Here is a 72089-nt window from a genome sequence, read left to right on the forward strand (position 1 = left end):
CGTCAGACGGACACCAAAACGCTGCAAGCAGCAGAATGGAGACGGAACGGAGGCAAACTGATGCATTCTGAGCGGATCCTTTTCCATTCAGAAGGCATTAGGGCAAAACTGATCCGTTCTGGACCGCTTGTGAGAGAGCCCTGAACGGATCTCACAAACGGAAAGCCAAAACGCTAGTGTGAAAGTAGCCTAATACAGAAGTCCCAACCCTGCCCCTTATGTACTCACCTTTCAGACCCCGTCAGCAGGGAGAGATGAAGCAGTCCATGTAAGCTTTCAGTAATCTACCCATCTACACACATACCACCTTCTCCTAGCAGGTTAGAGATCGCTGCCATAAATCTAAGTGTTCCAGGACCTTTGTCTTTGAATTTATTTCCAAAAACCCAAATGCCAAGTACAAAAGAAAAAAGCAGAGAAGCGATAGGAACCCAGCAGCTGAGGGTATGCAGCCCCTTACTGCGTGGACCCCTTTATTTAGGGCATCAGCAGCGTTAAAGCTCCGGACCACTGCTGATACAGCCCGCAGATAAGTCTAGAATGATTTTTCTACATAAATGTAAAGTTTCCATCAAAGCACAGAGGTAACTGTACACGTGACAAAAAGGGAGCAAAAGCTACAACAGGAGGCGTCACCTAGATCTGCTGTTGTCGAGCTGGTCTTCAGACACAGTCATCAGCTATGACACCCCCTGGGTGCAGTTATTCCTAGATCAGATTACTCTCTGCAGAACCTGGTGTAAAGACTACACCTCCGAGAACGCTAACCAGTGGGTGCAACAAAAGCAGGCATGCTAGAAGATTTCAGCTCTGAAGTCTACAGACTAGTGAGTGCAGCTCTAGAGTATAATACAGGATAAGTAATGTAATGCAGGTACAGTCGTGGCCAAAAGTTTTGAGAATGACACAAATATTAGTTTTCACAAAGTTTGCTGCTAAACTGCTTTTAGATCTTTGTTTCAGTTGTTTCTGTGATGTAGTGAAATATAATTACACGCACTTCATACGTTTCAAAGGCTTTTATCGACAATTACATGACATTTATGCAAAGAGTCAGTATTTGCAGTGTTGGCCCTTCTTTTTCAGGACCTCTGCAATTCGACTGGGCATGCTCTCAATCAACTTCTGGGCCAATTCCTGACTGATAGCAACCTATTCTTTCATAATCACTTCTTGGAGTTTGTCAGAATTAGTGGGTTTTTGTTTGTCCACCTGCCTCTTGAGGATTGACCACAAGTTCTCAATGGGATTAAGATCTGGGGAGTTTCCAGGCCATGGACCCAAAATGTCAACGTTTTGGTCCCCGAGCCACTTAGTTATCACTTTTGCCTTTTGGCACGGTGCTCCATCGTGCTGGAAAATGCATTGTTCTTCACCAAACTGCTGTTGGATTGTTGGAAGAAGTTGCTGTTGGAGGGTGTTTTGGTGCCATTCTTTATTCATGGCTGTGTTTTTGGGCAAAATTGTGAGTGAGCCCACTCCCTTGGATGAGAAGCAACCCCACACATGAATGGTCTCAGGATGCTTTACTGTTGGCATGACACAGGACTGATGGTAGCGCTCACCTTTTCTTCTCCGGACAAGCCTTTTTCCAGATGCCCCAAACAATCGGAAAGAGGCTTCATCGGAGAATATGACTTGGCCCCAGTCCTCAGCAGTCCATTCTCCATACTTTCTGCAGAAGATCAATCTGTCCCTGATGTTTTTTTTGGAGAGAAGTGGCTTCTTTGCTGCCCTTCTTGACACCAGGCCATCTTCCAAAAGTCTTCGCCTCACTGTGCGTGCAGATGCGCTCACACCTGCCTGCTGCCATTCCTGAGCAAGCTCTGCACTGGTGGCACTCCGATCCCGCAGCTGAATCCTGTTTAGGAGACGATCCTCGCGCTTGCTGGACTTTCTTGGACGCCCTGAAGCCTTCTTAACAAGAATTGAACCTCTTTCCTTGAAGTTCTTGATCCTATAAATTGTTGATTGAGGTGCAATCTTAGTAGCCACAATATCCTTGCCTGTGAAGCCATTTTTATGCAACGCAACGATGGCTGCACGCGTTTCTTTGCAGGTCACCATGGTTAACAATGGAAGAACAATGATTTCAAGCATCACCCTCCTTTTAACATGTCAAGTCTGCCATTTTAACACAATGAGCCTGACATAATGATCTCCAGCCTTGTGCTCGTCAATATTCTCACCTGAGTTAACAAGACAATTACTGAAATGATCTCAGCAGGTCCTTTAATGACAGCAATGAAATGCAGTGGAAAGGTTTTTTGGGGATTAAGTTAATTTTCATGGCAAAGAAGGACCATGCAATTCATCTGATCACTCTTCATAACATTCTGTGGTATGTGCAAATTGCTATTATAAAAACTTAAGCAGAAACTTTTCCAATTTCCAATATTTATGTAGTTCTCAAAACTTTTGGCCACGACTGTACAAGGTGGCTCCACCAGTAGAACAGTGAGTGCAGCTCTGGAGTATAATACAGGATGCAACTCAGGATCAATGCCAGAGAAGTAATGTGTGTCAAAGTGACGTCATAACAGAATAGTGAATGCAGCTCTGGAGTAGAATACAGGATGTAACTCTGATCAGTGCAAGAGAAGTAATATATGTACACAGTGACTCCACCAGCAGAATAGTGAGTGCAGCTCTGGAGTATAATGCAGGAAAACACGATCAGTACAGGATCAGTAATGTAACGTGTGCACATAGTGGCTCCAGCAGCAGAAAAAGGAGTTCTGTTGTATAAAATAGACTGTAAGGCCCCTTTCACACGAGCGAGTATTCCGCGCGGGTGCAATGCGTAATGCAAGCGCATTGCGCCCGCACGGAATCCAGACCTATTCATTTCAATGGGGCTGTGTACATCTTGCATTGCGTGAAAATCGCAGCATGTTCTATATTCTGCGATTTTAACGCAACGCTGGCCCCATAGAAGTGAATGGAGCTGTGTGAAAATCGCATCCGCAAGCAAGTGCGGATGCAATGCGTTTTTCACGCATGGTTGCTAAGAGATGATGTTTGTATACATTCAGTTTTTTTATCACGTGCGTGCAAAACACATTAAATTGCATTGCACCCGTGCGATAAAAACTGAACAACTGAGCGCGATCGAAGACAAAAATGAATAGATTTGCTTGCAAAATCGCGCAGTTTTTACTGAACGCATCCGGACACGTTCGTCTGCAAGGGGTTTTAAGGTCCCTTTACACTGGCTGAACATCGGCCTTTCATAGAGACGCTCGTGAGGGATGATCTGCCGGTATAAAGATGCCGCCTATCACCCTATGAACAAGCGAAACACATGTTCATCGGGTAACAGATAGTTTGTGCAGTGACGCAGTCACCAAAAATCATCATTTGCCGGCAGCAGATGGTGGAGTCTGAACAGCCTCTGCTGCCGACAAACATGCGACGAGCGATGGTATTAAGAATCGCTCCTCCCTAAACTGTAGAGGAGATCGCTGCATGTAAATGCAACCCTCACTGCCACCGACAAGCAGGCGACTGTCGGGAAGAAACACTTCCCGACCATCATCTGCTTGATTGAACAGCATTATATTCCTGTAATACAATAGTGGTTACAGAGCATTATAAATCAGTATAATGCTGTACAATCCGGTCAGAGGAGCAGAGGCCAGAACAGGACCTCTCACTGACACACGCTGCGTTTCTCGCATTGGACTCTTGTGTCTCTGGACATGTACTGGACATGAAGGTCCTGCAGTATTAAAAAGACCTTGAAACATCACCAAAACCAAGTTTGCACAAATCCTTACACAACCCACTGTACACACAGGGCAGAGGGCGTCACGTTTTGGGAGACCAGGCTGGCTGGCACCCAAGTGTCTGGCCAGAGGACCTCACTCCGCAATGGTGTCCGCTCCCAGACCTTACACTGGGTACAAAACCCCCCTTCCCCCCACGAGGGCCACACATAACGTATGGCATCTTCCTTTAGAACTAAGCCAGGCATGCTTAACCTGCGGCCCTCCAGCTGTTGCAAAACTACAACTCCCAGCATGCCCGAACAGCCTACAGGTATCAGCCTACAGCAGAGCATTGTGGGAGTTGTAGTTTTACAACAGCTGGAGGGCCGCAGGTTGAGCATGCCTGAACTAAGCAAATCCCAGGAAACGTAACTCCTGGTGTCATCTGTCACTTGTCATCATGGCCACCCAGCTTTTCCAACATCCTGAATGGATCATCTGCCTAGATATATGGAGCAGTACACCCTCCACTGATTAGCATTCAGAAGCAGAGAAATGCGTGTAGCATCTCCAGCCAGAGGGGAGGCCATAACAGTCTTCACCCAGCTTTCCCAGGAGCAGATTTTGTCAAAGGGTAATGAAAGAATAGGCACAGAACCCACTTTTGAGATGTGATTGCCCTATACCGACTAGCAGAGATTGCCCATCAGCAGAAATCTGCGCCTGACACCGGCTGACTGCAGGGCGATCCCGCTGTAACGACACGTCTTGCTCAGGACACACCCTGGTCACGCCAAGAAGCGGAGTCTGCAAGTTCTCCAGTAATCAGACACGTCATCATAAGGTTCTGTTCACACCCTGTGGTCTTGGCAGCAATTTTTCAGAATCACCGCAACACGTGTACACAACCTGATAGAGAGTAATCTCCCGGACTCTTCCTCTTATGGCGTCATTCTACTGTACCTCCTTTCCGATTCTGAGAAAGCTGGGTGACAACTTTGTTGCAGTAAACACCGCAGCAGTATAAGGCTCTGTTCACACATCTGTATGAAATCTAATGTGAATTTCCACAGCAGAAATCTGAGGTTGATACTTAAAGGGGTTGTCTCATCTTAGAGAATAGGGGAATATCGCTAGGATATGCCCCCATCGTCTGATAGGTGCGGGTCCCACCTCTGAGACCCTCACCTACAAGGAGAGTTGTGGCTGGAGGAACCCCGGGTTTCCCAGGGTCTGTCCACCACCAGGCGCAGCTCCCCGCCTCTCCCATTGAAGCGAATGGGAGCGCACCGCGCATGCGCGGCCACCGCTCCCATTCATTTCTATGGGGCCGAGGGAAATAGCCGAGCCAGCGCTCGGCTATTTTCGGCGGCTCCATAGAAATGAATGGAGGGCGGCTGCGCATGCGCCCTCCTCAACTTTCTCCGCTCCGTTCTCCTTGTAGGTGCGGGTCCCAGTGGTGGGACCCGCACCTATCAGACAATGGGGGCATATCCTAGCAATATGCCGCCCTCGTCTAAGATGGGATAACCCCTTTAAAGGGGGTTGTCTCACTTCAGCACGTCATTTATCATGTAGATACATTTAATACAAGGCACTTAGGCTACTTTTACACTTGCGTTGTTCTTTTCCGGCATAGAGTTCCGTCACAGGGGCTCTATACCGGAAAAGAACTGATCAGGCATATCCCCATGCATTCTGAATGGAGAGCAATCCGTTCAGGATGCATCAGGATGTCTTCAGTTCAGTCGTTTTGACTGATCAGGCAAAAGAGAAAACCGTAGCATGCTACGGTTTTATCTCCGGCTAAAAAAACTGAAGACTTGCCTGAATGCCGGATCCGTCCTTCCGGTATGCGCAGACTGAAAAAAAGGTGAAAAAATAAATGCCGGATCCGTTTTTGCCGGATGACACCGGAAAGACGGATCCGGCATTTCAATGCATTTTTTCGACTGATCAGGCATTTTTAAGACTGATCAGGATCCTGATCAGTCTTACTAATGCCATCAGTTAGCATACATTTTGCCTGATCCGGCAGGCAGTTCCGGCGACGGAACTGCTTGCCGGATCTCTCTGCCGCAAGTGTGAAAGTAGCCTTACTAATGTATTGTGATTGTCCATATTGAACAGCTGGTCCCCAATATGCAGACAATAAGGGTCCATTCACACGTGTGTAGTGTATTGCGGACCCGCAATACACCCGGCCGGCACCCCCTTCCCCCATAGAACTGCCTATTCTTGTCCGCAATTGCGGACAAAAATAGGACATGTTCTATTTTTTCCAAGAGCCGCGGACCGGAAGTTCGGGGCCGCGCTCCGGACAGCACACAGTCTTTCGCATCCATTTCTGCTCCATAGAGAACGAATGGGTCCGCACCCATTCCAGATAATTGCGTAACGGGTGCGGACACATTCTATGGACGTCTGAATGGAGCCCAAGGGTCCATTCACACGTCCGCAATTTCGTTCCGCATTTTGCGGAACGGAATTGCGGAGCAGTCCATTTCTATGTTGTGCGACCCATCTTCGGAAATGCGGACCCGCACTTCCGGGTCTGCATTTCCGTTCCCCCCAAAAAAAAATAGAACATGTCCTAGGCATATTCTATTAGTGCCGGCAATGTGCAGTCCGCAAAATGCGGAACGCACACTGCCGCTGTTACGGACGTGTGAATGGAGCCTAATAGGACATGTTCTATTTTGTTGCGGAAACACGGACATACGGAAAGGGAATGCACACGGAGTAACTTGCGTTTTTTTTTTTTGCGGACCCATTGAGATGAATGGTTCCGTATACAGTCCAAAAAAATACAGAACGGACACAGAAAGAAAATACGTTCGTGCGCCTGAGGCCTACATTTCCCAGTGCGGTCAAGCCAAAAATTTAAGGCAGAAAGGTCCGAAAATTCTGCATCAATCTCAAATTTCGTTTCTTTTTTTGTCACAAATTGTAACAATTCTCCATAAACAGGCGCAGTCTCACCCACAACACTAATCTTTTAACCCTTGGTCGACTGTTTCCTGTGACCACCGGCCTGCTGAGACTTGTAGTTCCACAACAGCCACGCCTAACAATGAATGAGCAGGACGGGCCCCGTCATGACAGTCTAACACTCACCTCCACTATCCTCTCGCACTGGGTCCCCTTCCCGGCTCCCGGACCCCCAAGGACGAACACTACGACGGGCTTCATGACGACGCGGGCGAACACTGGAGGGAAGCGGGACAAGGCGCCCAGGGCACGGAAAAGCATACAGAGCGGGAGAGGGGGCGGAGCGGCCAGCCCGCTGCTGAGGTGTCACTCACAGGGAAGTGACGTCACCTACGTCCGCCCCCTTCGTTTACACTGATGATTACTGATTGGTTGAGTAAGCTGTCCCTCAATAGGAAAAACGAGTCTTCCAGTGGCGCTCATCTTAACTGTGGGCAATTGCCAGTAGTATGGTTGCCTAAAAATAACTTCACGCTAGTAAGGCTGTTTTTTTATTATAATTCTTCTTCTTCTTGAAGGCATTTTAGCCATGTTCTTATGATTACTGCCTGATGATGCCTTGGTATAATATATTCCATGGTAACCCAGTAAGATTGTGTCCACACCCTGGTGGTGACAAGGGATGCTTTTGGCCATGGGGGTTATTTATCAAACTGGTGTAAAGTAGAACTGGCTTAGTTGCCCATAGCAACCAATCAGATACCACCTTTCATTTTTCCAAATGAGCTGTTCAAAATGAAAGGAGGAATCTGATTGGTTGCTATGGGCAACTAAGCCAGCTCTACTTTACACCAGTTTGATAAATGACTCCCTATATGTCCAATGAGCCCTCCAAGTCGGCAAACGTCCAATGTGTATTGAGGTGCCCAAACTGTTCCAATGGCAGATGTTAGGGGAAAAAAGGATTGGACATGTTGGTTTTCAATATGCCTGATCCTGCTGAAGATAAGCTGCCATATGAGGTGTCTCGCAACAACTTATTTCTCTCCAGAAGTTTGGCCATATAATGTGTATGGGGCCCCCCGACTGCAGATGTCTGCCGGATGAGCGCATATAACATGTATGGCCAGCTTAAAGGGAACCTGTCACCTCGTTTTAGGTTATGGAGCTGCGGACATGCACGGCTAGATCGCCGCTAGCACGTCCGCAATATACCGGTCCTATAGGGCTGTGTGCTTTTATTGTGCTTAAAAAATGATTTTAGAGATATGTAAATGACTCTGGTAAGGTGCCCAAGGGGCTGTACGAACCTTCTTGGTGCCCAGCCACGCCCCCCTGTGAAGGAGCCCAGCGCCGCCTGCGTCCTCCGAATCTCCTCCTTGCTCACAGTTAGATCGCCGTAATCTCGCAGTTCCTTCCCTGAGGCTGATGCCAGCACAGGAAAGGAACACTATACCGGCACTGCGCATCGCGAGATTACGGCGATCTAACTGTGAGCAAGGAGGAGATTCGGAGGACGCAGGCGGCGCTGGGCTCCTTCACGGGGGGCGTGGCTGGGCACCAAGAAGGTTAGTACAGCCCCTTGGGCACCTTACCAGAGTCATTTACATATCTCTAAAATCATTTTTTAAGCACAATAAAAGCACACAGCCCTATAGGACCGGTATATTGCAGACATGCTAGCGGCGATCTAGCCGTGCATGTCCGCAGCTCCATAACCTAAAACGAGGTGACAGAATCCCTTTAAAGGGAACCTGTCACCGGGATTTTGGGTACAGAGCTGAGGACATGGGCTGCTAGATGGCCGCTAGCACATCCGCAATACCCAGTCCCCATAGCTCTGTGTGCTTTTATTGTGTAAAAAAAACCCGATTTGATACATATGCAAATTAACATGAGAGGAGTCCTTTCCCTGACTCATCTCATATACAGGACTCATCTCAGGTTAATTTGCATATCTATCAAATTGTTTTTACACAATAAAAGCACACAGAGCTATGGGGACTGGGTATTGCGGATGTGCTAGCGGCCATCTAGCAACCCATGTCCTCAGCTCTATACCCAAAATCCCGGTGACAGGTTCCCTTTAAGCTGGCCATAAATGTTATATGCGCTCATTCGGCAGCTACCAGCCTACAGCAGGGCATGGTGGCAGTGGTAGTTTTACAACAGTTGGAGGGCCGCAGGTTGGCCATGCCTGTACTAGACAATGTCGACAGCTGGGTGTTACCACTTTGGGGGGGGGGGTCCTCTCTGCACACTCTGACATTTTCCATTCACAGCTGGGACACGCCCCTTTGACTAGGGCAGGGGTCAGCAACCTGTTTCATCAAAAAACCCTACCCCATGTAAATACCATACCCCACGTGACTTCCGGTGAAGCGATCAGCTGGAGAAGGGGGTGTGCGCCTCGGCGCAAGCGCACTATCGGCCAGTGGTCGCTTGCACAGCGAACCGCGAACCACCATCCAAACTCCCCACCCCTCAGCGCACACCCCCTTCTCCAGCTGATCGCTTCACCGGACCTCACGTGGGGCATGGTATTTTCATGGGGTAGGTTTTTTTGATAGAACACTGGCACTCCAGCTGTTGTGAAACTACACCTCCCAGCATGCATACTTCCTCTCTACTCTTCTCACAACTCTCATAGAAATGAATGGAGCATGCTGGGAATTGTAGTTTCACAACAGCTGGAGTGCCGGAGGTTGCTGATCCCTGGACTAGGGGAATGGTAAAGGCCAGTGGTCAATGTCTTTAAGGCCTCATGCACACGACCGGATGTATTTTGTGGTCCACAAAACACAGATCCGCAAAAAACAAACAAACGGATGACATCCATGTTTTTTTTTTCTTCTTGCGGATCCCTTGTAACAATACCTGTCCTTGTCCGCAAAATGGACAAAAATAGGACATGACCATGCGGACCTGGAATGCACAAGTTTTTTGCAGCCCCTTTGAAATGAATGGTTCTGCATACGGCCCGCAAACAAAAAGAGGAGGTTGTGTAAGATCAGAAAAACATGGCTACTTTCTTCCAAAAACATCATCTCCCCTGATAGGTGGTGTCAGGTATTGCAGCTCAGTTCCTTTGAAGTCAATGAGTCAAAGCTGCAATACTGCACACAACCTGTAGACAGGGGTGGCGCTGTTTATGGACGGTGACCACTTTCATAACCCCCAAAAGGAAGATACCACACCCAGGACAGTGGGTGACCGTACAACACACCGAGTGGAAACTAGGATCTGTATACCCCTGATTGTAAAGCGCTGCGGAATAGGTTGGCGCTATTTAAATAAGGATTATTATTATTATTATATACCAGCATCAGAGGACATTACAGGGATGAGACATGAGGAGAGGACTACAACTCCCATCATGCCCAGGCTGTTATTATGTAATGTCAGGGGACATTACACGGATGAGATATAAGGAGAGGACTACAACTCCCAGCATATCCAGGCTGTTAAGTGATATCAAAGGACATTACAGTGAGGGTGTATAAGAGGAGAGGACTACTACTCCCAGCATGTCCAGTCTCTTATTATGTGATATCAGAGGACATTACAGGGATGAGATATAAGAGGAGAGGACTACTACTCCCAGCAGGTCCAGGCTGTTATTATGTGATATCAGAGGAGAGGACTACAGCTCAGAAAGCAGCCATCTTTTTCTAGGACTGAAAGGCACGGTGCCCTCAAATACTGCCGGTGTTCTGACAGATTCCTATACCAGAAGTGACGCGGCCGCCCCGGAATCAGCTGGAGGCGGGTGTGTGTGGATCTGCACCGCCGCGGGAGAAGCACCTACTTCATTTGCATGTGCGAAACCGTACACCGCACGTGCGCACTCAGGGGTAGGTGCCACCATCACCAGGGTGAGAGCCGCCCCCATCAGCAGTCAGTGTAACATGACTGCCCACAGTGCCAGGATGAGCAGCTCTTAGAGGATTGGAAAACTATTGGGGTCATTTATCAAACTGGTATAAAGTAGAACTGGCTTAGGGCACTTTCACACTAGCGTTTTTCTTTTCCGGCATCGAGTTCCGTCACAGGGGCTGAATACCGGAAAAGAACTGATCAGGCATATCCCCATGCATTCTGAATGGAGAGCGATCCGTTCAGGATGCATCAGGATGTCTTCAGTTCAGTCTTTTTGACTGATCAGGACAGAGATAATACCGTAGCATGCTGCAGTTTTATCTCCGGCCAAAAAAACGGAAGACTTGCCTGAAAGCCGGACCGGTCCTAAAAATGTGAATAAAGATACAAGACAGATCCGTCTGTCCGCATTCGGATGCGTCTCACAAATGCTCTCAGTCACATCCAGACGACGGAACTGACGACGGAACTGCCTGCCGGATCACACTGCCACAAGTTGGCTACTAAGGGACTGGGCCCCACAGCAAATTTTTGTGCAGGAATCGCTTCCCTGGTAGCTACTCCACTTAGTTGCCCATAGCAACCAATCAGATTCCACCTTTCATTTTTCACCGCTCATTTGGAAAATGAAAGGCGGAATCTGATTGGTTGCTACGGGCCACTAAGCCATTTTTTTTTTTGCAAAGCCTGTGTTCTGTGGTAAAAGAGAGAAGCGGGTGCCATGATGTCTCCCCTTTCATGAGGCAGCTCTGCCCCGTGTACCTGACACGACCACCCGCCATGTTTACCTATTACTCAGGACTGTCTGGTAACTACTTTGTACCAAGCGTCTCTCCGTTGCTAGGAAACCAGACTCCGCTGTCAACGCACAAAAGGCACAACGCATGCGCAGAACCCTCTCTTCCTCTTTGGTGCCGTTTTCGCCGTTTGAATTAGACGCCTGGGATTGGCTGCTTGCTCGCTCGGCGGCAGCGTTGATTGGCTGCCAGGGATTGGCGTCTTGCTTCTGATTGGTTTAGGGGGAGGGATTAGCGTCCCGGGCCCTGGGGACGTGCTGGCGCCAGATTCGTAGTTGCGGCTAATGACTGTGTTTAGTGAGGGGCCGGTAACTGTCATTATTTATCACGGAAACCCCTCCCCGGGGAGCTGCCGCCACTCCTGCCGCCTAGGAGCCTCACCGAGAAGCAGAGCAGAGCGCAGACGGCGTCCATGCTGAGCTCCAGGTGAGTGACCGCGGCCTCCATATGCTGAATGCAGCTTTTCTCTGGACCTGACACAAAATATGGGGAGTTTTCAGTCTGGCTTTATGCACTGTGAATGTTTGTCTATTTTATACGTACATTACATAGGTTCATCGGAGTGTCCCTTTAAATACCTCTTAAAGGGGGTTTTCTCCTTCTGCCCAAATTTTTATCAGTTACTGCAGGGACCACCAGTGTGAACAGGAACTAGGGTTATATTGACATGAACAGATGCGGTATATATGACAATCTTGGACTCTGTTCACACTTGTGTAATTTTGCATGCAGCAGGTAGATCTGGCAGAGAGCTCCCATATACGCTCATGTTAAACCGTTTGTGCCAAGTTCTAAGCTCATCCCCTATCCATAGGACAGGAGGGTAAGGGTCCATTCACACGTCCGCATCCGTTCCGCAATTTTGCGGAACAGGTGCGGACCCATTCATTTTCAATGGGGTTGGAATGTGCTGTCCGCATTTGCGGATCTGCGCTTCTATCTTTTTGCGCAAACTGAACATGTCCTATTCTTGTCTGCAAATGCGGACAAGATTAGGCATTTTCTATTACAGTGCCGGCGATGGGCGGCCCGCAAATTGCGGGATGCACATTGCCGGAGTTTGTGTTTTGCGGATACGCAAAACACTTACGGATGTGTGAATGGACCCTAAGAGCGTGTTCATGGGGATCTGACAAATGGGGGGCGCTCGTGTTGGTCAGGCAGGTGTGCTGACATCTTTATGGAGCTCTTGGTCATCTCCAGGCACATGCGGGACCGCTGTTCCATTCATACACAGGACCCCCTGTTCTTGTGATTAGTGGGAGACCCTGTTTTCAGACTCCACCAATCAGACACCCATCGCCTGTCGTGTAGATAAGCCCCCCCCTCCCCCCCTTTAGGCCTCATGCACACGACCGGAAAGGTTTTTCTTTCAGCTTACATTGGGTCACTTCACGCCTGTGGATGCAGAGCGTTCCCAACACAGATGCCGAATGTACGCAAGAAACAAGTGTGAACACCGGCTAAGAATTTGTGTGCGAGATCTTCATTCGTTTAATAGTATTGAGAATGTTTCCATTCATTGACGGCAATCGGATCTTGACAGATGGCCTCACAAAAGACTGTTGCAAGATGGTGCAGCGACTTGGGGTGACACTCCCATAGGAACTAAGATCGGTGTGCCCTCCGCCTGATCGGCTATTATAGCCTGTCCATAGTGGAAGGAAGCACCAGATTATAGCAGGGATCTGCTGTCCTGAAACTACAACTCCCAGAATCCTCCTTTCACTTCTATGGGAGGTACAAGTGCTGCTGAGTAAGGCCCCTTGCAGACGAGCGTTCCTCCCGCAGCAAGTCCGCATCGCAGCACCCGGCCTGACCTCCCAGCGCTGCCCTTAGAGTTCTGGAATGTATTGGATAACACTGGCATAATGCTATCAGTGTTATCCAATACATTCCAGAACTCTAAGGGTTACATAGCATTATATTGATTTATGGTGCTATGTGAATCCCGACAGTGCTGGGAGGTGAGGCCGGGTGCTGCGATGCGGACTCGCTGCGGGAGGAACGCTCGTCTGCAAGGGGCCGAAGTGTGCATGTTGGGAGTTGTAGTTTCACAGTAGCTGGAGTGCCGAAGGTTGCTGATTCCTGGACTACAGGAACGCCGGCAGACAACCCGCGGGCTGTGACTTCAGTAACTTTATTCCTTGTTTCTAGGATATGAGTGCAAATATGAGTGTGAAGAACTCGCAGTTCCATAAGGATGCCAGCAATAATCAGAACAATATAAGGTAAAGCCCGCACCCCCGTCTGACCTGAGATGGTTGTATCTAGGATTGTTCACATCATAAAGGGGTCATTACTATCTTGAACTTTGGGGGCATATAGCTAAGACATGCCCCCAATGTCTGATAGGTGCGGGTCCCAGATGTGAATAACCCGACCCTGCATATACTTACCTGCACCCCGACACCTGCTTCCTCCACGGTCAGTGGCTGCATCTCCTCCGCTGGCAGAAATCAGCATCCGTCGACGGGGCAGCCCCACCGTATCGACTGATGTTGATTTCCGACGGCAGAGGAGATGCAACCACTTCAGAGGAACGATCTGGGACAGTGTGCAGGATCGCGGGGCCGGGCATCCTAGACGGGGTTATTCAGACTTGGATAACCCCCTTTTAAACGGAGCCTGCAGGCTGATGGAGGGAGCGCTCGGCTATTTTCGGAAGTCCCATTGAAACGAATAGGAAGCGCACCGCCCCAAGTGCGGCCACCGCTCCATTCACTTCTATGGGGCTTATGGAAGTAGACGTTTTCAGCGCTCCCATAGAAATGAATGGAGGGCGGCTCGGTGCGCTCTCCTTCACTTTGCAGCTTCGTTCTAAGGATAGGTGGGACCCGCACCTATCAGACATCAAACATTGGGGACATATCCTAAAGATATGCCCCCCAATGTCCAAGATGGGACAACCCCTTTAGGGGTACATTCACACAACGGTATGTTTTTTGTTGTCTGCGAAATCAGATGACGTCCGTGTTGCATAATTTTTCTTGTGTGTGTGTGTGTGTGGACCCGTTGTAACTGCCTATTGCCTGCCAAACGGATAGGAATAGAACATGTTCTATCCTTTTTTTGGTGGGGGGGGGGGGCTGCTGAACAGCCATGCGGATGTGAGCAGCACACTCTGTGCTGTCCGCGTTTTTTGTGGCCCTGTTGACATGAATAGGTCCACATACGGTCCGCAAATAAAATGCAGGTCAGGTGTGGACTAGTGTGAATGGGGCCTAATGCAAGCGGATAAGAATAGGTATGGTTACAATGGGTCTGCAAAAAAAAAAAAACGGGTGCAACACGGGCGTCATCCATATTATTTGCGGATCTGTGTTTGCAGACCACAAAATACATACGGTCATTTGAATGCAACCCTGGGGTTGTGCCAAGTTTTGATCTTCTCTATATTGTGGATAGGGGCTGAGTGTCTGTTGGGCTTTCAGCTGGACTCCCACAAAGCAGGAGAACGTTGTCCTGTGTCTCCCCATATAAATGGAGTGGCGGCCGAGTATGCATGTTGCCTCTGCGTTCATCTCTATGGGCCTGTATTAAGAAGTCTCCCCAGTATCACAGTAAATACCTGTATGGCACTTGTTACATCAGCTTTATGGCATACTGGACTCACAGCTGCCATAGGTGGCCGCGGTAACTTCTGCCCATATTAGGCTGAGTCCACAGAACAGGTGCAGACCTTTTACATTACAAAACCCGCATGTAATACGCATCACGTGCAGATATCCTAATTCGTCAGCTGTAGGTGGCGGTACACTTTATATGTATGGAGCAGACAGATGGACGGAGACGTGGTCACCTGTTAGCCCCTCCCCCACATCTGTATCAGGTGTTTGGCACCATTGGCTAATGTGCACTTATTTTACTTTTCATTTGCATGTATTTTATTAGGATAAAGTGCGTCCCATTTGAACCATCTTTCTAACCGTCTCCGTTTGTTTTGTTATCTTACCTTTTTGGCATTCAGGAATATGGCTACCCGGATGCTCCCAATTAATTTTCCTCCGTCAAAAGCTGTGCTTTGGGATTCCACCCCCATGGGAGATCCCATCGGATTACATTTCAGCTATTACAGGTAGCTATCGTATTTCCAGGTCTCATTAGAAGTGTGCGCTGTCTGTATGATCTGCTGCCAGCACCTTAGAACGGCTTCCATGTTTGGTTTTTGTAAATTTAAGGCTACATGCACACGGCAGTGGATTTTTTGCGGCCTCCGTTCCATATTATTATTTTTTTTTTTTTTTTTTTTGCGGATCGGATGGTTTCCTATTAATTTCTATGGATCCGTTAAAAATGCGGTGGACTCATCCATTTCTTGTCCGCTGTCCGTGTTTCCCGTCCGCAAAAAAAAAGTATTGCATGTCCTATTCTTGTCTGCAATAAACATTTTGCGGATCCATTAAAGTCAATGGGTCCGCAAAAAAATGCGGATGACAAACGGAAGCCATCCGTATGTCATCCGCATCTGTGTTTTTTTTTTTGTTTTTTTTTTGCGGACCACAAAAAAAAAAAACGAAGACACGGAAACACAACCTACAAAATTTGCAGACAAATGGAATGGATGTGGATGTAAAAAAAAAAACAGGAACACAGATCCGCTATTTGCGGACCGCAAAAAACTTGTAGCCTAAAGGGAACCGGTCGCTTGCACTATGCCGCCGTCACTGAGGACAGCATACTGTAGTGACAGACCCGCTGATTTCAGCAGTCTGTCACTTCTGTGATGGCAGTCAGCGCTGACATGCCAAACCCCGCAGTGTTCGCCTGTGCTGCGAGAGAGAGGAGTCCGATGAGGCTCGCAGTCCCTGCCTCCAGATAATGACAGGTTTTCTTTTTTATGTAAAAGAAAAGAAACCTAAGTCATCGTCCGGAGACGGGGCAGGGACAGCGAGCCTCATCGGACTCCTCTCCCTTGCAGCATGTGCTGCAGAGTTTGACAGGTCAGTTCTCCAAAAGGAGTCTATTGCATCCATGAACAGCCTGCTGCCGTCCTTCGCTCACTGCGCCTGCGCCTAATACTAAAATGGACGGAGCAGGTGCAAGATTTGCGGGGCACGGAGGAGACTGAGGATGTCAATCACCTTTACGAGGGCGTGCCAAACGGTGAGAGGACGGAGCCTCTAGGTGCTGCAGCAACGCCCCACTAGCACCTAGAGGCAGGGAGATATAAGTCCTACAGTTATGCACATCGCTCATGTCAGCCAGCTACATAACGATTTTTTTCTGATGACAGAAACCCTTTCATTGCATTCATTCTCTGGCTTCATAAATACAAAGCAAAGACCTTAAAGGAGTATTCTGATTATGTGAAAGTTATCCCCTATCCACAGGATAGGGGATTACTGTTAGATCGCTGGGGGTCCAACATGTAAGACCCCAGTCGATCATGAGAATGAAGACCTCATACCCATCGGATGCCCCATTTCCCCCCCTCTCACACCCGGAATGAACAGTGGCTGTTCTTGCATGCACGCTACCATTCCATTCATTTCTATGGGAGTTCCAAACATGGCACAGCTGTACTCGGCTGTCTCCGGACACCCATAGAACTGAATGGTGCATTAGTGCGCATGCCTGGCTGGCAGTTCCATTCCTTTCAGGGGGCTTCACAGGGTACATTATTCTTATAATCGATGGGAGTCCCAGCGGTAGGACCCCACGATCTAATAGTTATCCCCCTATCCTTGACCTAACTGGAATACCCCTTTAAACAAGTGGACCTTCTGACATGTTCACATCTAGCAGCATATGAACAAACCCTTGAAGCGTTCTGCACTAAATGTGACCTCAAACTGCTGCTAAGCCGGTGTTCATTATCTCTCTTCCCTTTGGTTTTCTAGAAACCCTCACATTCTGCTGTCCGAGAAAGCCTTAAGATTGTCCTATCGTCATGCCAAGACAGAGAGAAAATCGTTCTATTGCTTCTTACTTGGATCTTTTTCTGTGGACGATGGTTTGTGTGCACTTACTTTTTTTTTTTTATTAAAGGGGTTATCCAATAGTACAAATGCCTCTCCTATAGACGGTCCCTGGCACCCACTTTCCTCCGGATCCCTGCACGCCCTCCGCTGCAGCTCCCTGTCGCGCAGATGAAAACGTTGAGGGGGGGGGGGGGCAGCTAATAGCGGGCCACGACGGAGACCAGCCTCCCTAGCATCGCGGGTGATGGATCCGCACAACGAGGAGATGCAGCGGTGGCTATGGAGGGATTAACATGCATACTTCAGCATCGCAGGCTGCGAGGTTGTCTCATGAAGACCATCCCTCTCCATATACTTATAGGACAGGAGCCTTCCTGTATGAACCAGAACTCCTGTCCTGGCAGACTTGAGCTGTCCATGCATTTATCAGATTAGCCACTGTGTAATACCTTTTTCCAGCAGCAGCCACTACAAAGGGAATTGTAAGGTCAGGTGGGGGACCCTAAGTAGAGTGACACTTTATAGATCAGTTGCTTTTTAAAGGGGGTACTCCAGGAGCGTAATACTGACTATGAAAACCAAAAATACGTGTTGCATTGTATGTAGCTTGCTATAATGTAACATGGATCAGCATTTGTGTCATGCTGCAGCCCTGTGTCGGGAGATCTCTGCGCATGGGCAGCTTCGAGGGAGAGCAGGAAAATGTGTAGTCCTTGTTTGGCCTGGGTCTTATCCAAACTGTGACTTTATATTGTTCTAATCTTCTGTTAGACGAAGAAGGAATAACGCTAACAATCGATCGCTTTGACCCTGGCCGTGAGAAGGCGGGCAGCATCGGCAAAGTGCCCTCTACTCTGCTACCGGGAGATTCCGCTATTCCCTGCACCATTTATCCCAAGGAAACTATCAGAGACGCCATGCTACACACACCTGAAGACTTCACATCTTCTTTTAAGGTATGTCAGTTGAGTTAGGCAATTATGAAGGTCATAATAAGCAAATTGGCATGTGACGTGGTTAGAGTTGTTTATCTTAAGGCCAAACATATGCTAAAATCTGTCATTACGAAATGCGGTGCGATCTGCAGGCAGCATGTTATAGAGCAGGAGGAGCTGAGCAGACTGATGTATGGTCTAAGCTATAGATTTAAATCTCTGCCATTTCTGATTTGAGGTGTTATCAGTGATGGCTTTCTCTATGTGAGCGCTCATGCACACAGCTGATGCAGTTTATTTTCGGTCCGCAAATTGCGGATCTGCATAAGGGCTCATGCTCATGACTGTTGTTTTGCGGTCCGTTTTTCACTGATCCGTTGTCCCGTATCAGTTTTTTTTTCCCTCTGATTTAAAGGGAACCTGTCACCGGGTTTTTATGTATAGAGCTGAGGACATGGGTTGCTAGATGGCCGCTAGCACATCCGCAATACCCAGTCCCCATAGCTCTGTGTGCTTTTATTGTGTAAAAAAAAAAACCCGACATGAGTCCTGTATGTGAGATGAGTCAGGGACAGGACTCGTCTCAGGTTAATTTCCATATGTATCAAATCGTGTTTTTTTTTTTTGTTTTTTTTTACACAATAAAAGCACACAGAGCTATGGGGACTGGGTATTGCGGATTTGCTAGCGGCCATCTAGCAACCCATGTCCTCAGCTCTATACATAAAAACCCGGTGACAGGTTCCCTTTAAATCCTCTTCTGTTCCGTTATTGCACAAAACATATCCGTATGGTTTTCGTATTTGATCCGTTTTTTGCGCATCATATACAGTAACTTATTAATCACCAACACATGAGCAATATGGCATAGCATTTCTGCAGTATGGATCTGCGAAATACGGATGTGTTCCGTGTGCGTTCTGTATTTTTTTTTTTTTTTTTTGCAGACCCATTGACTTGAATGGGGCCTCGGACCGTGATTTGCAGACAATAGGACATGCACTGCTTTTTTGCGGAACGGCCATGCGGACAAACAGAATGCGCACAGAGTAACTTCTGTATTTTCTACAGCCCCATTGAAGTGAATGGTTCCGCATATGGTCCGCGGAAAGAAAATACAATTATGTGCATGAGCCCTAACACATATACCGGCAGAGAGCTTGCAGATTTTTAGTTTTTTCACTCCTTCACAAATGACCCATCCTTGTCCTATTCTTGTCCGTTTTGCAGACATGTTCTAATTTTTTTATTTTTTTTAGCGTGTCCGCTCCGCATCTTTTGCAGCCACATTGAAGTGAATGTGTCCACATCCAATGTGCAAAAAAATGCCACAGTTGTGTGCTTGAGTGTTTTTTATACAGCGATGACTATCAGTCACTGATAGTTATGCTGTGCGGTAGTCTATAAAGTTTAGAAAGAGCAGAGATATAAATGTATAAATTGCATGTTTTACTGAATCTATATATCAGCTCAGCTCCTATTTAAGCTGAACATACACAAGATAACTGTGGACTGAACCGCATGGGGAAGAAATTGCAGTTGTGTCCTAAAGTGCCATATTACGGAAGTTAACCGAGAATTGCACTCCTACAGCGGCAGATGTGTGTGCCTGTGGCCTCTGATAATAATAATGCACACTGATTGTTGTATTCATGAGCCATTAAAGGGAACCTGTCACCGGGATTTTGTGTATAGAGCTGAGGACATGGGTTGCTAGATGGCCGCTAGCACATCCGCGATACCCAGTCCCCATAGCTCTGTGTGCTTTTATTGTGTAAAAAAAAACGATTTGATACATATGCAAATTAACCTGAGATGAGTCCTGTAGGTGAGATGAGTCCTGTAGGTGAGATGAGTCCTGTAGGTGAGATGAGTCCTGTAGGTGAGATGAGTCCTGTAGGTGAGATGAGTCCTGTAGGTGAGATGAGTCCTGTAGGTGAGATGAGTCCTGTAGGTGAGATGAGTCCTGTAGGTGAGATGAGTCCTGTAGGTGAGATGAGTCCTGTAGGTGAGATGAGTCCTGTAGGTGAGATGAGTCCTGTAGGTGAGATGAGTCCTGTAGGTGAGATGAGTCCTGTAGGTGAGATGAGTCCTGTAGGTGAGATGAGTCCTGTAGGTGAGATGAGTCCTGTAGGTGAGATGAGTCCTGTAGGTGAGATGAGTCCTGTAGGTGAGATGAGTCCTGGACACAGGACTCATCTCAGGTTAATTTGCATATCTATCAAATTGTTTTTTTTTACACAATAAATACACACAGAGCTATGGGGACTGGGTATTGCGGATGTGCTAGCGGCCATCTAGCAACCCATGTCCTCAGCTCTATACCCAAAATCCCGGTGACAGGTTCCCTTTAAACTGAATAGACAGCTACAGCTCCATGTAATTTTTCAGAATAAGCTTCCATGTGAGTGTACATGAAGAATAATACTATTGCTGGGGATTATATAACTTGTATCTGGCCTTTTTAGCAGTTTTCCCTCTTCAATCTGTCTGTAGTTCTTCTGAGCTGGTGGATGGAGACTAGCTGGATTCATGTCTGCCCATACACTGCACATGGATAAACAGGGGATCCTCTTTGTAGCACAATCTCAGAAGCAGCAGGAATGGAGGACATTATAGTGTCACCAAACAGTTTAGGCTAAGTTCACATGTGCGTTGGAGGCTCCATTCGGGACCTTTGTCAAACGGCAAACAGTGTGAACTGAAGCCAAATAGATAGTTTCACACAAGCGAGTTTTCCGTGCAGGTGCAATGCGTGGCGTGAACGCATAGCATCCGCACTGATGCTTGTTTTTTTTGTTTTTTTTTCACGCATCAGTTCTGCGTCGCGTAAAAAACACAGCATGTTCTATATTCTGCATTACTGACGCAGCCCTGGCCCCATAGAAGTGAATGGAGATTCAGTGAAGCACTTGCTTCCAGATGTAATGTGTTTTTCACTGATGGTTGCTAGGAGACATTGTTTGTAAACCTTCAGGTTTTTTTTTTCATGCGTGTGAAAAACGCATCAAAGCGCAATGCCCTTGCGCGGAAAAAACTGAACGCAATCGCAGACAAAACTGACTGACCTTGCTTGCAAAATGGTGCAAGTTTCACATGAGCTGAGCGCTGCGATTGGCCAGCGCTACAGCATAGGAGAAGAAGACGCCGGCAGGATCAAGTGGGTGGAGTCTAACTACTTACATACCGGAGGCTATACCGGGCGAACGGAGCGGCGCCCGGGGATAACAGTAAGTGCAGCGGGATCCCTGGGCGCCGCTCTACACTTCTGTATAGTTAGTTTAGAGGCTTTCCTCTGGTGAAAGGTCCTCTTTAACTGCCGGATTCACATGTAAGACAGTAAATCACTTACAAACAAGTCTCTTAGGCCCCTTTCACACGAGCATGACGGATTAGGTCCGGATGCGTTCAGGGTGCGTTCAGTGAAATTCGCACTATTTTGCAAGCAAGTTCAGTCACTTTTGTTTGCGATTGCGTTCAGTTGTTCAGTTTTTTCCGCGCGGATGCAATGCATTTTTCACGCAGCCCCATTCACTTCTATGCATGAAAAGCGCAGAATATAGAACATGCTGTGATTTTCACGCAACGCAGAACTGATGTGTGAAAAACAACGCTCATGTACACAGACCCATTGAAATGAATGGGTCAGGATTTAGTGCGGGTGCTGTGCGTTCACGTCACGCATTGCACCTGCGCGGAAAACTCGCTCGTGTGAAAGGGGCCTTAGGGCTGTATTACACTGCCTGAAATTCGGACAGTGTAAGCTTCAATGGATGATAACAGATCCATTGGCGCTCTTTTGTTCTGGTCTGATTAAACAGGCCAATGCAAACTGAATGTGGGAATGACGATTGCTACCGCAGTTCAGTTCTATTCACTATGGGCAGCACTTCCCTGATAACTGTTATTTTATATCCTGATTAAGGCTACATGCACACAACCGTATGTGTTTTGCAGTCCGCCAAAAAAACAGATGACACCCCCACCCCTTTTTTTTTTTTTTTTTTTTTTTTTTTTTTGCGGGGCTACGGAACTGTCCGCATTTTTTGCGGACCCATTGAATTGAATGGGTCCGCATCCTATCCGCAAAAAAATAAAAGAACGGAAACAAACAACATTTGTGTGCATGTAGCCTAAAGCAGCCCATCAGCTGACAAACGAGTTGGCAGCTCGATAATTGGCCCAAAAATTGTTCATTCTGATGGGGTCCTATTCGGTCTCTGACTTTGTATAAAGAGTAACTTATTCAGTTAAATCTCTGCTTTTTCTGAGCTCCCCAGTCATGTGGGCTGTTCTACTCATGGATTGGCAGCTATCTCTGTATACACATAGTACACTGCATTTTTTGCTTTAAATATTGAAAATGTTTATTTCCAATTAAAATGTAAAACCCCTGATAAATGTTTACTTTAGTGAAGTCTTAACGTTTGGCTATGTTAAATATGTTCTGTAAATACTGTATAATGAAGATTGAAATATATTAGTATAAAATAAATGGTAAACCTAAAGGGGTTTCCGGGCTCCTGATATTGATGTCCCATCCTCAGGTTAGATCATTAATATCTGATTGGTGAGGGTCCCACACCCTGCATCCCCCATAATCAGCTGTTCCCTGGCGCTTGCACTTTTTTTGGAACAGACAGCTCCGTTCAAAGTGTAGTGGCCGTTCTGTGGCACTGCAGCTCATCTACCATTGACGTGAATGGGTGCATTGTACGGCGCTGTGATACCTATTGAACCCAGAGTGCTAGTTCCTGATCCGGAGGCTGCAGGGGACAGCTGATCAGCAGGTATTGGGCCCCAATTAATTGTATATGGATGGCCTATCCTGTGGATAGGTCTTCAATAGGGATCGACTGATTATCGGTTTTACCGATTATTATCGGACGATATTCAGGATTTTGAACGTTATCGGCATCTATTTTGCAGATATACGGATAACGTATGGGGAACAACGATCGCGCTGCTCTCAGCGCTCCCTGTGTTCCCTCAGCAGCACAGGGGAGAAGGATACAGTGTCTCCCTCCCTCTGTGCTGCCGGGAGGGGAGGGGATGTGGCCACTGCGCCACCAGTGAAGATACCTCTCTCATTAATTCATATACAGGAGGCGGGAGCTGGCTGCAGAATCACATAGCCGGCACCTGACCTCTATGACAAGTAGCTGCGATCTGCGGTAGTTAACCCCTCAGGTGCCGCACCTGAGGTGTTAACTGCCGCAGATCGCAGCTACCGCTCATAGAGGTCGGGAGCCGGCTATGTGATTCTGCAGCCAGCACCCGCCTCCTATATGAATTATTGAGTTATCTTCATTGGTGGCGCAGTGCGCCCCCAAACCCCAGTATTAATCATTGGTGGCGCTGTGTGCCCCCCCACCCAAGCTCCCCAGTATTAATCATTGGTGGTGGTCACAGGGTCCCCCCTCCTCACTGGCAGTTCCCATCGGAGCCCAAGCAGTGTAATCCTGGGGCTCCGATCTGTTACCATGGCAGCCAGGACGCTACTGAAGCCCTGGCTGCCATAGTCGGCTCCCTGCTGCTGTGTGCACAGAGCAGCATGGACAGTGTGAAGTCCTATTCACCCTAATAAAGATCTATCAGGGTGAATAGGACAAGAGTTTTAGTCCCTAAGGAGGCTAATAATAAAAAAAAAAAAAGTTGAAAAATAAAGATTCACAAAAAAATAAAATAAAATACACGTTAACAATAAACATTCATTTTCAGCAGATTTGTGTAGGAATTTTTTATATATATATATATATATATATATATATATATATATATATATATATTTTTTTTAAATGATAATTTATACCGATATTCTGTGAATTATCGTCTATCGGCCTGAAAGTTCACAGATTATCGGTATCTGCCCTAAAAAATCGATCCCTAGTCTTCAATATCAGGAGCCTGGAAAACCATCGGTGTGTGGTTCTGCGCCCTCCAAGAATAAGGGTAATGCAGCGCAGAATTACAGTTGCGTCCGTTTCCATGTTTTCCAAGCTTAGCGGCCTTAGGCCACACTGCAGCTTCCTGCCGCTATGTAGCCTGCAGTACTGTATTTCCCCTCCCTTATTCCCAGGATCAGCTAGGGTCAACCAATCATAAAGTTCTGCATATCCTAGCGTTGTCATTACTCACAGGTATTCCCCTTTTAAAAACTTTTATTAGGGCTCATGCACACGACAGTATGGCTTTTTCAGTGTTTTGCGGTCCGTTTTTTACAGATCCGTTGTTCCGTTTTTGGTTTCCGTTGTGTTTCCTTTCCGTTTTTCCGTATGCCATATTCGGTATACAGTAATTACATAGAAAAAATTGGGCTGGTCATAACATTTTCAATAGATGGTTCAGCAAAAACTGAACGGATACGGAAGACATACGGATGCATTTCCGTATGTGTTCCGTTTTTGTTTTTTTTGTGGACCCATTGACTTGAATGGAGCCAAGCACCGTGATTTGCGGACAAGAATAGGACATGTTCTATCTTTTCACGGTACGGAAATACTGAAACGGAATGCACACGGAGACACTTCAGTATTTTTTTTGAGGAACCATTGAAATGAATGGCTCAGTATATGTGCCGCATACTGAACTCCAAAAAACGGCCAGTATACTGAACGCAAAATACTGTCGTGTGCATGAGCCCTTACCCTGTAATAAAAAACATATTATGCAGAATTTCTGAACCCCAGACACCTCCCTTGTTTGCGCCTCTTTTTGCTCTGCTGCAGCCGGATACATTGGGTTCACTCCTGACTCTAAGCTGATGCAGAAATAAGTATCATCCGTCCGGGGGCATTTTCATCTTCCCTCCTTATTGCTGCTGTGATCTAGTGTTTGTCTTTTCCAGGGCTATTTGAAGAGATGAGCGAATTTCATATTTTGAAATTCGTTTGGTGGTAAAAGCAGAATTGCGTTATGGATTCCCTTACCACGGACCATAACGCATTTCTATGACTTAAGGCCTTTAGAGGCATTCCGTTATTCATTCCGTCATAATAGAAGTCTATGGGACGGATCCGTTATGCAGGCCATAGACTTCTATTCTGACGGAATGCCACTAAAGGCATTCCGTTATTCATTCCTCCATAGAACTGCGTTATGGGCCCCAGTAACAGAATCCAGAACGCACTTCTGCTTTTACCACCAAACGAATTTCAGAACGTGAAATTCGCTCCTCCCCAGCTATTTGCTTCCCTCTCTTCTTGCCTCCTCTCTGTTTTCCGTACATGGCTGATCTGGTCCTTTTCTGAATGTCAAGTAGGAGGAAGCGGATGGAAATTACCACCGTCGGGCTTTAATTGTATTGTTTTGCAGATGAAAAAGGAATTCTTTCATTTTTTTTTTTTGTTTTAAGGGTCTGCAGAGCCATCTTCACAGCAGAGAAGCCTTGGATCTCTCCAAATTGCTCACTGTGAGAGCTCATATCACTTACTCGGAGAACATGGACAATCTTCACTTTGATCTTCGCTGGGCGGCTGTCACAGTAGCAAATACATTTGAAAGTACTCCCATAAAGCCTGTCCCAATTATACCGACGGCCCTCGCCAGGAACCTGAGCAGTCACAATAATATTGCTCAGCTTCAAGGAACTCACAAATGCGGGTAAGCTTCTTCTATTCAGCGTGTTCTTTTAATAAAAATCCAAATCGTGCCGCCGCGTCTTGGGAAAATGGTTGTCCTCCTGACCGCCACAGCAAAGTGTTTTTTAAAACACTTGTTCACTTGTTTGTTTCTAGCAAACCCTTTTTTTTTTTTTTTTTTTTTTTTGTGTATACCTTAGACTTGATTTACATTGAACGTGTCTGCAGCAGTGTGTTTCTGCAAACAAAATTTTGAGAAGCGGGGGAGGGGAGATGCTGTAGTTTTACCATAGTGTTTAGTGACAGGTCTGTATAAATTACAAGATGTTCTATGGTAGTAGCTGCGACTTACCGGAGACCCTGTATAGGGTGAGGTGTACACAATCGGAATATGTAAATGGCCTCCTTCACATTGTCAGTATTTTGCATTCGTAAGCCAAAATCAGGAGTGGAACCTACAGAGAAAAGGGATAATAGAAATAGATCTGTGTTTTGGACCTACTCCTATTTTTGGCTTAGTGATTCAAAAATGTTAGACTGCTGGTAGTGTTCTGTAAGACAAGGACATACAAACTAAGGGCTGATGCTCACGAACATGCTGTGTTCTGCGGTTCGCAAATTGCAGATCCACAAAACACAGATGCAGCCTGTGTGCGTTCTGCAATTTACAGAACGGGGGGCCCATTATAGAAATGCCTATAGTTGGCTGCAAAACGGACAAGAATAGGACATGTTCTATATTTTAATATTTTTTTTGCGGGGCCACGGAACGGAGGACTGGACACAAAGTGCTGTCCCCATCCTTTGCAGCCCCATTGAAGTGAATGTGTCCGCATCGGAGCCGCACACAATTCGGCTCGGATGCGGAACCAAAGCACATTTGTGTGCGTGAGCCCTGATGCAGAAATACAAGATCACAACACGCTCTTCTATATGCTTTTCTCCATTTTGACTTGTTGATGACATTATCGTGATTCTCAGAAAACTGATATCAATGCTTCTTTGGAAACGGCTGTTCAAAGAGAATTCTCAGACTGCTAGAAATGTCTCCACGCTCTTCATAATTATTCCTAATTATCTGGTGCTTTGTGACATCGGTCGGTTCACACTGTGAGCAGTTTTGCATTTAGTTTAGCCAAAGGCAGGAGTAGAATTTAAAGGGAAGACAGGTGCACTTGAAAGCTGTTGATTGCACTTATTGGCTAGAAAAACTGCAAGCTCACACAGCGTTTTTTTTGTTTTTTTTACTGTTGAGGTGCAGGTGGTTTTACTCAGTCTGTGTGTATATATAGGGCTCACACATTACAATGACAATGCAGTTAATTGAGAGCAGATAGAGAGGAGGAGGTTCTCGGATTTCTATCAGTACATGTGAAGACCTGGCTACACAGTAAGGGTCCATTCACACATCCGCAATTTCGTTCTGCATTTTGCGGACCCGTTCACTTCTATGTGGGTCCGCAATTTCATTCCCGAAAAAAAAAAATAGAACATGTCCTATTCTTGGCCGCAATTGCGGACAAGAATAGGCATATTCTATTAGTGCCGGCAATGTGCGGTCTGCAAAAAGCGCAACGCACATTGCCGCTGTCTGTGTTTTGTGGATCCGCAAAACACGTTGCGGACGCGTGAATGGACCTTAAGGAGCTCCATCTGAAGAGCCAAGTGCAAACTCCCATTCAGCCCCTCCACTCCTAGAACTGATCTCCGCAACACAATGATGCATTTTTGCAGCCTTTTTTATTTTATTTTTTTTGCAGCGTTTTTCATCTACAAAAAAATATGTTAAGTGTTAATTAAAAAACAAACCAACACAAAAAGGCAGGTAACCTTAGAGGAAAAAAAAGCACTTGAAAAGCCAAACAATGGTTTACAAAGTGCAGTTCAGAGCAGCTTTTGATGCAGTACTAAAAAGCCCAGCAGTTGCACAATAGAGGATTATTAGAGCAAATGCAGAAAAGATGTGGCACTTTTAGGCCTCATGCACATGACTGTGTCTTGCGGTCTGCAGATCTGCAAAACGCTGATACTGGCTATGTTCATGGCGCCATTTATTTCACTTTGTATAGAAATGTCCTATCCTTTTTCCACGAAGAAACAGAATCAATCAGAATAGGACATGTTCTCATTTTTATTTAAATTTTTGTGGACCGTGAGAACAGACCTACAGATGCCAATGGCACACGGCGTGCTGTCCGCATTTTTTGCAACATCATTGAAATGAATGGTTCTGCATCCGATCCACAGGAAAAGAAAAAGAATATGGTTGTGTGCTTGGGACCTTATTGTTGTATTCATCTCCTATTTACTATATACATCCTGTATAGAAATTGAAAAAGACTTTGCATGTGACTGTCTCCTGTTCATTAGGTATTTGACGATGGATCAAACCAGGAAACTGCTCCTCGTCCTTGAGTCTGATCCGAAGGCTTACACATTGCCGCTTGTTGGAATGTAAGTTCTCGGGGTGCACGTCTGATATAAACGGGTCCGGTGCCAGGTCTGTTTTTCTCCACAACCCTATATTACGAAGGCTACTTTAACACTTGCGGCAGAGTGATCCGGCAAAACGTATGCCAACTGATGGCATTTGTAAGACTGATCAGGATCCTGATCAGTCAGAAAAATGCATTGAAATGCCGGATCCATCTTTCTGGTGTCATCTGGAAAAACGGATGACATTTATTTTTTTTCACCTTTTTTTTTTTTTTTTTTTTCGGTCGCGCATTCTGGTATTTTGAATGCCAGATCGGCACTAATACATTCCTATGGAAAAAAAATGCCGTATCCGGCATTCAAGCAAGTCTTCAGTTTTTTTGGCCGGAGATAAAACCTTAGCATGCTGCGGTATTATCTCCGTCCTGAAAAGGCTGAACTGAAGACATCATGAACAGATTGATCTCCATTCAGAATGCATGGGGATAAAACCGATCAGTTTTTTTTCCGGTATTGAGCCCCTAAGACGGAACTCAATACCGGAAAAGAAAAACGCTAGTGTGAAAGTACCCTAACTTAATCCATCCACTTAATTATTATTTTTTTCTTTCTGTTATTGCATGGATTAGCAAACATGTCTGCATGTCATGATTTGGTCTCGGTACCCTCAATTTGTAATAAAATCACAGCGCTACCGCAACATCAATGTTTCCCAGCGAGGCAAAAGGTTGCAAGAAACGGTGTCCGTTTTGTGGTTCATGTACAGTCACTTGCAACTTTATTTTGTAAAGGGAATCGTGGAAGTCGGTTATGATACTGTTGGATCATGTGTTTTTTTTATTACAGCTCATGACCACCCTGGAGGGTGGGGGTAAAATGGCATTAATTATATTAAGTTTGAATATCTTGTGTGTATTCGTTTTGTATATCAATAAAGAGATTGAAGTTAAAAAAAAAAATTAAAAAAAATAACCGTTTCTTATCCTTTCTGTATGCAGTTGGCTGAGTGGCATCACACACATCCACAGTCCGCAGGTGTGGGCCAGCTGTCTGCGCTACATGTACAGCTCTTCAATTAAAGAAAGGCAAGTATTGTCCCATCATTAAATTGCTGATACTGAGCTCTAAATATGCAGCTCGTATTTGGACATTGGTTGCCCTTGGTTGCACTTGCCACTCAGTAAGTAAGTATCCCCCTCTCTGAAGAAAGCGGCCTCCTTAATCAGCTGATTGATTCTGACTCTGAGGGTCCATAAAATTCATGCTATTTTGGGGGATGTAGTGTTTTGTTTTTTGTCTAAAACATTTTGCACCACTAAAAAATGCAATGTTTGAAGGGCACTTTTTAATAGACTCTTGGCCAACACGTAACCTTTGCACAGTTTTTTGCTCAGAAAAAAAACCTGCATTTTCAAAAAAAAAAAATTGTGAGAAACCTACCTATGAGCTTATTCACAAGTCAGTGGGAAAACACCAGAGGCATGTACTACCTCGATCCAATTTGCAGGCCAAACACGTCCATGGGTCCATGAAAACCACAGACAGAACATGGAAGCCACCTGTGTTCTGTCTGTTTTTCACTTATCCAGAGCATAAAATTTTTTTTTTAAATGTTGGGAAACAAAAGTTGACATTTTATCATTTTATGCTGACGCAAAAAAAAATCAGCTGCAGACAAAAACAAAGATACGTCCTGAATTCAGACCTTTATGAATGTATAACTTTGCAACACGGTCTGAGTATTTGCAACTGCGAAATAGACACGGACGTGTAAATAAGCGGTTTCATAGTTGGCACATCCAGTGTTAACTCTTTGTAATATGTTTAGGCGGTCATTTATTAAACAAAAATACAATCTGCTACTTTTCCCCAGTCATGCCACTTCTAAAAAAAAAAGTCGCCAGTGTGCCTCTACATAACTTCGGCTAAACACCGCCAGCGCAGGGCCTTAGGGCACTTTCACACTAGCGTTTTTGTTTTCCGGTATTGAGTTTCGTCACAGGAGCTCAATACCGGAAAAAAACTGATCAGTTTTATCCTAATGCATTCTGAATGGAGAGCGATCCGTTCAGTATGCATTAGTTCAGTCCCTCTTACGTTTTTTTGGACGGAGAAAATACCACCGCATGCTGCAGTTTTCTCTCCGGCCAAAAATACTTATCACTTGCTGGATCCGGCATTAATTTACATTGAAGTGTATTAGTGCCGGATCCGGCTTTCCAGTCTCTGCATGCGCAGACCTTTAAAAATGCAAAAAAAAAATATTTTATACCGGATCCATTTTTCCGGATGACACCGTAGAGACGGATCCGGTATTGCAATGCATTTCTGAGATGGATCCGTGTGACAAATGCCATCAATTTGCATGCGGGTTTCTGGATCCGGCAGGCAGTTCCGTCGCCAGAATCCTCTGCCGCAATTGTGAAAGTAGCCTTATTAAGACCGGCATCTAAAACTCTGGTCTTGATAAATGTGCCCCATAATTTTAAAATACCGCTGCAGAGTTCAACTTCTAAATGTGTGTGGGGGGAGCAGGGAGCGGTTTTGTGAACGACCCAGCGTCCAGGAGTTCAGTCGTTTGTGCCGCTCACAAGGACAAACCTGCAGCTGCTCTGCCAACGCCACCATTCCCCCATTGCCTCTGTGTCAGAATGTGGGGACATGTATCGGTATGAACACCTTTTGGAGGAGAGATGAAACCAAATGGTCATCTTTTTGTATGCGAAGCCATCTCCTGGGAAGCAGATCCCTTGAGAACTGCTTTACTCACTCTACATTACACTATGATTTAATATACACTTTCTATTTTTCCCATAGGGTGCTCTCAGAGTCCGGAAGTTTCCTCATAGTCCTGTATTCGCTCACCCACAAGGAACCGGAGTTTTACGAGTGCCTTCCTTGCATTGGCCACGATCCCCTTGGCTTTCAGTTGCTGGCATGCGAAGATGCATTACATCTCTTCAAGGCAAGTTGTCGCTTGCAATCAAGAAGCTGCATTATATAGACTTTAGGAGAAGGGATTTTTTTGGTGAATTGTGTGTTTCTTTCAGAACGTGGAATCTTCTAAGCAGTCTCAACTTCAGTTTGAGCTCTCCACTGACGGCCAGAATTCAGAAGCGTACCTGTTTAACGAAGTTTCCAAGATGGTTTCAGCTTCTGTGTAAGTTTCCTCGTTTATTGGTATACCTAGGCGGATTGATGGATTCATTGATGCCTATTTTAGTCCATGGGGGGCAGTTGCTGGTTCCTTATTTTCTTATTTGCTCCCTTCCAGAGTCAAACCAAATATATCTCCCTCTAAATTGTCTGTAAGCGACCATGATTCTGGCGTAGAAGATGAGGATTTTTCTCCTAGACCTTCTCCTCGCCCTCATCCATCATTTCAGCAGGTAAATATGAGATTGTGCAGCCAGGCCGGGTGGGTAGGATAGTTGATGTAATATCCCTTCATCACTCCCTTGCGAAGCAGGCACAGGAGTGATCATGTAACTGTTCGAACCATGCGCCTTAGATGGCAGTCAGCTAAACACCGCCAGCTATTCCTCCTGACTCCTCTGTATTCATCACAAGCTGAGCATGCGGTTTCATGTTTTAAGATGGGAATAAGCCAGTGCTATACCCCCTCTTGCACATGGAAACATATCCAATCCTTCTTTCCTCCAACATCTACCATCAGGAAGATTTGGAAAATCCCTTTACACTTTAGGCTACTTTTACACTAACGTTTTAGTTTTCCGGTATTGAGATCCTTCATAGGGGCTCAATACCGGAAAAAAACGCTTCAGTTTTGTCCCCATTCATTGTCAATGGGGACAAAACTGGACAGAACGGAAAGCTCCAAAATGCATTCCGTTTAGTTGCATTCCCATACCGGCGAGCAAACCGCAACATATTGTAGTTTGCTTTCCGTCCTGGGATGCGGAGCAAGACTGCATGACCCCCAATGCAAGTCTATGTGGACGGATCCGTTTTCTCTGCCACAATCTGCCACAAAAACTGATCCGTGTCTCTGCTGTCCGTAGCGGGGCTTGGCTCTCTTTCACGCAGCAGATTACCCGCACGGGATCTGCTCGTGGGAAAGAACCCTTAGATTGGCAGCTGATCCTGTCGAAATCGGAGCAGTCAGTCTGACTCAGCCATCTTGCACCTGAGGCTTTTTTTTTTTGGTGAAACAGACTTGCCTGTACAACAAAGTTTCTTATGAAGTCCTCATGACGTTGCATGGATCAGTCATTTGGGAACCTAGTAAGGCTACTTTCACACTTGCGTTCAGAGCGGGTCCGTCTGGTGTCTGCACAGACGGTTCCGCTCCTATAATGCAAACGTTGGGATCCGTTCAGAACGGATCCGTCTGCATTATAGTTCAGAAAATATTCTAAGTGTGAAAGTTAGTCAGACGAAAGTCAATGGGAGACGGATCCGTTTGAAATTGCACCATATTGTGTCAACTTCAAACGGATCCGTCCCCATTGACTTACATTGTAAGTCTGGATGGATCCGTTTAGCTCCGCGCGGCCAGGCGGACACCCGAACGCTGCAAGCTGCGTTCGGATGTCCGCCTGCTGAGCGGAACGGAGGCCAAGCGGAGCCATCCTGATGCATTCTGAGCGGATCCGCATCCACTCAGAATGCATTGGGGCTCTACGGATCCGTTCGTGGCCGCTTGTGAGTTCCGTTTGAAGGCTCTCACAAGCGGAACCCCGAACGCTAGTGTGAAAGTAGCCTAACCTGATGTACCTCTTCTGAAGATCCTGCTTCTGCCAATGTAGTGTCCTTTAACAGGGTTCCAGTTGGGTCTATGAATGAGGACGTGGTTTGTGCTGTTTACAAGGGCATAACTACTACTATCCCTGGCGCATGTGCAGATGAGGTGGATTTGGGAGTTTGTGCCAGGGAGACTAATAGTTCTGGCCTCTTTTACAGCGCTTCCCCTTTCCCGGTCTGTTGAATCGACCTAATGTCCATAGACCAGACCAGAAAACTTTTAAAGGGAACCTGTCACCGGGATTTTGTGTATAGAGCTGAGGACATGGGTTGCTAGATGGCCGCTAGCACATCAGCAATACCCAGTCCCCATAGCTCTGTGTGCTTTTATTGTGTAAAAAAACAAAACGATTTGATACATATGCAAATTAATCTGAAATGAATCCTTTCCCTGTCTAATTTCACGTACAGGACTCATCTCAGGTTAATTTGCATATCTATCAAATCTTTTTTTTTTTTTTACACAATAAAAGCACACAGAGCTATGGGGACTGGGTATTGCAGATGTGCTTGCGGCCATCTAGCAGCCCTTGTCTTCAGCTCTATACACAAAATCCCGGTGACAGGTTCCCTTTAAAGCATATGCTATTGGTGGAAGCAGGATTCTTACTGATCCACAGAACTTGAAGATGGCAAGTATATTAAAAACTTTCTTCTACAGGCAAGATGAGTAATTAAAGTGGGTTTACTGGGCCCCGGAAAACATTCTGTGACTTACTCTTGCCACTAGGTGGCACTGGTGTACAACTCTTTTTTTTTTTTTTTTTTTTTGCACTCTTTCCCAATAAGATTCCAAGCCCTTTTCTGGCTTTTTGAAAAAGATAATCTTTGGAACGTCTGAACTTTTGACTAAAGAGCAAACACTTACTGGAGCCATAAGGGCTCATCCGTTGCTTGGCCGTTCCATGCAATTTGCCGTCCCCAATACATGGGCAACATCCGTGTGGATTTCACAGAGGGATCCGGACCCATTCATCTTGAATTGGTCCGTGATCCGTCTGCACCGCAAAAAAGTAACGCGTGCACTCCTTTTTTGCGGTGCGGAGGCACGGATAGAAACCCCACAGAAGCACTTCGTAGTGCTCCCGTGGGGTTCTGTGCCTCTGTTCTGCACTGGACCTTCTGGATTGCAGACCCATTCAAATGAATGGGCCCACATCCATGATGCAGGGTGCACACGGCCGATGCCCTTATATTGCAGACCTGCTGTTTGCAATCCACAATACGGGCACGGCCAGGCAACGGATGTGTGCATGAGCCCAAAGGCTGTATTACGCCGACTGACTTTTCGGGCAATAACAGTTCATTTTTCACATGGAAAATATGTGCAGCGCAGCGTGTGGGTTAGACTTGTAAAAATCTCATTCACTTTGCTGGTAGCACTAATGTATGTTCTTCATACAGGCAACTAAAATCCGTCCTTGTGTGCCAGAACTTTCTTTGGTATTTGGAAGTGTTGTAGAACCAAGACCTGAAGCTCAACATAATAGTAAGAAACTTCCACCATTATCCTCAACACCGAAAACTGGCAGTCAAGTCCTGAGCGCATCATGTCAAAATGGTGACCAACCTGTGAAGGAATCCTCTACAAAGCCATTGCTCTTGTCCTTTAAAAATTCTAAGAGCCAAGCAACAAAGCCATGCAAAGTCCGAATAACTGCAGCCAATGAGCCAAGCCTTCTCCAGAATGCAAGAGGGCAAGCTAGAAGAAATTCCACATCCTCTTCATCCTCGTCTTCTCTGTCCACGCCACGTACCGGCTCTTCTCCTGATACATCAGTTCATCAGGTCAGAGGTTCAGCCAACCTTGATCTGAGCTGTAACATTAGTGGATCCTGCCACGAACAACCAGCGATGGCGCCGGCTCATATTTCCAGGCAATCGCCTCTATTGCAATCTCCAACCCACAATGTGAATTTTCCTCTTCCGCCAAGAAAACTTTCTGAAATGCCCAAACCAACTCCTAACTATGCTCCTTGCCATCCAACCAATGTTTGTAACTGTTGCCACAATATTGCCCCAGCAAAATGCCACACTGCAAGTTCTTGGCCAGTGATGAACGGTTGTATTAACCATTGTGGCGTGGAGAGCCCATCGGACGCTTATCCAAACATAAGCGGTCCAGCCGTGTGCTGCAACGCGGTGTGCGTCAACAATTGCCAAAGAAGTACCTCCAGGGCAGGGAGCTGCTCGTCACCGGTAGAAAATGTGATGTCACCGGGCAGGAGGGATTCTTTGCCAATCAATGTGTGCAGTCCTCGTTCATGCCAGCATAGTACAACTCCAGCAATGTCTGCAACTAATGGGATGTTGGGGTTGTCTTCTGAAGCCTACCACCTTCTAGCCGAACAGGACAGGCAACTGAAGCTCCTTCAAACTCAGGTTGGTTGGCTAACTTACCTTATATACCTACTAAGCTATAATTATACTTGCCTATAAATATCTCGATTTTTTTTTTATTTATTTTTTTTAATATATATATATTTTTTTCCTCGTGATGGATTTTAAGGCTAAATGCACACGATCAGGATTGCGAGCGGTCATGTGCATTGTATTCTATGAGAATTTGACATTCTCAATGCACCAAATCGCAAAAAGAAAAACTCTGCTTGCAGTGTTCTGTCCGCAATGGGGACGCAACCAAAATGAATGGAATGCATTCTGTTTAGTTTTGTCCCCATTGACAATCGGGATAAAACGGAAGTGTTTTCCCCCCCGCTATTGAGATCCTATGACTGATCTCAATAGCGGAAAGGGAAAGCGCAGATGTGAAAGTAGCCTTAGTTCCATAGACTCGTGTGTTGCCTGCGTCTATGACTCCTGTTGTGCAGTGTACATCACATCATCCTTTTAAACGCCTCTGAGAGGGGTCATACGACGCCACAGGACAGGACTACGACGCCACAGGACAGGAGATGCTTTGTTTTGACATTCCCTTCATGTCCATTCACAAAATACAGCTATCGCTTAGTAGCAGGTTATTAAAAATAAGCCATAGAGATGTGCAATCCTGTAAGGATTATTGGTGCTATTCAGACATTGTGGTTGACAACCGCATTTATAAAAACGCACTTGGCATTACTGGAAGTTGCAGTGCGGGTGTTGACTGCACAGTTTTTAGGATGCCTACACATTTATCCGTCTCAGATCCCCTCCAGCATGAAGCAGAAAACATCTGGAAGGACCTGACCCTGAGTTTTCTATGGGATCGTGCACATACATCCGGCGCATCAGTTGTGATGCTGGATGCCAAATATTGCCGGACAGAAAAATGCTGCATGCAGTGGATAGACGACAGATCTGTACATTGAAGTGCCAGTTGTGTCCGGCTCCCGGCCTAAAATACCTGGCTGGACACAACTTATATATGTGGAGATGGCCTTACAGGTGAAACGCCTGTTAAAACCACAGGGTCGATAACTGAATTTCGAATCCATAGAAAAGCCGCATGCAATTTCCGGATGTGGTTCTGAACCCCAGCATGTGAACGTACCCTACCGCGTTAGTAAACTGCTTCCTACTATAATGGAGTTTCAGCTTAAAGACACTAAGGGGCACATTTATTAAGACCGGCATTTTAGACGCTGCTATTAATAAAGCCCTAAGCTGGCGGTGGATGCGCCAAAGTTATAAAGAGCTGCCGGCCTTTCCATAACTTCGGCGCATCCAGCGCCAGTTCTAAATGTAAGACCGATTCCTTGCGGTCACCTAAACCAGGCTTAGAAAATGGTGAATGAGATGGGCCGGCTGGCCCTTCCCCGCTCACACCACTCCCACAATTTAAGACCTGGCGTGAGCAAGGAGAAGTCTCAGATGGTGGTGCCCGTTGTGCAAACATCTGCACCTGAAATACGCCTAATATAGGCATATTTCTAGTTAATACCAGCAAAATTATACCGGATCAACCTCCCTTCATCTTGTACTTTTACTTTTGATCCTGTTTTGGGTCCATTCACACGTCCGTATGTGTTTTGCGGATCCTCATAGAAAATGCCTTTTCTTGTCCGCCATTGCGGACAAGAATAGGACATGTTCTATCTTTTTGTGGGACGGAAGTGCGGATCCGCAAATGTGGATGTGGACAGCACTTTCCGGCCCCATTATAAATGAATGGGTCCGCACCCGTTCCGCAAAATTGCAGAATGGATGTGGACCCATTTTGCAGACGTGTGAATGGACCCTAACTGAGAAAGAAATGTGTTCCAGGAGCTCAGACATGACCCCCTCCTCCTCCTCACCATATTTTGTTGCACTGTAAGGCTCCATCCACACGTCCGCATTTATTCCTATGGGAAATTGCGGACAAGAACAGGCATATTCTATTAGTGCCGGCAATGTGCGGTCTGCAAAATGCTGAACACACATTGACGCTTTCCGTGTTTTGCGGCTCCGTGGATCCGCAAAACACGTTGTGGACGTCTGAATGGAGCCTAAGACAACTGCCTGCAGCAGGAGCCTCCCCCTCTCCCCTGTGTGCAGTAGGACAAGAAAATGTTTCCCCAGCTGAAAATGAAAGAAATGATTGACAGTAATCCCTTGTACCCTCTGCAGCTTTTCAATTATTATTTTTATTTTTTTTCGGGAACATGCAGAAAATCCTCCAGACTGACAAACGGTTGGGACAAGGATATCTGCCGCATCGTTCCTTTCTAGGTTTTGTCTTCTATTCTGCTGATCCAGGTGATTCGGCACGACCCGTGTCATTTTCTTTGGAATGGTCCTAACCTGTATGTAAACTTGTCTACTTTGTAGATTCAGCGCTTGTTAGAAGCCCAGAATAATTGCAAGGAGGTCGGCTCCTCACAGAACGTGTCTTCTGCACCGAAAGTGGCAGAATCTGTGGCCACTGAAACAAAGGAATCTGAGCACGCCGCAAAAACCAGCGTCAGCATTGCCGTCGGTACAGGTACAGTTTATGCTCATCCCAAGTATTTGTGTTTATTTGTAGAGCGCCATCTTGTTAGTAATGACTGAGACCCCCACAGATGTGCTTAGCTTCTGTAGCTCAGATGTGATTTTTTTTTTTGCTCTCCTGGGAGAAACAGGATAAGTAGTTTATGGGCGATAGACTTTCTGTGAGCTTGTGCACCGCTTATAGGGGTTATCCCATCTGAACGTTTGACATATCGATGGGATATGCCATAAATATCTGATGGGTGCAGGTCCTACCTCTTGGACCCACTCCTATCCCAAGAACAGGGCCCCGCCATAAATGAAGTATAAACTGCGCATGCGCAGTTTTCTCCATTCACATCTATGAGACTTAGGATGTGTTCACATCAGCGTTATGGATTGTTTTTGTTTTCAGTTATAACATGGTTAGACTCCTTTCACACGTCTGCAAGTGTTGTCCGCACCCGTTCCGCAATTGTACGGAACGGATGCGGACCTATTCATTCTCTATGGGGACGGAATGGATGCGGAGAGCACACTGTGCTCTCTGTAGCTGCATTTTTGGAGCGCGGCCCCAATCTTCTGGTCCGCAGCTCTGGAAAAAAATAAAGCATGTCCTATTCTTGTCCGCAAATTGCGGACAAGAATAGGCATTTCTCTGGGGGTGCCGGCCGGGTGTATTGCGGATCCGCAATGCACTATGGACGTGTGAATGGACCCTTATAAACGGAAAATAACAGAATCCGTAAGACGGAAGTCAAAACGGAAGCCTTTAAGAGGTATTCCATTTTGATCCATCATAAGTCTATGGGAATCATAACCGATCCATCTGGTTCCTGTTATGCAAGACGGAAAAGTAAGGCCTCTTTCACACGGGCATTGCGGGAAAATGTGCGGGTGCGTTACGGGAACACCCGCGATTTTTCCGCGCGAGTGCAAAACATTGTAATGCGTTTTGCACTCGCGTGAGGAAAATCGCGCATGTTTGGTACCCAGACCCGAACTTCTTCACAGAGGTTCGGGCTTGGGATCGGTGTTCTGTAGATTGTATTATTGTCCCTTATAACATGGTTATAAGGGAAAATAATAGCATTCTGAATACAGAATGCATAGTAAAATAGCGCTGGAGGGGTTAAAAAAAATAAATAATTTAACTCTCCTTAGTCCACTTGATCGCGATGCCCGGCATCTCCTTCTGTCTCCTTTACTGAACAGGACCTGTGGTGACGTCACTCCGGTCCATCACATGATCCATCACCATGGTAAAAGATCATGTGATGACCGGAGTGACGTCATCAAAGGTCCTTGACCTATAATTAATGCTCACCACAGGTCCTGTTCAGTAAAGGAGACAGAAGGAGATGCCGGGCATCGCGATCAAGTGGATTAAGGTGAGTTAAATTATTTTTTATTTTATTTTTAACCCCTCCAGCGCTATTGTACTATGCATTCTGTATTCAGAATGCTATTATTTTCCCTTATAACCATGTTATAAGGCAAAATAATAATGATCGGGTCTCCATCCCGATCGTCTCCTAGCAACCGTGCGTGAAAATCGCACCGCATCCGCACTTGCTCGCGGATGCTTGCGATTTTCACTCAACCCCATTCATTTCTATGGGGCCTACATTGCGTGAAAAACGCAGAACATAGAGCATGGTGCGATTTTCACGCAACGCACAAGTGTTGCGTGAAAATCACCGCTCATGTGAACAGCCCCATAGAAATGAATGGGTCGGTATTCAGTGCGGGTGCAATGCGTCCAACTCACGCATTGCATCCGCGCGGAATACTCGCCCGTGTGAAAGGGGCCTAAGTCTTGTCAACAGGGCTTTTTTTCTGTTCTGCATAACGGAAACCAGACAGATGCATTATGCTTGCCCATAGACTTCTATTATGACGGAAAGCAAAACGGAATGCCTTTTAAAGGCTTCCGTTATTTTCCGTTTTATTACTTGTTATAGCTGAAAACAGAAACCATAACGCTAGTGTGAACCCACCCTTAAAAAAAAAATAACCAAGCGATGGTTCGACTTTTCTTTTGACTTTCTGTGAGTGGAAGGGCGGCCGCACATGTGCCTTGTCCTCTCCATTTAGTGCTTTAGTGACTTTTGAAAATAGCTGGACACACTTGCAGAGCGTACTCTCTATTCATGGCAGGGCGTGATCAGTCAGATCCTATCGATAGGCTACGAATGTCCAGATGAGAATACCCCTTTAACTTTTCCAGGAGAAACTGAAAAACCATTTGAAGCCAAAGGGGCTATAGCTAAGCCATTCTACCCCCAAACCAGTCTAAGTTTCTTCAGTCGCTGTGAAATGTTAAACCCTGATGTAAAAACGGATGCGTATTTATAGTGCAAGAAAATAATCGAGGCTGCACAACAAGATGGACAGGAAGACTGGGCCAGTTGCTCTCAGAAATATATCCTTAATTGTAAGAGGACAGAAGATTTACTCTTGAAATAGTACATTTTTTTGGTATTGCCTGGCAAGTTGTGCAGTCGCTATGAACACATTTTATTTTTTTCTAGTTTTTTTAAATTGGTGAAAATTATTGGCATAAGCGATGTGACCAGTGGGGGGCAGTATAAGGCTGGCGAATGGTTTATACTCTGCTTGAGCAGTCTAGTGTGAAGAAGCTGTGGAACTTATACTCTCAGCATGCAACTAGCAAATAGACTATATTACCAAGGCTTCCAGCCCTCGGGAACAACCTGTTGCTTATACAGTGCATTCGGAAAGTCCGAAGACCGTTTCATGTCTTATGTCAAAATTTTCCCTCCTCAATCTGCACTCAATACCCCATAAGGAAAAAGTGAAAGCAGAATTTATTGAAAATGAAAATCTAGCACTGACATAAGTATTCAGCCCCTTTTACTCAGGACTTGGTTGCAGCCCATTTTGGCAGTGGTGCTGCCACCACCACGCTTCACCATCGGGATGGTATTGGGCAGGTGATGAGCATAGCCTTGTTTCCTCCAAAGTGGCACTTGGGGCTCTTTCACACGAACGGATGCCGTGCGGGTAATCGGAGAGCCAAGCCCCGCTCCGGACAGCAGAGACACTGAGCATTAACATGACTGATAATGCTCTGTGCCTTTCTGAGATCTTTTTACTACAAAATCACAGTGAGATAAAGTGGTCACAGTGATTTTGTAGTAAAAAGATCACAGAGAGGCACGGAGCATTATCAGTCATGTTAATGCTCCGTGTCTCTGCTGTCCGGAGCGGGGCTTGGCTCTCTTTCACGCAGCGGATTACCCGCACGGCATCCCCTCATGTGAAAGAGCCCTTAGAATTGAGACCAATACCAGACCAGAGAGTCTTGTTTCTCACCAGTCCATTAGATGCTCTAACGTAAAGTCCAGGCAGCTTCCATGTGTATTTTACCGAGGAGAGGCTTCTTTCTGTCCACTCTGCCATGAAGCCCAGATTGGTGGAGGCTGCTGCAATGGCCAACTTCTGGAAGTTTCTCTAATTTGTACACAACCTGAGTGACCATTGGGTTCTTGGTCATCTCTTACCAAGGCCCTTCTCCCCTGATTACTTAGTTTGGGTCGGCCAGCTCTAGGAGAAGTTCTGGTTGTTCCAAACTACTTCCATTTGGAGGCCACTGTGCTCTTGGGAACGTTCAGTGCAGCAGAATTTTTAGTTTCCTTCTCTAGACCTATGCTCCCACACCATCCTGTCTCTGAGCTCTACAGGCAGTTCTGTTCTCCTCATGGCTTGGATTTGCGCTGATATACATTGTAAGCTGCGAGACCTTATGTAGAGGTGTATCTTTCCAGATCATGTTCAATCAACTGTGAATGGTACCACCTGTGACTTCACAGCTAAATGTCAATTGTCACAGGAAAGGGTCTAAAGTTTTTGCAAAAAAAAAAAGTGTTTTTTAGAACATTTTTGCAAAAAAAATTAAAAATCAGTTTACATTCTCATTATGTGGTATTGAGTGCAGAATGATGGGGGGGGGGAGACCTGCAATTTGCAATACAATCAAGATAGTAATGTTGGGCTCAGTTCACATTGGTGTTGTGGCTTTTGTTTAATGGGCATTCGCACACGGCTGAAATGACCTCAGCGGTTCCATTCATGTGACTGGGGCTTGCTGAGGTCAATGTGCTTGCTGCTAAAACAGCCCCATTCACATGAATGGAACTGAATTTTAATTGCAGAAATTTCTGTAATAAATCTGCTCTGTGTGTGAATTCACAGCATTGTGCCAGGTCCATCTCCTAGCACACAACATCAGACCCCATTGGGTCGATGAGGTTCTGTCTTTTTGACGGAAGCAAATAGTACTGCATGTGATGGAATCCGATGTGAACAGGAACGTCGAAAGTCTACGTCTTAAAAAAGCCATAACAGAACTGACACACGTGGACTCGCCCAAGCCGTGGCTTTTGTTTGCAACCCATTAGACCTGAGCCCTGGTGTATTGATCCTACTGTAAACCACGGAGCGGCAGGCTGCAGTGTTGTGTGTGTGATCTGCACAGTATCTGTTGGCCTCATTGCAGTGTGTGCTACATCTAACCTTAGGTGCAAGCCTGTTTTGGAACACCCCTCCATGTCCTGAGGAAGAGGAGACTATGGACAAACAGGATGAGTCTGACCTTTGCAACGAACTGAGCGCGGCTGTGAACAATGAGCAAGATGCAAGCCTCACCACCATCGCTTCCTCCTTACAGGCTGTAGACATCTACAGCTTTGCAGAAAGCAGTCAGCTGACAGACTGCGGCGAGCACTCTCCTGCTGCACCAGTGCCGTGAGTAGCCTCCTCTGCTAGCAATGCAAACCCAGGTCTAGCCTCCACTACTATGCACATGACAACTTGTTCATCCCCACTTCCATTTAGTCCATTTTTATAGATGTGCCATTTATCAATCAACGTGTGACGTGGGATAAATTTGGCACATATTCCGCCAACACAAACTGAATTCTTGTGGTGATTTTTTTTTTTTTGGTGTATATTGCTTTTTTTTCTGTTACTTAGATGTTCTTAGTTATCATGCATGCTAGGCTATTCTATGCCCCCCCCCATGTGTAGATGGTTTCTAAAAGCATGCCTGAAGCTTGTATCGGAGCTCCTTTTATGAATATTAATGTTTCATGTAGGTAAACTGAATTAATTGTGCTTGATTTCATTTCAGTGTTTGCAGCACAAGAAATGAATCCCGTTCTCCTCACCCGGAGTATGATGGCAGATTGTCCGGTAATGCCAGCCTGGGAACGTCGGGGAACCCAGGCGCTGTGGATCTGCCCCCAGAAAAGTTTTACAAGGACTTACTGGTAAGTTTGACTGGTGTCCTCTAGTAATGGCGCTACCGTGTTTGTAAGGAGGAAAACTATAAAACCATCTACACTTGGATGGATGAAATAAAAGGTTACACTCTGCCCTGTAATCCAGCGCAACGCTCTGATGGATCCCTTATGGAGGGAGTTATAATGTGTGTGTGTGTGTGTAATATATATAATCTCCCCAAAAAAAACTAAGGAATCCAGCTCAAAGCAAAAACGGGGGAATCTTTATTTCAGCGTTAAAAACTTCCAGTACAGGATGTAATTTTGCATTACATCCTGTACTGGAAGTTTTTACCGCTGAAATAATTTTGCTTTGAGCTGGATTGCTTTAGTTTTTGGGGATTTTCGTTGGAACAGCAAAGCCCAAGGGCTGTTGTCCGTGCTCTGCACAGCAGGTGAGAGCTGCTTTTTTTTTTTTTTTTTTTTTTTTTCTCCTAATTTTGCACCATTTATATAATGAGGCAGTTCCTGATGCATGTCCTCTCATCCCTTACTAATCATGTGTTACCTTGTATGGCTTCCATGTTTTTTCTTGGGGCACTTGGGTTTTTTGCTGCAGTTTTTGTGGCATTTTCTAGTGGCGTGGTTTTTTTGGGGTTTTTTTTTTTTTTTCTCTAAATGGCTGTGAGCTGCTTTGTTTTTGTTTTTTTTATATTCCCGCCTCCATAGTGAAAGATGTTAAAACACCTGTGCTCCACCATAATGTGTTTTTCAAAAGAAGCCAGAAAGACACACAATTGTCAGTAGCAAAAATAAATAAATAAAGAATAATCATGTGCCCTGCTTTTCATATTTCCTCTAGACCTTCATGTAACAGCTGGACCTGGTGTGTCTACCGCAAAAAAAGGCAGTAAATAGTGCAAGAAAAAGCCAACAAAAAACTGTGTAAAAGCACCCTTAGGTGCTGAAAGAAACTTTGTCGAATCTGCTTCAGGATTCTTCATGGTTATTTAGGGTGTCGGTTTAATTTATTTTTATTATATTCTTTTGACAAGATTTTTCATTCTGCCCATTTCAGTGGAAGCTATAGACACAGAAGCCACGTCAGGAATGGCCTTTTTATTTTTTAATTTTTTTTTCTGCGGTATGGTCTTTAAAACCGCAAATGGGGGGGAAAGAGAGAGAGATATCTATATATCTCTATATCTATCTCAAGCAGTTTTCCCATTTAATTCGAGATTAATTGCAAGCCTTTTCAGTGTGGAATCTAAAAATCCACACACAAACTTTTTTTTTTTTTTTTATAGAAATTCCTACATTTTTACAAGTCCTATGAGAAAATGCATGGATAAATTGTGTGTGTGTGTATAGCATCCTGCATTGTTAAATAGACAGTTCCTGACAGTTTTCTTCTTTCATCTTTTAACCACAGGGGAAATGCAAAAAAAACTATGCAACCACCCTACCTCGTGATAGTTTGTGTCTTTTAGATTATTTGCCCCCTCTTTTAAATTTCTTGCACATTGCAACAGAAATCAGTCTTGGACTTCAGCATGACCACATTAACTTTATTAGGAGTATTCGATTTTATCAGAGCAGCTTCGCAGCCACAAGTCAGTCGCCCCCGTCTATTTTATAAATGTAAAATAGTAAATTTTTTAATTTATTTTTTCCTTTCAGAGTCAGGTTAACCATTTATTGAGGAGCTCAACAAGTGAGGATCCTAGTGGAAATGAGTCCAGAACCTGTGAATCTCCCTTGGAGCAATCCACTGACTATGTGCAACCCGGGGCAAGCCATAGCGGCCAGGACGGTGTACTGAAGGCCACGCTGAAACAGCTGAAGTCACTAGGAGTGAACATTGAACAAGAAACCTCAGACATGAAGCTGAACAAGTCGGATACGTCCGATAATGCCTGGTAATGTCCCAGTTTTCTATAATGCAGATGCAGCTGGCTTAGTGCTCGGGCAATGCAATCCCTAGTCTATACTTTGTGTAGTGGTGCTGATTCTAAAAACAATTGACTACTATATAGCTGTCAGCAAAAGAAACGGGATGGGATGTTTACTGGTTAAAAGTCGTCATGTCGGTCACGTTATGTGAAATATGCACATCTTTATATCTGAGGTCAAAATAGTTTCCCTCCTATGCACAAATAACAGGGGCTAACTGTTTATCATATTCGATTAGCCTGGGTTTTAGTTACCTTGTTGTATAGCCCAGATTTATGCAGCCGTACATTGCTCAATGGCTTGTTTTGTAAAATAAAAATCCCTCCATTGAAAAGCCGCATTGGCTGTGCTTTTCATTATGGTATATGATGCTGGGACTTGGTCACACCCTCCAACTTGGATGGATTTTTCTTTTGCGACTCATGTCGCAGCATGCCGCATTGTGACACCATTGACTATCATTGCAAGTCGCGCGACACATGTCACTGTGTAGCCGAACCCTAAATCTGGAAATACACTTGCATTTTTTTTTTTTTTTTTTAACCTCAAGTCAGTAATAGATCCAGTAGAAAGGAGAAGTAGGCATCATTCCCTTATATTTCCCGTTCATTTTGGATCCATTCCTGTAAAAGCCATTCAGTTCTACAGTGGTTCTTGAACAGTTAAAGGGGGTTGTCCTGGCTACAGATATTGATGACCTTTCCTCAGGATAGGTCTTTAATATCTGATCGAGCGTCCATCACGCCAGCCGATCAACTGCTTGAAGTGGCCGTGGGTCTTGTGTGACTGCTGTGCCCTGTACAGTTTTCAGTGGCCTGCCGTCTAGTGGCGGTGCAGTGTAATTACAGCTGTTCGTCCCATTCTTGTGACCACGAGAGCAAGCTGTAGTGACACTGCACCGCCACTACAAGCTTGACAACATGCATGTAATCGCTGAAGAGGTTGCAGTTCTCGCAAGAGCGCCAAAGCCCCTTCAATCAGCTGACTGGCAGGGGTGCTGGGAGTTGACCGCCGCAGATCTGATGTTTATGACCAGACATCCCTTTTTAAATGACCAGGATTTTGTCTGCAGTCATTTTCTTGTACGTCAGCCTATGCATGTGGGCTTTAGAGCAAATAACTAATGCCTTTACATGAATGACATTAGGATCTATAACACACATTAACTAGGGATCGTTACCGATATTGGCCGATATTCAGGATTTTGAACGTTATCGGTATCTGCATCTATTTTGCCGATATACCAATAACGTATGGGGAACAAGGATTGCGCTGCTGACGGCGCTCTCCGTGTCCCCCCCCCCCCCCCCCCCTGTGCTGCTGCTAGCGCTGCCACCAATGAGAGGAGGGAGGACAAGAGTAGGGGAGGGGCTGTGGCCACTGCGCCACCAATGAAGATACCTCTCTCATTAATTCATATACAGGAGGCGGGAGCTGGCTGCAGAATCACATAGCCGTCCCCCCCCAAACCCCAGTATTGAAACATTGGTGGCGCAGTGTGCCCCCCAGTATTAATCATTGGTGGCAGCGGCCACAGGCTCCTCTCCTCCTCAGTGGCCGTTCCGATCGGAGCCCCAGCAGTGTAAGCCTGGGGCTCCAATCTGTTACCATGGCAGCCAGGATGCTATTGAAGTCCTGTCTGCCATAGTCAGCTCCCTGCTACTGTGTGCACAAAGCAGCAAGGACAGTGTGAGGTCCTATTCACCCTGATAGAGATCTATCAGGGTGAATAGGACAAGGGTTCTAGTCCCTAAGGGGGCTAAAAGTTATTTTAAAAAAAAAAAGTTAACAAAAACACCAAAATATTAAGTATAAATGAAAGAAAGATTTACAAAATAAACCTACACGTTAACAATAAACACATTTTGAGCAGATTTGTGTAGGCATTTTTTTCACAGAATATCGGTATAAATTATCGGCCTGAACGTTCACATATTATCGGTATCGGCTAAAAAATCAATATCGGTCGATCACTAACATTAACCCGTCCCCGACTGCCTTGCGCACATGTATGTCGGTGGGCTGGACTTTAAAGATGGCGCCAGCTTGCAGCAGGCTCCAAGGCTGCCAGGTGCCTATTGCTTTAGACAGCAGGCACCTGGGGCTAATGTATGCGATCAACAATGACGTTGATCGCACACATTTAACCCCTCAGATGCGTGGGGTGTTTTTTTTTTTTGTTTTTTTTTTTCCCCTCAGTATTAAAATGCAAACAAAACAATGCATATGTGATGAGGATCGACGGATATTATTATTATTTTTTTTTTTATAGAGCTGATACCGATAACCTGTGAACTTTCAGGCCAATAGCCGATAACCTATACCGATATTCTGTGCTTTTTCATTTTTAAAAAGGAAAAAAAACATTCTGTTGCGGCGTTCACCACATAGGAGATAAAAAAAATAAAAATATTTGAATAGTTTGGACTTTTCAGACATGGCAATATTTGATATGTATTTATTGTTTTATATATTTTATATGTAAAATTGGGAAAGGGGGGTGATTTATACTTAATATTTTGGTGTGTGTTATTTAATAACTATTTCCCCCCTTAGGGGCTAGTACCTGGGATCTTTTCATCCCTTGTGCTATTCACCCTGATAGATCTCTATTAGGGTGAATAGGAGCTCACACTCTCCCTGCTGCCCTGTGCATAGTACACACAGCAGCAGGGGGGTAACCATGGCAGCCAGGGCTTCAGTAGAGTGTTGGCTGCCATGGTAACAGATTGGAGCCCCAGGATTACACTGCTGGGGCTCCGATCAGAAGCTGCCCACTGCCACCAATGAAGAGGAGGGGAGAGGGGACCCTGTGGCCACTGCCACCAATGACTTTAATACTGGGGGGTGGGCGTACTGCGCCACTAATGATAATTAATGTTTAGTATAGGTGGCGGGTGTGTCAGCGCAGACTCACATAGCCGGCACCCTGCCTCCGACTGGTAACTGCGATCAGCGGCAGCAGTTAACACCTCAGGTGCGGCACCTGAGGGGTTAACTGCCGCTGATCGCAGCTTCCTGTCATATAGGCTGGACACCGCCACCTGTATTTCTATTAAACGTTAATTATTATTGGTGGCTCAGTGCACCCGCTCCTTGCCTCGTATAGCTATATGAAGGGGGGGGGGGGGGTTATGGCTTTAGGAAAAACACAAAATATAAAACGTGAAAAATCATCCTGGTCATTAAGGGGTTAAAGATCCAGCTGTCCAGATTTCCAGTGGGTCTTAGGAGTGTACTGCGATAGCTATAGACCCTGACAGTAATTGTATCTCTTCCTTACAATGCGCTTTTCTTCCTGCAGTGTTCTCGCCTCCATCAACCCAGAAGCGCTCATCCCAAGACTGAACTACATGTCCTTTACCAACATCGGCTTAAGCGGTTTCATCCCCAATGGAGTTGACTTGAGCATGGAAGCGAACGCCATCGCCTTAAAGTATCTGAGTGAGTCTCAGCTGACGCAGCTCTCTCTGACTCACGCAAGCAAGAACAAAGCGCTGGATTCCTTCTCTCTTCACAACCTGTTTCCTGGGAGCGGGGAGAAGAGCATGGTCGGCCTCAGCGTAATCTCTCTCAACAACATGTCTTTCGCCACTAAGAAGTACTTGAAGCGTTATAACCTGATGGAGAGCAACGACAGCAGCGACGACGAGGCGGACTCCTCAGAAAACCACTGTGCAAGTGACAGCCACGTGGAGAGGAACCAGAGGATGTCCCCTCACCAGTCCTTAAGTAAAGAGCTTCTGGATTTTATCTCTGAACCTAAAGTGAACTTGAGAATCGCAGACAAAACGCCTCAAGAACTTGGTCATAACGCAGAGGTGAATACCTTAAGGAACATCACCAATGAGATATCTGCAAAGGTTGTCCCTGGAGTGCAAGCATCTGACGAGACCTCTCTGAGGTTCTTCAAAGATCTCAACCCCAAGGCCAAGCTGACCTCAGGAAAAGGCCAATTCACTGCGCACCCGGAAAAGGAGAATGGAAGAAACTCCCCCCAATTCCATGCAAGGGAGTCTGCTAAAAAATCCACAGGCCCTGGCGGCTCCACAGGGGACATCCTAGATGTGAACAGACTCCGCCAGCTCCCAAAACTATTCTGAGCAATTACCGGATCTACTGAATGGCTGGTGACTGCAGATATTCCTTCCTATGGAAGTACACGACCTGCAGACTGGGGGGCCCTTCGCTGAGCGCACGGCTTTATTGTATCAGAACTTAACTCTTTTGTGTTCCCAGTGCATAACGACAGGTTCTATAATATGACGGGTCTGAAGCAAATTGATTGGCTCTATTGTCATTACATCCTGAAGCGGTATCAGGGCTCATGTGCACGAACGTGTGCCCGCCGTCTGCGGACCCGTTCACTTGAATGGGGTCCTCGTTTCACACGGTCTGTGGGCTGTAGTGCTTCCAATCCGTGCCTCTGTTCCGCATTGTATCTCCCGGATTGCGCACCCATTCACTTGAATGAGCCCACCCGGTGCCCCGTATATTGCTCGCGCGCTATTTGCGGGCCGCAATACTGGCACCGGCCGACAATGGTCATGTGCATGAGCCCTTAGAGTATCTCCGGGTTTCCCTAGTCTGGGTAATAGTTTACAGGAACCTCATCCATGGATTGGACAATGTGTAACACCAAGCTGTCAATTTATTTCTAAATTTCTAGTGGGAATAACAGAGGAACAGCACAACTCATGAGAACTTATTAGAACTTAGACGAGAAGTATTTACTGAGAAATGTCTGCTGACATGTTTTTTGAGCCATCGGATGCCGCAGTTAATAGCAGGAGAGCTTTTGACATTCTGAGCCGGTGTTAAAAAGCAAAATCTTAATTTTTAAATTTGGGTGGAATATTTCAAGGATCCAGACTGTGATTAATTTTACCTTTTTATATTTGATTTTATGAGAGTTTTGGAAGAAATGGCCCCCCTCCCCCCAGTCTGTATCCACAAGCTGATGATGCCATTGTTCCACTATCCGGAAGGCTGGGGGAGCGTGTCCTCAGATTATGTGGCTGGAACACGTAATATTTCCAGTTATCTATTCTTGATGCTGTGCTCGCGTTTTGCACTTGTCTTTGGCGTGTCGTTGTTTTTGTGTGTGTGACTGAAACTTTTATCCAGATGGCGATATCTATTTGTATCAGAGTCCATTTTCTATTTAAATTCATATTTTTTTTTTTTTATATTTGTGAAATATTTTATATTTTTTAATAAAGGTCAGCTAATTTTTACCTATCGGCCAATTGCTCTTGCTGGATGCTGCGCCTTCCCTGCTTTGTGAGTGTTACGTCAATCTGCCGCAGTGTATTGAATGGGGAACAGGCGTCATGGGTTGTTTCCCACTGGTAATGGACGCTTTGGAGGGCCACTGCTATCCTTCTTTGTTCTAGGGCAGGGATGGGCAAACTGCAGCTCTCCAGCTGTTGTAAAACTGCAACTCCCAGTATGCCTCCAGCAGGGCTTGATGGGAGTTGTAGTTTTACAACAGCTGGAGAGCCACAGTTTGCCCATCCATGTTCTAGGGCTCTGTGTATATGGCTGATGTAGCATTTACATGGTATCTTCTCGTCGTTATGGGGGGTGGGTTGCATCGCTCATTGTGGATCGTGAGACTACTGCTCCTGCCTTAGAGGCCATAGGTCAGGGATGTCAAACCTCAGGGCTCTCCAGCTGTTGCAAAACTACAACTCCCAGCATGCCCAGACTGCCTACAGCAGGGCATGGTGGGAGTTTTACGACCGCTGGAGAGCCGCAGGTTGGCCATCCTTGCCATTCGGATACTGATACGGAATTAGGTTTTCAGGACGTCGCTGTCAGGGGGTGGATTGTCTGCAGGTAGAATTTCTGGCGCTGCAAAATCTGCAATGAATCAGTGGAAACACTAGCATGTGTGCCCCTCGGATTTCACCCTATGCATTTAAAATCCACACTGCATGTCAATTTCCACAGCAAATTTTTTTACTGCAGTGTGTGGATGGGATTTTGTAAAATAGCACACACTTTGCTAGAACTGTAATACGCTGTGGATTTTCTACCTCCAGTTTTGCCCTGGAAAATCTGCACCATATGTGGAGGGGGGAAAAAAAAACCCTAAGGCCCCCTGCACATATTGCAGAATATGCACTTTTTTTTTTTTTTCTGCGTGTGGAATAACCGCAGTGTATTACAGTATCAGCAAAGTGTATGTGGTTACACTAATCTCTAGGGGTGCACCGAAATGAAAATTCTGGTCCGAAACCGAAAATTCAGGATGCCCTTGACCGAAAACCGAAACCGAAACTGCCTTTTTGCCCAAATACTTTTTTTTTTAAAATGATTTTATTAATAATTCTTTTTCATGAATTTAATAAATCATTATATATGGAAAGGGGGATCTGTGGGTGGCTCTGTTATGGAGAGGGGGATCTGTGGGTGGCTCTGTTATGGAGAGGGGGATCTGTGGGTGGCTCTGTTATGGAGAGGGGGATCTGTGGGTGGCTCTGTTATGGAGAGGGGGATCTGTGGGTGGCTCTGTTATGGAGAGGGGGATCTGTGGGTGGCGCTGTTATGGAGAGGGGGATCTGTGGGTGGCGCTGTTATGGAGAGGGGGATCTGTGGGTGGCGCTGTTATGGAGAGGGGGATCTGTGGGTGGCGCTGTTATGGAGAGGGGGATCTGTGGGTGGCGCTGTTATGGAGAGGGGGATCTGTGGGTGGCGCTGTTATGGAGAGGGGGATATGTGCACTGTTATGGGCATAACATTGCACAGATCCCCCCCTCCCCATAGCAGTGCCATAGACCGATCCCCCTACCCATAACAGCCCCGGCCCTGCTGCTCACAGCAGACTAATCACTCTCTGCATCTTTATTTTACCTTACAATCGTGACGCTCCAGTAACAACTCTGCAGGCAGAGCGGAGGGCGGCGTAACGTCACTTACTCACGTGACGCACCTGCTCCGCCCACTTTATGAATGAAGGAGGCGGAGCAGGCGCGTCACGTGAGTAAGTGACGTTACGCCGCCCTCCGCTCTGCCTGCAGAGTTGTTACTGGAGCGTCACGATTGTAAGGTAAAATAAAGATGCAGTGACTTAAAGTAAACCGCCCGCAGATGGTGAGCTACTTGGTGGGTGACAAATCCCACACCCCATATTTTCGGCCGATATGTAACAATATCGGCCGAAATGGATTAGGTACATTTTCGGCCGCCGGAATTTCGGTGCACCCCTACTAATCTCATGTACACTTTTGCAGATTTTTTATTTTTTTTAATTTTTTTTTTCGTGCGGAAATTGACCTGCATTGCAGATTTCAATATCTGCAGCATGTCAGTTAGGTTTGCGGTTTTAGCTGTGGATTTCACCTTTTTTCAATGGAAGGGTGAGTTGTGCGTCAAATCCGCACCAAAAACCGCTGTTAGAAATTGTGGGTGCCCATATGCTGCAGAAACGCTCATATGGTGCGGATCTTATGTGCGTTCACCCGCCCTCGGGTGCAGGACCTTTCCTTACACATGCACACTCAGTTCGGCCTAATGTGCGTGTATTCTCAGTGTGGTGCCGGTGAGCAAGGCCACATTCACGTGACCTTTTAAAAACTGTACCTTCAATTGTATGGGGGCTGTTGGTCCGTGAAAACGACCAAAATAAGGACATATTTTGGACAGCTATTTTTTTACGGGCCAATAAAAAAAAATGCTCTCAATAGTCTGTGTGACCTTTTTCACTATTGTGTGTATGTAGCCTAATTTGCTAGCAGACGCCCCTGACAGTGACGTATCTCCCATGAGAACAATGTCTGGACCATGGTGAAATCCAACTGCCCAGTTCTTCTCTGTCTTAACATTGCTTTTAGAGGAGGGTGTCCCACCTTGGGTGGTTGACTGATCCCACCAAAATCAGTGGGTTCAGCTGATATTCATCTATTGTGTATGGCCACCTCTTTAGGCCTTGTTCACACTTTAGTGGCAGCCCCCCCCCCCCCCCCCCCCACACTTCTTTTTTTTTTTTTTTTTTATAAATAATGCAGAAAGTCCAAACAACGGATTTCCCCTTGGTAATGAGCGGAGATCGACAATATTCATTGACAAGTTGATCGATGCACAGTGAAGGACCTTCCTACGGACAGATGATTGCCCAACCGAACCGCCGAAGTTCACATGACCATACATTTAGGGCTCGTGCACACAAAAGTTGGGTTTTTTGCAGTCCGCAAATTGCAGATCCACAAAACACGGATACTGGCTGATGGGCAAGCCTTTTATCGTAAGACTCCAAAGGTGCTGCTGGCCACCGGCAGCCAATTTGCGCCCACCTGGAGCAGCCGATGGCCCCACATTTTGTAATAAAAATGTGGTGCAATTGGCTGCTGTGGATGGCTTGGCCATATGCAGCCGGCCGCACCATAGGGTCATACCCTTACACAGGCCAATAATTAGGATAGGTAATCAGTATCTGGTCGGTGGGCGTCCGACATCCAGGACCTCTGCCAATCAGCCACAGCCTTCTCTCAGCTTACCAAGCACAGCGCCATCCATTTGATAGTGGCTCTCCTTGGTATCGCAGCTCAGTCCTATTCACTTCTTTGGGGCTGAGCGGCGCCAAGGCCGCGTGACGTCACTGGTCTAGGAAAAGCTGTGAGAAGGCCGCAGGAATGCCAGTGCCTTCTCAAACATCTGATTGACGGGGGTCCTGGGTGTCAGACCCCCACTATCAAATAGTGATGACCTATTAGTATATAGTGGACAGATCTGTTCCAACGGTGGAACTACTTGGTAACAGCTGAACTGTTGGTGTTTGGGGCGCCGGACCCTCGCCGATCAGATATTGACTCTCCTATCCTGAGACTAGGCCATCAATATAATAGAAATCCTGGACAACACAACTTTTCTCATCTGTGGCATAGTAACCCAAAATGTCAGAAAGGGAAACACATTGGGGGCATGTAGGTCTGCGGAGGTCACCTGCATGGTCTGCTTTTTGTCCCAGGGTCCCTGTAGATGCCACCGGGATCCAGTACGGTCATTGCCGGTGTTCGGATGGAGGCGATGTGGTTATCTGCCTGTCACACCACCGCCATAAACCTCTTTATAATATCTCGTTTTCCAGCCAGTTACTAATTGCCTCATAGCTGCTTGATCACTAGCCAAGAAGCGGATCTATAATCAGCCATCACTTTCATGCTAATAAGATTTAATACCTTCTAAATAGCCTAAATTTGTGAAAGCCTAAATTTACTGCTCTAAAAATACCCCGTTCCGTGCAGATAACGCACTTCCCCGATCGTTAGCCACAAGGTCATGTATTATGTTTAAAAGCGTAAAGCTGGGGAGGTTTAGTACGACTGGAAGAAGGACTATGGAAAAAAAAAGGCCAAATAAAAAGACTGATTTGTGAAAGTCGCCTCATAAAGGCTTTTAATCTAAAAATAACACTCGCTTTTCGGGGTCTGTTCCATCTCTAAGCATTTCCTGTTGGGCAGAGGAAGTGGGCTGGAACCGACATTGCTTCCTGGATGTAACCTAAACATCAGAGAGACTCGCTGGTGACCATGCTTTATCCTTTCCTGCCCCACACAGCGCGTCTGCTTAGTAAGCAGGCAGACGGTATTACAGCAGGGAGATTACCACCAGCAGAGCAGTGGACGGAGGGGGGGGGCAAGGCCTGGGGATTGGGCAACCAGACTGATCGCTATCATTGTGATAACCCCCTGATCACATCATCTCGTGCTCCTCTCCCTGCACTGAGAGACACTTTGCAATGCGGCTGCGCTGACTTCAGTCTCCTTTTGCGGAAGGCACGCAAAATCCAGATGCCTTCCGCCTGGACTCCATGCTTTTATCGTTCCCACCAATAGAAAGGACTATTCTCGTCTGCGATACGGACATGACCTGTTCTACCACTTGCAGAACGGCCACACGGTTCTGCAAAAAATATACGCATTTGTGCACTGTCCACAGCACGAGGAATGCAGAATACGTTCCTGTGCGTCAGGCCTTATACAGTGCACTTATGGACCTCCATGATGTTGGGGTCCAGTTGTGATTGGTACTTTTGCAACCAAACAACTGCCTGCTCCCATTGTGCACCACGGGTTTAATAACCATTAAGCCCTTGATACAGGACTTAAAGGGGTACTCCAGTTATTACAAGTTAAAGGGGTTATTCAAGGTGTAAAACATCCCCCCCACCCCCTAATGCCCAGGCCCCTCATATAGATGTTACTTACCCCGCTTCCTGGCACCCGCATATCTCCTGCTCCCCACACAGCAGGAGCACACTTTGGATAACCCCATTAAGGATAACTATTAGATTGGTACAGGTCCTGCTGCTGAGACCGCCACCGATCATGGGGACCCTGTATCTCTCTCCTTCCCCCCCCTGAAATGAATAGAGTTCTAGCTGAGTACTGCTGTACCCTACTGTCTCCAAAACTCCCATAGAGATAAATGGAGCAGCAGGAGTGAATTGCGGTTAGCCTGTTGCTCTGATTTAACCCCCCCCCCCCCCCCCCAAAATGGCTGGGTCTATAAAGATGGAGCCTGCTCTTGGTTGGAGCAGGTGCCATGGCCGCCGCTTGCCTGCTGGTTTACACAACAGACACCTGTCGCTAATGACATTTAACCCCTCAGATGTTGTGGTAAATTTTTTGAAAAAAAAATATACTGTACATATAAAAATTCAAATCAACCCCTTTCCCCATAAAAAAAAAAAGAAAGAGACTTTGCACTGCCACATCCTAAAACGCCTGAGCTATCAAAATATAAATGCAATTATCCTGTATGGTGAACGGCGTACTGGGCAAAAAAAAAAAAAACAATATGGACAATTCGCTTCACCTCTCAAACAATGGAATAAAAAGTGATCAAAAAGTTCTACACGCTCCAAAATAGTATAAACAAAAGCTACAGCAATCACCTGTGCAAAAAATGAGCCCCAACAGTTGTGAGGAAAAAAAAAAAACTTACGGGGTCAGAATATAGAGATGTGTTTTGTTTTTTTCTATTAAAATACAAGGAAAACTATATAAGGCCCAATGTGAACAACCGTATGTATTTTGTGGTGGACACATCGCGGTGGGACAGAATCTGTCACAGCAAACTAGGTCTGGAGATAGGGTGGTCTTCTCAAAAAAAATTAAAAAAAATTGAAAGTTTTATTGTATTATGGATTAGCGCTCTATAAACCTAGCAGCCCCCACAGAAATCTTTAGGTGCACACTCAAAATATCACAGCATTATTCCATTGCATGACGTCTATACGGAACCATATCGAATCAGGTGGTCGCCATGCAGGCTCCATATGCATGGGGCCTTAGAATGAAGTACTTTTAATCTACCATCTGGTGATTCTGACTTTTTTGACCATCCAATAAACTAGAATATTTTTCTACCCTCCAAACAATATCCCTAAAACGTCTTCCACCTTTTTTCCCTCAAAACCCCCTGACACCAGCTTCCCCTGTATCTCCGGATACACAAGAACAACCTTGCAAGGTTTTTGAGCATTTAAGAGATATAAAAAAAAAAGTCCAAACTAATAATTGAGTGTCACACTTCATTACTATTCATTACCTTCTGCTATGTCAGGCTGCAAGGAGAGGCTTTTTCATGTTTCATTTTACCTCTGCTGCCCAAGCAAGAAATAGTAGAAAATTGGAAGATTTGGCGTCCCAGCATTAAATAGCTATATTTAATCTCTTGGCGTTGGAGAAATGACTTGAAAATAGCAGATAAGAGCTTCTCAAAGTGTAGCCAACGGCTCCCGGGGTTACATTCAACGCACAGTATCTGTACAGTCTTAGGAGATGTATCAGATTGGCCCATCAGAGGAGATAACTGGAGAATGCACAGAAACCTGATTCCTGGTGTATATTTGCTATATCACATGGAAACAATCAGTAATATGACGTTCAATATGGAAGCGTATTGCGGCACACAACTACAAGTACAGCCTGTATACGGGGCCCGCGGTTACCAAAATGGGTGGAGATGGTGGAAACTGTGGTAAGGTTTATTTTTAGTGGTTCTTTTCCTATAATTCTCTAATGTAGTTGTTTAGTGATACCAGGCCACGTTCGTAAGTTCTGAAGTAACTGTACATGCGTACTGCACAGCGAGGACCTTTAGGAGGCGCCAGGAAGCTAGAAAACATCCAGGTATGTAACAAAGAGGTTGAGCGCCATTGAGGACATCACCAGGGTAAAGCCAGGGACGGCACATGTACCCATTCATTTTAATGTGTGTATTCGTACATCAGTATTTTAGCACTGTCTGGTTTTAGCACAGAAGCATGCTCTATTTTGCTTAGGCTATAATGGGCCTTCTAGATCCATGAGCACATGGGTCTGTGAAAAACACGAATGCAATCCTTGTTTTACGGACCATTAGGAGGAGATTAATTTTCAGCCGTGCAGAGTCGGTGAAAAAAACGGACACAGACCAAACACTGATCCTTCACGGACATCTTCACAGATAATTCACTGACCACCCTCTAATTGATTTCATCACTGACACGGACGCGTGAATGAGGGTTTAGATGTGTCTTGCTATTACCACCACTGGGCGTTGGCCAGATGCCATGTCGATGGGGAGCTCGCTCAATTGTTTATGGCTTTGGTGACTGTTACTTTACTCTGTATGTTATCTTTTGTAAGCATTTTATCATGGTGTAATCAACATTTTTATACACCTTAGCCATATTAAGCCTATTTTATTCCCGGATCTCGGAATTCACGGTAAAACAAAACTCTCTATTTATATAAATTAAACTCGTGGTTATGTCCGGCAGTCCCATGTAGTCCCTGACTTATATGTGTAGAAATATGTAAAGTCTTCAGACCTGGCTTTAATTGGGTTGTCCAACCTTTTTTTTACATTTTTTACAAAAAGGCTCTGCTTGGTGTAAACTAATAAAGTCATACCTTACTGAGCCTTCCGCCACTCGCCCTCCGACACTTCATGGTCCATCTCCGGACTCGGCTTCTTGGTCCCTCTAGACACAAAGGACCAGTTACTGGCTGAGGTGGGTCACCACAGTGACCAATAATTGGCTGACCGGTTATTTACTGTGGGATGCAATTGAGCTAGGATCATTAAGTTGAGTATAGCTTATAATTTTGCACCATAAGAAGTCTTTAAAAAAATGTCGAGACAATGCCTTCAAAGTGAAGCTATTAGCTATCTGTATTAGTAAATAATATATTTTAGTTTTCTATAAAACTCTGCTTTGTGACATTCCTTTTATTTCCCCTGTAAATGTATGAATAGATTCTTAAGTGGACAAGTCTATACACCCCCTCACACTGTGCACTCATTGCTGACAGTAGCAGGAGACACGCTGTGGATCAGCATAATGGTACACCCAGATATCAACTGATTTAGGGCTCATGCACACGAACTTGTGCGCCCCCTGTGCCTGTGCTGAGGACTGCAGTCCGCAATGCACGGGTACTGGCCGTGTGCCTATACGGCAAGATTCGGTCCACACTGCCTAAACTTAGAATATGTTTTATTCTTTTGCGGTGCGGAGGCGTGGACTGAAATCCCACAGAAGTGCTCCGTAGTGCTTCTGCTCCATATCTTGCGGATTGCGAACCCATTCAAGTGTTGCGGGGCACGGGCCGCACACGTTCATGTGCAAGAGTCCTGATACATTTCCAGGTGGAATAAGGGAGGAACAGCACTATGCAGAGTTCTAAGCAAAGATGCCCCAGTATCGTCCTTTTAACAGGAATGCAAATATTTACCAAAACGGACATATCAGGAGATAGAGGAGGCCCCCTTCAAGAGGAGTTGTCTCCACTCCTGACATGTCTGTTTTAGTAACTGCTTGCATTCCCCAATTCTGGAGCATCTATTCTTATGACTCCTTTTTGTGCCGTTATTTCTTCTAGAAGTTATATGAATGGATTACTAGCAGTTGGCAATAAAGGTCCAGATGGGGGTTACCAATTGGGAGCGTGTCCCTGTCCAGTTTGACACTATCCCATCAATGCTGCCAGTGTCAGACTGTTCAGGGACACTGGTGACACCCCTCTGGATCTTCATTGAAAACTGCTAGTAATTCATTCACAATTTCTAGCTGGAATAATAAAAAGATTGACACAAGATAGTCATAAGAATAGAAACTCCCGAATTGTCATTACATGGGGGATGCAAATAGTTACTAAAACGGGCAGGTCCGGAGAGGAGACGGCTCATCTGAAGGCAAATCTAAGCCAACGGCTCAATTAAACCTTCTCTGCTGCCCATAGAAACGCATCAATTTCCAAATAGGGATAAGAGGGTAACATTAAAGTTGCATGCACATGATACTATTTAAAGGGGAAATGTTACATAACTAATACTGACTGCCATTCACATGCTACAAGGTAGTGCACCGCACAATTTCTGTGTAACGCTAGCCTGGTGCATGCACATCACTGATCTCCATATACGTTACACTAGCCTGTCTTATTCATTAGGGATCACACATTTCATTAGATAGTTTTACTGACTGTCAGTAAATTTCCTAGCACTAGGTAATCACCGGGAGATAACGCCAGCTAGCATGTGAATATGACGCCCATTTGGAGCAGATTATCTTATTCTATGTCCTCAATGGGACAGGAAACAGGACGACATTCCTGGGCATTAAGTGGTTTTTCGAAAGTTCCAAATTACCCATCACCTTTCCTATAGTTTCCTGTTTTGGCAGGTGCAGCGCGTAACACACAGGAAGTCCAGTGTATGAGGCCACATTATAATATCCTATGTGTGTCGGCTGCAGAAAACCCACAAGCGATCACAGCAGGGAACCTTGCAAGTTGGACCATTATTCGTAAACTTCTAGCAGGAATACTAGAGGAATGGCGCAGAATATATTTTTACGAAACCACGCTGTTGCAGAAAGAATGTAGACATGTCAGAAGAGGTGACCCGTTCGTATAATGGATCCGCACCCGTTCCGCAATTTGCCCATTCCTTCTCTATGGGGTATGGGGACGGAATGGATGCGGAGAGCACACTATGTGCATCCGCATTTCCGGAGAGCGCTTCCGATCAGCAGCTCCGGAAAAAAATAGAACATGTCCTATTCTTGTCTGCAATTGCAGACAAGAATAGGCAGTTCTATGGGGGTGGCGGGCGGGTGTATTGCGGATCCGCAAATGCACTACGGACGTCTTCGATCATAACTTTTATTTAAAGATGTAGTCTGATGAAGACAACCACTCTACCTACATCCCATTAAAAGGGTGGCCCAAGATTTCCCTCGACTCTGGTCCCTGCTGTGCATGCAGAGGTCATGCGCTGTTCATTGTTCACATGACCACTGCAGCCAATCACTGAACGGCACGATGCAGGAGCGCTGCAGGATCCGAGGGGATCGGAAAAATGGGACATTTAATGGGTGAGCTGGGGTTTTCTTCATTTCATTCAGTCCCCTGTTCTCTGGCACTTTTTAAAAACATCTTGGAAATCCGTTTAAAGGTTATTATCCGAGAAGCCTAAAGCGCATGCGCTGCCGATTCTAATCCCAGGCTGGGATCACGTGTCGAATGTCTGGCATGTGATCCCAGAGGTGCCAGCACGCACGGGGTTGTGTGGCATCTCAGATAACCCCTGTAAGGCAACTGAATCTCAGGTGGGTCTCACACTCAGGACCCTCTCTATAAGGCACTCATGCACACGACCGTATGTATTTTGCGATCCGCAAAACACAGATCCGCATGGTTCCGCATACGGTCCACAAAAAAACGAAACTGACACAGAAAGAAAATACGTTCGTGTGTATGAGCCCTAAGTCAGAACGGAGAGCCACTTGCGGTATTACATGGCGGCAATCCAAAAGAATGGGCGAACATGCACCAGATGGTGACGTGGAATATTTAAAGAGTTACTAACTTTTCAAAAAAAACATTTGATGTGTCATAGAGACATAGCAAAAGTTTTGATTGGTGGGGTCTGAGTGCTGAGACCCCCACCGATCTCTAGAACGTCTATGGGCCTGTCCCGATTCCGTTATGTGCACTCTTCTCGCCCCTCGTTCTAGAGATCGGTGGGGGTCTCAGCACTCAGACCCCCACCAATCAAAACTTTTGCTATGTCTCTATGACACATCAAACGTTTTTTTGAAAAGTTTGTGACGCTTTAAAGGGGTTATCCCATGATTAATGTAAAAAATTAAAATTCAATATCATATAGTACATGACCATCTCTTTCTACCAGCGCTTTACCTCACATGGGTCCAGAGATCTCCCCATCATTGCTCCGTGTATTCCGCTAGATTTTTTTCAAGCTGATCACATGTGATTACAAAAGTATTCAGATCCAGGTGCTGGATGGAAAAATGTAGACTATTTTTAGTGGGACAACCCCCTTTGAGAGCCATTCCTTGTAGCGGCTTTCTGATCTGGAGTCCCGAGCTGGGCGATCACAGGGCGCACTAATGGGCAACCTCTGTTCTAATGGAGCACTTGCTAATTAGCACTGAAATCTTCACCAACCCATTCGTTGAACTCTGCGCTACTGAAGGTTTAGGGGGTCAAATCATAAGAAGGAAATAAATAAGATTCTGGAGTTTGTAGGAGGTTGCTGAACCTTCATGGCAGACTCATCCAGTCTTCAAGCTCTCGACTCTTTCCTGTTTCCTGGACGGCTTCCTGCTCTGCAGCTGGAGATACAAGGCATTTTAACACCTCGCGGCCTCCCTCACATCCTCCATATATACCGCAAGTGGCACCTTTCTATTACTTCGTGGAATATCCTTGCCTTTATTGATGGAATCAGTGTCTGATTAATGGAGACGGCTCCGCTTTCTGGACCAACACTCCATTTTTCTTCCCAATTCGGCATCTTGGCCGAGCTCTTACATGATCCGGACCCGACAAGAGGAACATTTCAATTCCTCCTGCCTATTGCCAGATGTCATATATACGTCATACATCTCCATGGTCATAATTTCCATATGTCCGTTAATTGTTTTGACCAACATAACAAATCATGATTACCATATTTTCCCACGTGCTGCAGTCATTACATAGTCCTGCCACATTGGCCTGTGTCTATGGTTATGCTCAGGGGTGGACAGGGAACTTAAAGGGGTTGTCTCATCTCAGACAATGGGGGGGGGGGGCATATTGCTAGGATATGCCCCCCATTGTCTAGTAGGTGCGGGTCCCACCACTGGATACCGCACCTATATCGGGAGTGGTGTTTAGGGGACTCCGTTCCGGCCACCCCCGAGCGCTCTCCCCATAGAAGTGAATGGGAGCACATCGCGCACGACCGGCCACCGCTCCCATTCATTTTTATGGGCCTGACGGAAATAAACGAGCCAGCACTCGGCTATTTTCGGCGGCACCATAGAAAATGAATGGATGGCAGCTGTGCCCTCCGCCACTTTCGGGGCTCTGTTCTCAATATAGGTGCAGGTCCCAGCGGTGAAACCCTCACCTATAAGACCATGGGGGCATATTCTAGCGATATGCCCCCATTGTCTGTAATGAGACAACCCATTACAGACAAAGTGGCCCTGGGGAAAAAAAGTGGCCCTATGTCGTAGGAGGGTCCAAATTGACAATAGGCAGGGCCAGCAATACCACAGTGTAGCACACCCCCGCTTCAGTATTCAACTACCGTCCTGAGGATGGTAATAATGTTGAATTCAGGAGGGCCCCTGCGGCCACCAGCCAGGTCCATAAGTACCTGATGCTCCTAGCGCTAATTAATGCTGGGCGGAGGCAGTGAGGAGCGCTCGGGTGACCCCCTGAGCATTGGACCACTGGGGAAATTCCCTGTAGTGTTTATGGCCAGCGCGTCCCTAGTTGTATTTTTGGATTACTATATGATCTGCTTTAATAACCTACATGCTGTCGATATACATTCAGACATCCTGCAGTAACGCTGAGATAAAATTCTCAATAGTCAAGCAACAGAAGACGTTTTCTTTAACGGAGTCTGTCAGTCATGCTAAAATGCTGACCGCACCAGGTAGGGGATAGGGAGAGCAGTACAAGCATACCCTTTTTGGAGTTTGTATTGTCAGGAATAGTGTGAATATGAAGTTTTATTCTGCCAGGTTCTGCTCCTGCAAGTGCGCAGGAGGTGGAGCTTCACTGTGAAGTGCTCTCTGCAATGAAGTGCCCCTCCCCTGTGCTCTGAGTGACAGCTGTAGCATCCAACCAGGAGACCGTCACTCAGAGCACAGGGGAGGAGTTGGGAAGCAGCTTACTGCAAAGAGCACTCCACAGTGAAGCTCCTCCTCCTGGACACTTGCAGGAGTAGAACCTGGCAGAATAAAACTTCATATTCACACTACTTCTAATGATAAAGGCTCCACGAACTGTATGTTTATACTGCTCCCCCCAGCCACTACCTAGTGCTGTAGGCAGTTTAGCATGGTCAAAACTGCTGACAGACTCCCATTAAAGGGGATAATTCTGGTTGAGAAAGACAATTTTTAAATCTCCCATCAGGGGATTAAGTGAGGAGAATCCTTCATTCAGGATTCTTATCCATTAGACTAAGGTGAGCCACCAGGCTACAAAGTACCTCTCTCTTCTTGGAGGACCCATGTAAATAATTAATTTCTCCTGTGGTGGAGCTACATGGGAATTGAATGCTTGCTCTCAGTAACCTCCTTTTCCTGATGGTTGGGAGTCCCAGCAGCAATGCACTCCTACTTAAAGGAATTGCCCAAAATGGAGAACCCCTTTAGGATTCCAATGGCAGTGTTACTGGAGGATCTTTTTGGTGCAAAGGTAAAGATGATTAATATGCCCCCCTCTCCAGGACCCTAAACACCTCCTAGTAAAGCCTGTTTGCACTAGTTGAGTATCCCATCCCTTGGTGTTCGGGGGTTTGATGCTCCAGCCTGAACATAACCCAGACACATGGAAGATGTGCCAGAAGGTTTTGTCCCCAACTTTCGATCACCATTGATTTCCAAGAGACTGTAGCACTGAACTGAGCATCTAAATTTTTTTGTGGATCCATTGTAACAATGCCTGTCCTTGTCCGCAAAATAGACAAAACAGGACATGTTCTATATTTTTTGCAGAACGGACATATGGAAATGAGATGCACACGGAATAATTTCCGTTTTTTTGTGAACCCATTGAAGGGAATGGTTCCGCATACGGGCCGCAAAATAAAATGGAATGGACACGGAAAAAAATATGTTTGTGTGCATGAGCCCTAAAATGTTCCGTTTTGCTTAATTTCAAAATAAATTTTTCCAAGAATCCATGTTCTTGCATCCAGTAACTTCACAGTGATTATTCACAATTATTCCCCTTTTCTTCATCGTCAAGTTCCTGTCCAAACAATGACCATTATCCTACATTGTGTCTTTTTTGGCTGAACTGCCCTGAGAGTCCCATCCGAACAATGACCCTGGTTCCTATTGATGACATCACTGTTGTTTGGATGTAAATTGGGCACCGTATCATACCCTGCTATTCTGTACTGCGCAGTGTTGTCTTGACATGGTATAGTGGTATTATGTGAGCACTGCATGGCAGTCTAAAATGAGAGCAGCATGGCGCCGTTACCAGCCGCTGCATGATGGCACTGTGTGGTTGCTGCCTGGTACTATTATGTGGACACAGTATGGCACTTTTATTTGTCCATTGTGCGGTGATATTGGTGATATGGTGGAATTATTTGAGCATTGCATGCTGTATTTACTTGGGCACTGTATGACAGTATTGTTCAGTTTGTTCTCTATTGGGAGCAGGACCCTCACTCTTCTTCTTTGAATGGTAGATTCATTTGTTCCTTTGCAGTGTCTGGTTTTCTCTGTATATGTAACCCTCTGAATTGCAACATTTCTTGCCTCTATATAAAGAAAGATTATTCTTAAAATTATTACTGCATGGTACTGTCACTTAGGGCACTGTATGGCGGTATTGTGTGGATAGAGCATGGTACTGTTATTTATTGGGCACTGGTGGTATAGTTTGTATACTGCATGGTAGTGTCACTTAGGGCACTGTATGGTGGTATTATTTGGAGACTGCATGGTACTGTCACTTGGGCACTGTATGGTGGTATTGTGTGGATAGAGCATGGTACTGTTAATTATTGGGCACTGTTTGGTGGTATAGTTTGTATACTGCATGGTAGTGTCACTTAGGGCACTGTATGGCGGTATTGCTATAGTACTTTGGATACTGTTATGATACTTTGGATACTTTGCATACTGCATGGTACTGTCACTTGGGCACTGTATGGTGGTATTATTTGGATACTGCATGATACTGTTAATTATTGAACACTGTATGGTGGTATTGTTTGGATACTGCATGGTACTGTCACTTGGGCACTGTACGGTAGTATTGCTTGGATAGTGTACAGTACTGTTAATTTTTGAGCACTATACAGTGGTATTGTATTGTTTGGATACTGTCAATTATTGGTCACCATATGGTGGTATTATTTGGATATTGCATGGTACTGTCACTTTGGCACTATATGGTAGTATTATTTGAACAGTGCAAGGGACTGGTAATTATTGATCCTTGTATGGTGGAATTTTTTTCCACTATTTTTTACTGGGCGCTTATAGAGCGGAGTTTGAATAAGGCAAGGTACTGTTAGTTATTGATCACTATATGGTGGAATTCTTTGGTTACAACAGTGTAATGTTATTTGGGCACTGTATGGCAGTTTTGCTCAGCCACTGCAGTGCTTTTGTAAGATGGCAGTGTGGTAAATTTACCATCTTTACCTGCAGACATTTTTCACAGCTATTTTTATTCTCATTCCTTCCCCCACATCCCATTTTGCTCAGGAGCCTCCAGTGACTACTTTACTGCCTTCCATAATAATGTAATATACACACATAGACATTTCTATATACAGTACATATGGTTGCTGTATTGTGCACCATGTAGCTGATTGCTCTTCATGAGGGGCTTCATGTATGATGCCATATTTTATAAAAGATACACAGTATTATAATAATAATAATAATAATAATAAATAATATTGAATATTAGCAGTGTGTTATGCCCCCTCCTCTATAGATAGATATACATAGATGTATAGAGAGATAGATAATAAATAAATAAATAAATATATATATATAAATTGTACATATTATATAGTATACATATATCTATCTAGTATACATCTATCACAGCATGCCCCCTCCTCTCTCTCTATTATTTATTTATTTATTTGTACATTTTATATAGTAAACATATTACTATCTCCTCCTTCCCTGGATAAAATGGGCATAGTAATGGTAAGTGTGTCAGGCTGCATAGCATGCCCCCTCCTCTCTCTCTTATATATATATATATATTACATAGTATCCATCTGTCTCTCTCCTCCTTCCCTGGATAAAATGCCCACATAATAATAATGATGATGATGATGATGATGATGAGTGATGTGATAAATAATGGGCTGGGGGCTTATCGGGGCAGGCTGGCCGCTGCTGCCAGGGCTTATCTCTCCTGGACACATTGCTGTAGTGTTCCTCTCTCCATACTAAATAGGAAACGACTGCACAGCCAGCACCTCCCGGCTACTCCCCTCACTACACCCGGCTCTGCAGACAGGCCACAACATGGCGCCCACACTCACTCTTCCTCCTGGAGAGCAGGCGGTGAGTCCATGCTGGAGGGGGTCACCCCACTGAATTTAGGGGGGCTTTGTCCTATATTGGATGAAGGGGTTGACTGTCCCTGTGCTGCTGATGGGGGGGCACATAGTGGAATGGTAACAGGATGGGGTGCAGGGAATTACAGGGAGGGGGGGGGGGGGATACAGGTATGGGGGTCTCACTGCATGCGGAGGGTTCATCTGGAGGGGTATAAAGGGGTATCCACCTGTGTGTGTACAGGGCTGTTAATGTACTCGCCTCTTATTTGCGGTCCTTCTTGTGCTTTGTACATTTCACCCCCCCCCCCCCCCTTTATAATATTGGAGGTGTGAAATGATTTCCCCCTTGTTTCATCTAATGATTGTATCGTCAGACAAATTGACATCACCAAGACCCGACCGACTAATGACCGAGCAGCCTGTTGTCGGGTGTTAATACTGATACATTGTATCATTCTCCAGATCGCACGGTGACATCATCTGCTGTACACACATGTACATTTCATATAAAATATATATATATATATATATATAACACAATAGTACACTAACATAGTTTACCCATCTAATGATATTTTTTATCACGTTCATTTACAGTGAATCCGAAAAATAATAATAATAATAATAATAATAAATACTTCACATCATTTACCAATTAACCGATTCATTTATTTGATATATTTATTTAAGAACGATAAATACTATTATAGATACTGTTGCATTATTATTATTATTATTATTATTATTATTAGAAAATAATTGCTCTTATTGTTACCATGTTATTACGTTTTTTATATTATTATTATTATTATTATTAGCAGTAGTAGTAGGTGACGGGGTAGCAATGCTGAGGACTGATGTATTATTCTGATCCATTATTAGTAGCTGCCGGCGGTGGGCACAGCGCTGTGTACTGGGGGCATTACTGGGGGCATTACTGGGGGCATTACAGCTCACAGCTTCTGGATATTATTATTATACGGGACTATCAAACACATGGGGGCACAGCGATCACCCCGATAGCACTGACCTGTCCGTCTGTCCTGCTGTGTATGGGGAAATAAATATCAGGCTCTATAGAAAATATTGGAAACTGCTTGTAATAATGGGAGCAAATAGAAAACATCTGTAAAAAAATAAATACATTAATAAAATAAATAATAAATATAAATATATTAGCTAGAGGATAGATAAATAGATCTTGTTTTCTATGTAAGGTTACATTGTAGATACAGTTCTGGTCCAGAGCTGTGCACATTTATTGGGTACAGACCATAAAGGGGGCGCCTTTGTCATGGAGGATTAACCTCTCCTGCGCCACAGTCATCCTAATTAATTTGCTCAGCAGTAAAGGGATCGGATTATGAGATATTTTAAGATATTCTGCGGTAAAATAGAAATATGAAATGGCAAATAAACATAGAGAAGAGGCAATGTGTGTGCGTGGGGGGGGCATACTGAGAGGAGATGATAGCAAAAATACAAAGATAACAATACAATAATACAACAATATAATAAGTGTATGTGGATCTAATGATGTGATCGGTGTGTTAGTAAAATATCTAGAAGGATATGATCAGTGAATTCGTTTTTCTAAGTGAATGTAAATGTAATTCAATGTAGCGACAGTAGAGTTATACTGTACGATATCTAATATGTGTCCTTCCATCCATCTGCCCTATGTAATGACAATGTGGATGGTCCTATAAATATGTAGGGAGGCTTTGTCCTCTGCAGGGAACAGACTCCGTTTCATGAATTTACCACATATCTACAAATATATTAATGATTATTTATTTATTTATTTATTATTATTGTTGTTATTATTAATACTATTACACCATTAGCTTGCACACAGTATGACATGCAGGAGAGGACCCTGCACCCAGGCCTTACAATCAGAATCTTCCTTTGCTGTTTTCTTGGATTACCTCACAGCATTACTACATAGAACCTATGATAGAAATCATGATTGTTACTGAAAAAAAGAAAGAATTATTATTCTTTATTTTACATAATAATTGTAGGAAATAAAAACAATAACAACAATTAATTCTGGTATTTATTCAGAATTTTTCTGGAATTCACTAATGGCCACAGATGAGAGGAGATGTTTTTCAGTGCTATTATTATTATTGTTATTATTATTATTATTATTATTGTTATTATTATTATTATTATTAGTAGTAGAAGTAGTAGTAGTTGTTGTAGTATTATTATTATTATTATTACTACTACTATATTTTTATTTGTCCTATATGTTTTTATTTGTCATTATTAGCAATAGTATTTTATTTAATATAATTAGCATTGCTATTGCATTATTGTTGCTAGAAATACTACTATTACTACTTCGACCACTACTACTACTACTACTAATAATAATAATAACATATTTAATCCCTTTTAGAGTATCCTTTGAATAGACATTACCATCAGTTTGTTAACCCTTAGGACTGATAGCCCTGTGGTCAGTCTGCTCTGATGTCCTCCACTGCCCCCTGCAGGTCAATTATTTACTCCCTTATGGCTGACATATGCACAATCTAGGTTTTATTTATTTATTTATTTATTTTATGCACTTATATAGCGCTACTATATTCCACATCCAACTGTCCCCAATGGGGGTCACAATCTAGGTTCCCTATCAGCATGTCATTTGAACCTAGGACCTCAGTGCTGGAAGACACCAGGACTACAGTGCTGATCCCCTTTTTATCCTGCAGTATTAATATCCTTAATTATCTTTATTACACTGATTCTCTTTGACAAAGGGGGGGGGGGGGTGTAATAATTCTATTTAAAAAAATCATTCATTTTCTAAATATAGTATAACCAACACAACCAAAAAGAGGCATCAGCGCTGGTGTCTTTCTAAAAATCTAAAAATATTGAAATCGAGAATTTTGCATTTTTCCATATCCACCTGGTTACTATTGGTTCTGTACATTTTGGAGATGATGATGGTTATGACAAAAAAAATTTTTGCAGTGCTGGGTGCAGTTTTTAATAATGCTCCCTACTATCTTTGGTGAAACTACAACTCCCACTATTTCTTGTCAGGGCATGCTGGGAGTTGTAGTCTGCCGTCAGCTGGGATGACACAGGTCGGAGCCCACTGAGCTAGGTCTGATCTGCAGGGGGTGAACCCTATTTGCTGTCACTTATGTGCATTTCCCTGTGTCTGCAGGTAGGCTTTCTGTGGGAGGTGACAGTGGTGGCATGAAGCCTGTCCTCCTCCTTCTGCACTGTCCCTGAAGATGATGGAGAGGTTGGGCACCGAGATGGGAGACTCTGAAGATGTGGCATCTCCTGCTAGAGATGCAGCAGAGGCGGAGAGCAGCAGTGGTGTGGAGCTGAGTGGGGTGAATGAGGGGGCGGCCCCCAGCCCCCCCCCTAGAGCTGTGCCGGTGATTGAGCTGCTCAGGAGGGGGGAGGGATCCACCAATATAAAGGCCAGAGAGCAGGAACTGAGACTACAAAGCTTGAGGACCACCGAACTGTGCAGAGCCCCTCTAACTCCAACCACAGAGCTCTGCAGAGCACCCCTACCTGCAACTACTGAGCTGTGCAGAGCCCCCCTAATTGCAACTACTGAGCTCTGCAGAGCCCCCCTGACTCCAGCCACAGATCTCTGCAGAACCCCGCTGACTCCAGCCACAGATCTCTGCAGAACCCCCCTGCCTGCAACCACAGATCTCTGCAGAACCCCCCTGACTGCAACCACAGAGCTCTGCAGAACCCCCCTGACTGCAACCACAGAGCTCTGCAGAACCCCACTTCCAGTTCCTGGACCACCTCTGACTGCAACCACAGAACTCTGCAGACCCCCAATTCCACTGACTGGACCACAAGCTGAGCAAGCCTCTGAAGCTCGAATGGTGCAGCTGAGTCCTCCAGATAACCTCCCCTTGCAAACAGCTGGCAGAGCCATGTTGTATGGATTGAGTCAGCCTCTGACCCCAGGAAACAGGTTGGTAGTAGTTCTATTATTCTTTTATTTCATCAGCTCATATGTATCTGGCTATTAGGGGGCAGCCTACAGTCCACACACATGTAGTATGATCTCTGACATGACATTGGGCACCACCCACTGTCCTGCCCATGTTCATCAGCTAGAACATATAGCTGCATTATACATTTGCAAAGTCCTTCCTCTGAACTGATCATTTCACCACAGTTCTGTGCAAATGGATCTCACATTGCAGAGCATCCTACCTGCAGAGCATCCCAGCATGCTTTCCAAGTCTTTACATCTTCACTGATATGTCTTAGCTCAACAGCTTAAAAACTCTTGCAGATCATCTCATTCATTCAATGACCGATGACAGGCAGACAAAGGCCCCTCATGATCTCATCCCATAGGTGTCAAAACAGATCCAAACTGTGCCTCCCTCCAGACAACCCCTCTGCAGACCCTGCGTGTTATATAGGAGGCACTAGCAATTACAGAAAACATGATGCAGATCTGATTATCCAAGTGTCACAGTCATAGCCCTGATCTCTGCTCCTTGGATATTTATTCTCCCTAGGCAGATACAACTCTCATTCTGCATATATCTTCTTGGATTCCCATTTCTCCTTGGCATTCAAAACGAATCTGCTGCAAATGCTAAAGTATTCTCTGTCTGTGGCTTGTGAATGGGCAGCATGCTGGAACTTGTAGTGCCTGAGAAAATGAAAGGGCCACTTGCTGTATTTTATTTGCTTGTTACGAAGCAGAGAAGCCACGAGAATGAAGCACAGTTCTCACCTGGGAGAATGTGGCCCCTGTTTTATTAATTCATATACAGGAGAAAATGATAAATTGCAGTGTGGAGAACAAAGCAGTTGCCCCTAGCAACCGTTAATGTTGCATTCCTATAGCTGATACTTGGTTGCTATGGATATAGTACACATCTCCTGCAATGTATTAGTAAATTCGAACACATGGTAACCTGGCGCTGTGTTATTCTGCTGCTGTTTTTTAAAAAAATAATATAGCCATACAGCAATTTCGACCCAATGGGGGGAGGGGATCAAAGCTGGCGTAATGGAAATCTGATGGAGAATAGGAATCCAGGTTGATTGCTATGGGTAACTGTAAGGACTCCTCATTAGACTTGCCTATAGATCACTCTGGTTAAGGTACTTACAGCACAAAACCACCAAACCCATATGAAATCTCAACACATCCTGCCCAAAACCAACACATCCAGTGCGTGCTACTTTATCCTAAATCAATGACATGCATTAGGTGCATAGCACCGATACGATACAGCTTATATGGAGGATGGAGGAGGACGTGCCCTTGGTGGCACAAGCCGCTCTGCCTTGTCCAGGGTATTTCGATGCAGGGCTATGGCATCAATATTACTCTCATATAGCGACAATTGATCACACAATGCTGAATAGCACTTATGTTAATTTATAACCCGTATTCACCTTCCCCATATGTGACGTCTCTATCACAGAGAGCAGTATAC

At 45.3% G+C, this 72089-nt stretch overlaps 3 protein-coding genes across 4 annotated transcripts in view; 2 read left to right on the forward strand and 1 right to left on the reverse strand.

Annotated features, from left to right (window-relative positions):
- CMPK1 (cytidine/uridine monophosphate kinase 1) overlaps positions 1-7004 on the reverse strand; it is an 18638-nt gene extending 11634 nt beyond the window's left edge. Inside the window, exon 1 of the mRNA XM_040406926.1 lies at positions 6828-7004. Within this exon, the coding sequence (XP_040262860.1) occupies positions 6828-6962 (135 nt within the window). The 5' untranslated portion in view covers positions 6963-7004. The remainder of the gene's footprint in view (positions 1-6827) is intronic.
- Positions 7005-11580: 4576 nt separating this feature from the next.
- STIL (STIL centriolar assembly protein) lies at positions 11581-50270 on the forward strand. Its single transcript, XM_040407772.1, has 17 exons — positions 11581-11743; positions 13475-13548; positions 15288-15395; positions 17161-17273; positions 18013-18197; positions 25531-25778; positions 28127-28210; positions 29191-29277; positions 31010-31157; positions 31243-31352; positions 31467-31581; positions 34361-35338; positions 37709-37862; positions 42394-42619; positions 43005-43143; positions 44776-45014; positions 48353-50270. The coding sequence occupies exons 2-17, from the start codon at positions 13478-13480 to the stop codon at positions 49149-49151; spliced, it is 3804 nt and encodes a 1267-aa protein (XP_040263706.1). The 5' UTR covers positions 11581-11743; positions 13475-13477; the 3' UTR covers positions 49152-50270.
- Positions 50271-66517: 16247 nt separating this feature from the next.
- TAL1 (TAL bHLH transcription factor 1, erythroid differentiation factor) overlaps positions 66518-72089 on the forward strand; it is a 10529-nt gene continuing 4957 nt past the window's right edge. Inside the window, exons 1-3 of one of the 2 annotated variants that reach the window (XM_040408079.1) lie at positions 66518-66628; positions 69815-70209; positions 70342-70597. In XM_040408079.1, the coding sequence (XP_040264013.1) occupies positions 69885-70209; positions 70342-70597 (581 nt within the window). In that variant the 5' untranslated portion in view covers positions 66518-66628; positions 69815-69884. Of the gene's footprint in view, positions 66629-69814; positions 70598-72089 lie in introns of both variants that reach the window. The other variant, XM_040408078.1, reaches the window with a different exon arrangement.

Source organism: Bufo bufo, chromosome 9, assembly GCF_905171765.1.
Source record: "Bufo bufo chromosome 9, aBufBuf1.1, whole genome shotgun sequence".
NCBI classification, from domain to species: domain Eukaryota; kingdom Metazoa; phylum Chordata; class Amphibia; order Anura; family Bufonidae; genus Bufo; species Bufo bufo.

Bases quoted from the DNA above. Each gene is read 5' to 3' on its own strand.
- STIL (XM_040407772.1), top strand. From the start codon at position 13,478: ATGAGTGCAAATATGAGTGTGAAGAACTCGCAGTTCCATAAGGATGCC. The intron at 42,620-43,004 runs GTGAGTAGCCTC...ATTTCATTTCAG, and splicing joins TCTCCTGCTGCACCAGTGCC to TGTTTGCAGCACAAGAAATG. The intron at 45,015-48,352 runs GTAATGTCCCAG...TTCTTCCTGCAG, and splicing joins GATACGTCCGATAATGCCTG to TGTTCTCGCCTCCATCAACC.